This window comes from Lepidochelys kempii, chromosome 5, assembly GCF_965140285.1.
Source record: "Lepidochelys kempii isolate rLepKem1 chromosome 5, rLepKem1.hap1, whole genome shotgun sequence".
NCBI lineage: Eukaryota > Metazoa > Chordata > Testudines > Cheloniidae > Lepidochelys > Lepidochelys kempii.
Window position 1 is genome coordinate 30,225,454 of NC_136384.1, and position 72,089 is coordinate 30,297,542.

Here is a 72,089-nt window from a genome sequence, read left to right on the forward strand (position 1 = left end):
ATGCAATCCCTTTGACACGTGAAATGAATGAGGGCATAGGTGCTGGAACTTGGGGTGTGGGGGGTGCTGCAGCACCCCGTGGCTTGAAGGGGTTTCCATTACATACAGGATTTACAGTTTGGTTCAATGATTCTCAGCACCCCCACTATAAAAATTTATTGCAGAACCCCTGAATGAGGGAAGAATTTGGTTCAAGTAGTACAAATTCTTAAATCAATGTTAATTTTATATATAATAAATACTGGGTGATATTTTCTAGAAACAAATGAATCACACCAGTGAAGCAAATATGAAGAAAATCAGCGTGGCAAATCTTGATAAACTTTTAGATGACTTCTCACAGATAGAAAAGGTAGGTAACAAAATTAAGCTGAAATGGCTCTTTGTTAACACTTTGTGACATCTTTTTAAATGCTTTTTTTAGTGAAATTGTCTTCAGTGTGGCATCTGCAGTTGTCATACTTGTGGAATGCGCCCCCTAGTGCCACAGAACTTCAAAATCTGTTGCAAAGTAGTGCCTATTTGTGCCACACAATATCCTCTCTCATCACTGAATGTTTGGAGCCAACGCTGTAAAAAGGCTGTCGTACAAACATAATCCTGGATCTGACAGTGGATCAGACATCTGCCCTGCATAGCAATAGAATGGGCTATCTTCAGCTTTAAACCCAGCAAGTCAGGGATAGCTGGCACCAAAGACTTCAGAGCCAGGTATATCAGATCTATAGCTGTAAGGCCAGATTTCTAAAGATATTTGAAAATCCCACTCATAGCCTATCTGCATATTCAGGTGCCAAAATACCTTTAAAAGTCTTGTTCATGGTGCTTTATTCACCAATGAGCATCAAGACCTCATTGGCACAGGGAACACCTCAGAGAAGCGGCCCCTCTGGTACCAAAACTTTATCAGTGCTGAGGCCACTTTGGCTTCTAGATAATATGACAGAGCAGCTCTCACCAGCACCAGTTGCTAATATTAAGTAAGCACTTACTGGTGTGTTGGTGCATTGGTGCTAGACTCCTTCAGTACCAAAGAGCTTTTTCCGTTGGAACAAGTCATGCAGATACTTTTTCCGTGCAGGAATTGTCCAAGGAAATTGCAGCAACAGTGAGGACCTCTTTTAAGTATGATCTCCTAAGCATCAAGCAGTTCATTTTAAGGATGTATCACTTCCTCAAAGATTGCACACTTTCAGAGATATTACTGCAATTTTTATTTAATTAGAACGACTCAGCCCAAATTCCTAAGGGATTGTACTGCTCACTAGATTCCCACAGTGGGAATATGCAGAGGCCACCTCAAGAGAAAATAATGATTTTCCATAAAAACTGTGGTTATACAACAGTGTTGTCTCTGCATATTCACACTACCTGCCCACCTTGACTCTTCCTCAGAATTCTACTCATATGGGGCCTTCGTCAACTCCACTGAAATTAAGAGGGATTCCCATTGAGTTCAATGGGAGCTGGATCTGGCCCATAATGTTCTGGAGTTTAGTGGAAGAAATTGAGTCAGTAGAGCTACACTACAGTACAGCCCTTTTATAACGACTGTCATTATCATTACCTTCCTCTCCTCTTTTCCAACACCAAGGTTGGATAGGGCCAAGATTATGAGCAGATGCTGTCCACATCAGTTTTGAGTTACTATTTTAGCCTACTGAGGGGGTTGCCTGGGTGGTTTTATATATACCACTCTCTCCTGGGACATCCATGGCTTCTTTCACCATGCACTCTTCCATAGAGAATAATTTTAGGGTGTCAGTATGAGGTTATTTTAGCAACATCTCCAACTATTGTAGTTGGCACCTTCTGATGATTGTATTTAACTACTGCACTTTGAGTCTTCTACAGATGTCATCATTAGGCATGACAAGGTTAAGTAGACAGGTATGGCACAGGCCCCTCATTTTAAATGTGTGCAGCTTTTACTCCAGACACTTAGTCTGTACCCATGTTTCCTAATTGTAAAGTAATGTGGACACATGGGTGTATATAATCTGGTTTTAGCTGTCGTGGACACTGATTTAAGATTCCAATTGTTTTTATTCAGGCACACAAACATTCTGCTGGCGTTAGCGATCCACTTGTTGATGTCATCATCCTAATGGCTGTCATGTATTATGATGGAGATCAAGTAGCAAAAGCTGTCCACTTGGTCGATGTCTACACCAATCATGACTAGTTTAGCCTATTTCTTTGATTTTTTGATGTTACCATTAGTTTGGTCTTTTGTCATTCTTTTTTAATCCCCGTTCTCTGACTGCTGTGTACAGGTTGGTTGCAACTTTTTGGTTGTATTCCTCCAGAGGCATTATCACTACAATATCGCCTACAAGGTCAAGGTGATTGATAATTTCCCCCCATTATCATCCAACTTCCATCAGTACTACCAAGCGTGTTGGACAAGATGTTTTCTAAATATAGAGCAAAAACCTTGGCTTGAATATTTAGTTCTGCAAGAAGGAGCTTACAGAGCCCGAATGGATTCTGCTTCCCAAAGATTCCCACAGCTCTGCAGCTTGGACAGGGACATCCCTAAGCTTGAATATGAAGAAGCAATACTCTGAAAGACCATTTCCATAGTAACCATTATCAGAGAGGAGCCTAAACCTTTAATTATCTACAATGCAAGCCTCTAACACCTAACTTCATTTCTTTACGGCTAAATCATAATGGCAGTATAATAGACCTGGGAGGGAGGCACTGAACTATTCTGTAAACCTCAGCTCAATGTTGTTGGTTTTTTGTTTGGTTTGATTTGGGATTAGTTTTTTGTTTGGTTTTTGTAACTTTCACTTGAAAAACCAGAGATTTAGATTGAAAATTTAGAACAAAAGGATTTAATTTAGCATTAACCTACAGATATTTCAATATTTTTTTGAAGAAAATATGCGAAATTGATGGAAAGAATAGCCTTCTGGATCTTCAGCTGGAAAAATGTAATAGGTTATTAACATTAAGCCAATCGAAGGAAGACTCAATAAAAGAGGGTAAGCATTATTTTAATGCTTAAAAATACAGTTGATTCCATTCTTGTATTTGACAATTCAAAAAATAATTCCACTATCTTCCATCATAAAATGTACAATAATAACTTAGTAAGGAACGTAAGATATCCTATTAATAAAGCAATTTTCTACAAGACTTTGGAGCGAATCCAGTCAGATGTCCTATTTAAATGTATGGTAGACAAGAATGTTGATTAATTCATAACAGACTCAATATGAAAGGTAGAAGGCCAAGGGGAGACGATTACAGTAATCATGCCAAGGCATGGACAAGAGTTTTAGCAGTACAGATAGTCAGGAAAGGTCAGATTTTGGTAATGTTAAAGAAGCGGTGACAGAATTTGGAAAGAGGGTGGATACAGAGGAAAAAGTAAAAAGAAGAGTTGAAGATTACTCCAAGCTTTCAAGCCTGGGAGACTGGAGGGGCTTGTAGCAAAGGAGAAGGATCTGGAAGAAAGGTAATTTCTGGTTAGGAAAAGTTTGAGAAGGTGGTGGGATGTTCAAGAGGAGATTTTCAGAGACATTTGGTAATGGTGAGAGTGGAGAAGGGGAAGGGAAGATATCAAGGGTATAGACAACAGACGTTAGCTGCTCCCCTGATAACTAGTGAAGCAGCAAACATTTAGCACAATATTGCTTTTTTTATGTAGGCAAAACTCCCAGTGGGCCCACAGTTAATTGTCAAGGTGTTTTTTTTTTTTAAATCAATCACACAGGTATAACCATATGGAAAATTTGTCAAGATATGTCTTACAGACATGGTCACATTAAGGCATAATTCTTGGGATTGGGGATTCTTAATCACAAGTGGTTTACATTCAAATAGGGGTGGAGCAGCAAGCATTGGTTCAGTCTGCAGCTAGTTTCTCTCCACTGCCTTGCCTACTAGGTATACTGACTGGGTTGCCTCATTTGTGAATATCACCAAGGATTCAAAATGAAAGGAAGACAAGAGCCGTCCAGGGGTGTTGGAAAAATATTATTAAAATATAATAAAAATTTCCACAAGATGTATGCAGCAAAGGTTTTCAAAATGTGCTTGGACTAGAGCCCTGCACGGGACTTTTTAAAATCCTACTTCCACCCGCTCCTGCTATTATGGCAGCGAGTCCTGCTGGACCCATGGGATCCCAGTCCCTCTGAGGGCTCTACACTAGTCTTGTGCAGGACTCTACCTTGAACCTAAAGGATGGTATATGGGCAACAAGTTTCCATCATTCTGAGTGGAGAGGCAGAACCAGTCACTGAAAATGGAGGTAGGAGTAAAGATGTGGATGCTTTCCCTCTATGGGTCATATTTGAAGAAAGTTGGTTTTCCTTGGGTCCTAATCATAAAGCATTGAGATGCAGTATGTAATCTATTTTTTAGCATGAATAAACATTATTTCTGAAAATAAGTCTGTAGGACACCCAAATAAGACATAATTTAAGGGACTGGGATTGGAAGTAAGTAAAGAAGAATTACATGATTCCTGAATAAAGAATGCAATTGTGTTCTGTAAATTATAGGTGGAGCTGAGAGCGCCACCTATTGTTAAGATCACTTGACACTAATTATGAGACCCTGTTTTTACTTGCTCTGCCAAACTTACTGTGTGTGTTGAAATTTTCCACGTAGTGTGTCTGCCTCGGGTTGAATTCTTTTAGAAATTTTCAGCAAAAATGGTTGAGCTCCTTCTCAAAATAAGGTGAGGGGAAAACACATAACTTTAGATACATTTAAAAAAATCTTACCACCTTTTTTGGTGAAAAGCTTTGTCGTCTCCATGCTTTGGAGCAGGCACTTCAAATTTGGCAGCGGGGGGTATCCTTTAGCATCAGAGGTGTGCCTTTTGTTGTCTCTTTGAAAATTCTCCAAAATTTGGCCAAATTATGAGCCTCTGAAAATCTCAGTTCACAGTAGAGACAAATCTCAGTAGAGACTTGGAAGTTTGACAGGTAATTTTTCTGAAGAGTCCTTCTGTACAGAGCATATTCGAGTCTGGTACTGTAGGCGCTGAACAGGACTTTCCTGCAATTACTGCTTCTGGCTTCTGAGGATGCTGTGGTAATGGGCACAAGAAATGAGAGCAAGGAGATTAGCTGTCTTTCCTGTGCTCTCTATGCTCCCCGTACTGGCCGCCAAGCAGTGTGAAGAGGAGGATGAAGTAGCCTACTGAAATGCAGGGGCTGGAAATTCAGAGGGGTAACGGAGGGAATAGATTGGGTGAAGGAGCCTAGGGGAAGACTGGGAGAGGAAACTGGAAGCTTAATCTAGCTCCTTGTGTACATCGTTGTTAAAGTCTTTGATTTCATGATCACATACTATTTGTTTCCACACGACCCCTACTTCATTCAGTGCAAAGGATGGATGATGCTCTGGAGTTGTATCAGGATTGTACAGTGAATGAGGTTTTGGTCTGTTGGACCCCCTGCCTTATTTGTTGCAGATGTTGGAAGATATACTGCGAATGACAGAGGATTGCAGGAAAAGAAAGGATGGCCTCAGACACAGGCAACCTTTATTCTAGCATTTCCTGACTTCTGAGTGCTTGGTTTTGCAACCTTAATATTCTTTCAATGTAGTTTTCTGTGTGTAGTTTCTAAACAGTATGAGTTTTTTAAAAGAGGCATGCACACAATATCTAATGAGGATTTTATATTTTAACATATTACAGGAGAGCCATCTTGTGTTCACATGTTAATATTGCAAATGTTTGCAAAAACTGAATAATTTTTTGCTTATAAATATGTTCTAGTTTCTGAAATTATTTACCAATAAGAAATGGCCAGTTTCCCAAACAAATACAAATTGTATTTTCATAGTGGTTTTATTTAAGATGCTGTGATGGGGTATTTAAACCTGTACTAGCATGGAAGAGGATAAGGAGCTACTTTGGGCTGGAGTAGCCCTGCCCTGTCACACCTGCAAATGGTGCCAGGACTGGAGGAGGAGTTAAAAAGAGGTAATTCCACTCAGATGGGGAACCCTGGAATGGGAACAGACTGTTGAGCTTTTCCAGCCCAGGAGAGGGGACTGACAGCTTGCAGGGCCCCTGCCCTCCAAGAAGGAGGGTGCAGAAATCCTGAGTTGAAGGAGAAAAGAACTGGAGCCCAGTGAACTCTAAAGTAGATACTGATACTCCAAGGGCCCCTCTGAAGTAAGGGAGGTCCATATGCTGGAGGGAGCTGCTTTACCTTTCTCTTGTTTAACTCCTTTTGCTGGCTATGGGCTGTTTAGTGGCATCACTTGGGACACAGAGAAGGGATCAGACAGTCTCAAGGCCCCAGTAAGAAGGTGAGTGCTGACATGCTAAAAAGATGACCTGCGACACCTGTTGGGATGGGGGTGGAGTAATTGACTTGTGTGTGTGCACTCCCCATGTAGCCTAAAGGGGGTGCTCACCACAGAAAGATTTGTAACAGATGGAAAACTGGAACAAAGTACAGAGCTGCATACTCTTTGAATTTCTCCAACTTTGGTCTGGATTATAAAATACATGTTAATATCTGATATCCAAAAGGGGAAAAGAAAGATTGGACAATAAAAAAACCTTATGTTTATTTAGGAGCTATGTCTAAATTAATCCTCCTTCACCTTCTACTTAATAGCCAAATTTAAATTCAATTAAGAAGAAATGGAAGAATATCAGAAACAATATCTCCATTTAAAATAAATTTGATGAAATTTGAAGATGCATTTAGCCTTCATCTGTTGGTATTTCCAATAAAATGTGAGACTTAGAACACACAAAAACTATATAAATTATCAAGGTACTGGTTCCTCTCGTCCTGTAATCTTCAGAATTAATAATCCCACCAGTGTCATTGTATATTATGTTAAAAAAACTATATTAATTAAACATTAAGGTTGCAGAGTCAAACACTAAAAGTTAGGAAATGACAGAATTCGAATAATAGCATCATAGAAGTGTAGGACTGAAAGAGACCTCAATAGGCCATCTAGTCTACTCCCCTGCACTCAAGGCAGGTCTAAATAATAACTAAACCATTCCTGACAGGTGTTTGTCTAACCTGTGTTTAAAAATCTCCACTGATGGAGATTCCCCAGCCTCCCTAGGCAATTTGTTTCAGTGCTTAACTATCCTGACCACTGTTCCCTCTAAGCTGTGTGTGTGTACGTGCACACACACAGATGCTAAACCCCATGCGCACGGTGAAAACACCGTGCGCACAAAAATTTGCACAGAAGAAATTTTTTATGCAAATGGCCTGTCAAAAATTTGAGGGAACATTGATCCTGACAGTTAGGAAGTTTTTCCTAATGTCCAACCTAACCTTCTCTTGCTGCAATTTAAGCCCATTGTTTCTTGTCCTATCTTCAGAGAACAGTTTTCACCCTCCTCCTTGTAATAACCTTTTATGTACTTGAAAACTGTTATGACGTACGTACGTCCTGTCCCCCACCCAGTATTCTTTCTTCAGACTAAACAAACCCAATTTTTTCAATCTTTCCTCATAGGTCATTTTTTCTAGACCTTTAATCATTTTTGTTGCTCTTCTCTGCAAAATGGGAATAATAACATCTTACCTCACAGGGGCGTTAATATAAATTAATTAATGTTTGTGAAACACTCAAATGCTACAGTAACGAGTGCCATAGAACAGTCCCTGAGAAACTTAATAATTCTGTACTCATAACAGGGCTTGAATGATGTGCAATAATGCAGAATGGAGCCACAAACTGAATGATGAGAAAATGAAATATTGCATAGCTGCTCCTTCAGTGAGCACCATTCATCCTGTGCACTGAATGAAGGGGCCGCTTTAAAAAAAAATGTGAAAATGTAATTAAAGACTGTATCATAATGCATATGCACAAAGCAACCAAATTAAGATTTTAAGGTTACCTTAATTTTGTCATTGCTTTGCTGTTGGGTGCTTAACTTCACAACCTTGACATTCTTTTAATGCAGTTTTTGTATGTAATTTCCTAGGTTTAAAAAACCCCCTGAAAAAACAGAAATTCTATCATGTTAGCACCATATTTACACCCACTTGGTCCATCAGCAGGCTTGGAACCTTTAGATCTAAAGAAATCTCTGCTGCTTAATCTAACAGAGTAACTGGTAGAAGTAGTAGGTTGTCATTGTTTTATGTGGGTCAAGCACTAGTTAAATGAGGCACACGTTTGCCAGTGGATTTCACAGGTATTTATTGACAGCAGAGGAATGCTGACATTTAAGGAGCCTTGTTCTGTTCAAGAGTTTGAGGGCAGCATACTTTAAGAGTTGTAGGCTCTTCGTCCTTGGCCTTCCATTATGTTTTTGTCCCAGTCTTTGTCCTCCACCCCCACCGCACTTTGGCTCCTCATCTAAGTCTCATTCCCCTTCCACCAGCCCCCTTGATTCTGTGTCCCGGTCCCCTGGTTTAGGGTCCCATTCTTCTCCCAACTGCTGCCTCTTGGTTCACAGTTTCAGTCCCTCCCTGGTTTCTCATCCCACTTCCCCCTCTACCTACCCCCGCCTAAGTCTCCACCATGGCACCATACCCCAGTTTACCTCCTCCTCTACATTCCAGTCCTCCTCCTCCTTGCTGCCTAGGCTCCAGCAGTTAGAACACAGGACAGACAGCCTTCCTGCTTTCACTTCCTGTGCTTGATGCCCCAAGAAGCCCCTGGTATTGTGAATAGTTCTCTGAAAACATTCAGTCAATGTGCAGCAGCAGTCAAAAAAACTAACAAAATGTTGGGAATAATTAGGAAAGGGATAGATAATAAGACAAAGTATCATATTGCCTATATATAAATTCATAGTATGCCCACATCTTGAATACTGTGTGCAGATCTGGTTGCCGCATTTCAAAAAAGATATATTGAAATTAGTAAAGGTACAGAAAAGGGCACAAAAATGATTAGGGGCATGGAACAGCTTTCATATGAGGAGAGATTAATAAGACTGGGACTTTTCAGCTTAAAAATGAGACAACTAAGAAGGGATATGATAGAGGTCTATAAAATCATGACTGGTATGGAGACAGTAAATAAGGAAGTGTTATTTACTCCTTCTCATAACAGAAGACCTAGGGATCACCAAATGAAATTAATAGGCTGCAGGTTTAAAACGAACAAAAGGAAGTATTTCTTCACACAGTACAGTCAACCTGTGGAACTCTTTGTCAGAGGATGTTGTGAAGGCCAAGACTATAGCTGGTTTCAAAAAATAACTAGATAAGTTCATGGAGGATGGGTCCATCAATAGCTATTAGCCAGGATGGGCAGGGATGCAAAACCATGCTCAGAAGTGTCCCTAGCCTCTGTTTGCCAGAAGCAGGGAAAGGGTGACAGAGGATGGATCACTTGAGGATTACTTGTTCTGTTCATTCTCTCTGGGGCACCTGCCATTGGTCACTGTCAGAAGACAGGATACTGAGCTAAATGGACCATTGGTTTGACCCAGTATGGCCATTCTTATATTCTTATATTGCAAAGAAATTCCTGTTCATCCCTGTTTGGATTATGCCCCATGCAAATAGAATCTTCAGAGAATTTAGCTGCCAAACTCTAAAAGGTCTCTACTGAACATGTGCAAATTAAGATTTTCAGAGGCTCAAAACTTGGCCAAGTTCAGGGAGATTTTCACAGGAATGGCAATAGGCACATCCCTAACATCAGCATGACCCCCCACTTCCTGGCCAAATTACAAGTCTCTGTTCTGAAGTAGGGAGGTGCTAGAGCTTCTCAACAAAAGAGTTGTAAGAATTTTTTTAACATGGCAGAAAACAATGTATTCTTCCCTCATTTTGTTCTGAGAATTGTCTGAACTATTTTTACTGAAGTTTTCATTAAACAGAATCACACTGAGGCAGACACCTAGTGTGGAAAATTTCTGTTCAAACACTTAACATTTGGCAAAGCTTTAAGTGACTGAAAACAGGTTTGTTCTTACAATGGACAGTGTCGGGAAACCTGACTATAGATGTCATTGCCTGTACTACCTATAATAGGTATAACATGGATTTGTACGTTTGGAAAAGTCTGTAACTGAACACTGAAATAGTTGTAAGATTGTTTTTCCTTGAAGTACCTGCTACCTGTTACAAAAGACCACTCATTGTTAAATAAGATATTTATGGTTGTTTTCAGTTCTTAGAGTGGAATCCTAAAATGAAAATAATGAAAAAATTATTGAAAAATAATATAGTTATATTTCTTTTTGTTTGTTTAGAATATGCCACTCTCCAGAATGTGATAAAAGGTCTAAGACAAACAATTGAAAATCAGTGTAACCTGAGAGGTAAAAAAAACAAACACAAAATCCTGTAAAGTATATTGCATTATATTTTAGAACAAATATGCATCTACTGAATAAACAAGGAGATTCCTAATTCACATGTAATCCTTTTGTTAGGCCAATCTTTAACTGCCAATCAGAAAACACAACAAAATTAAATTTAAAAAGAAACAAACCTATCATTTCATATGTACCTAAGTTTAAGTGTGTGATACACAATAAAGGTCTTTTCCTGCAGTTCTACACATACAAAAATTGCTTTATCTTCAATGGGAGTTTTGCCTGAATGAGGATTTATATCCTGAATTTGTGGTTTGTTTTTTATTTCTTAGCAGTGCAAGAAATCTTGCAAGAAATCAAGGTAGTGTAAATCACTTTTTTTAAGTGCTCTGTAATCCAGCAAAGCACTTAATCATGTGCTTACACATGCATTAGTGCTTTCCTGGGTCAAGGAAGCCTAGGCTTTAGTTTGATAATGTTCTTAAAATGCAGCTATCATCCAGAAATACTTTGATCTAGGTAGTTATTATTAGATATTATTTTGAAATTAAATGATAAATATATTTGTAATGTTTTGTCTTATTTTTGATACACATCATAATTAGAAGCAGACGGTTATACTCATAAAGATGTTGATTTCTGTGAAATCTCTGCTTCTTCTGAATTGTTACTTGTGAAATTCACCCTTTATGAAGGGCCAGCAGAAACTATGTTCTTGTTAAGTGCTCCTTGAGCCTGTGCATTTAAGTGGTACTTAGGCCTTGTGCTGGGAAGTGAATTTTCCCTAGAATGAATGCCATCTCTCTTTCACTTATTAGTTTCACATTAATAAAAGTATGATATCCAGTTCTAATCAGCTCATCTTGTATTCTGTCAGTTTGCCCAATATTTTGCATTTACAGGTTTAAACTTTGCTTAGTTCAAATTATCTGCTATTGGCTTATAAACCATCTATTCTATGTTAGTACGTCTGAATTGTTCAATACGGTTTTTAATTTTTCTGTGATATTGACAGTCTTAGAGACATTTCCTCCATGCTTTTTTCTCCTTGTGTTTACTTCATGCCCTCTCCCCATATTTACCCTACAACTTTGTTTATCTCTAGAACCTTGATATCATCTGCTATGCCCATTCCAAATACTCCCCCAGCTTCTCATAATGCTAATAAAATATTACACCCCTTCAGGAAAATGCTGATAGAATGTATATCATGTAAATAGACTCCCTGAGGGAGTACTTCTGCTGTCCTTCAGAAATGGTGATTTCTTTCACCCATTTTAGAAATCCTCCTTGTGCTGTTTTAACTAAGACATCCTGCCTAGTTCATTTACTGGACAGTGTCAATCTTGAAGAATAGAATGCAGTGAGAGAAAATTGTCCAAATTTGAATTTTTGCCAGTCATACATTAATGTCACAAATTTTACTACATGTGCATAGTCTTAAAAATGATTGTGTGTGTGTATTGAGTTTCTTAGTTTCTTTCTGTGTACTATTTTTATGGAAAGATTTTTTTTGAAAAAAGACTCCACAGTTTTCAAATGTCCTTGTAGTCTTAGTCTCTGGTCTCCAGTTTGATGACCTTGATTTGTTTCCAGTATCAACTTTTAGCAACAAAAATGTCTACAAGTATGAAACCAAAAGCTAGAGAAAAGTATTAGCAGATGATTCAGATCTAACAACCCCTGCCTTCTAAAAGAACATGACCATCCAAATTTGTGAATTTTTGAATACATAACTCATAATGCAGCGTTTTATGTTGATGACAGCTAAGCAAAATAGATTAAAATATACATATATTATATATATTAAAAAGCTAAGAGTCTGCTCAACGCACATCAACTAATAAGAAAGGATCAAATCCTGCAAGACACTGCGCCATCTAATTTCCATGGGAGTCAGACATTTAAACACCTTTGAGGATCTGGGCCTCTGAGTGTCTCCTGTCAGCTACTGAGCAACCTCAACTCACATTAGCCTCTATGGGAGCTATGAGCATTCAGCATGTAAAAGGAGGTGCTCTGCACCTCTGCCCTGTTCCTCCATAATTCCTACTGAAATCCATGGGAATTTTGTGTGGGAAACAGCCTTAGGACTGGTGTCTTAAAGGGCTTTCATTACCCAAGTGAAAGTGATTCAGCTCCTCTTATTGAAGCTTTACTGTCCCATTTACCATCTGTCTGGGAGGTAGGTTGGCCCTCTTTTTAACAAATGAGCAAGGACTCTAAAGTACTGATTCTCATTTGTTCTAAAGCCACTTTACACCACTCCAGCAGTGTAAAGGACCTTAAAAGGGTGTATATATAATTTACTCCCACTTTATGGCTCCTTTACACTGGTGTAAAGTGGCAATAGTATCTATGAGAATCAGCCTTAAATAAAAAGAAAAGGAGTACTTGTGGCACCTTAGAGACTAACAAATTTATTTGAGCATAAGCTTTCGTGAGCTACAGATCACTTCATCAGGTGCATGCAGTGGAAAATACAGTAGGGGGATTTTATACAACAGAGAACATGAAACAATGGGTATTACCATACATACTGTAACGGGAGTGATCAGGTAAGATGAGCTATTACCAGCAGGAGAGAGGGGGAGAAAAAAAAAAAAGAAAAAAAAACCCTTTTGTAGTGATAATCAAGGTGGGCCATTTCCAGCAGTTGACAAGAACGTGTGAGGAACAGTATGGGGGGAAAATAAACATGGGGAAATAGTTTTACTTTGTGTAATGACACATCCACTCCCAGTCTTTATTCAAGCCTAACTTAATGGTGTCCAGTTTGCAATTAATTCCAATTCAGCAGTCTCTCGTTGGAGTCTGTTTCTGAAGTTTTTTGTTGTTGTAATATTGCCACTTTTAGGTCTGTAATCGAGTGACCAGAGAGATTGAAGTGTTCTCCGACTGGTTTTTGAATGTTATAATTCTTGATGTCTGATTTGTGTCTATTTATTCTTTTACGTAGAGATTGTCCGGTTTGGCCAATGTACATGGCAGAGGGGCATTGCTGGCACATGATGGCATATATGACATTGGTAGATGTGCAGGTGAACTAGCCTCTGATAGTGTGGCTGATGTGATTAGACCCTATGATGGTGTCCCCTGAATAGATATGTGGACACAGTTGGCAACGGGCTTTGTTGCAAGGATAGGTTCCTGGGTTAGTGTTTTTGGTGTGTGGTTGCTGGTGAGTATTTGCTTCAGGTTGGGGGGCTGTCTGTAAGCAAGGACTGGACTGTCTCCCAGGATCTGTGAGAATGATGGGTCGTCCTTCAGGATAGGTTGTAGATCCTTGATGATGCGTTGTAGATCCTTGATGATGCGTCGGAGAGGTTTTAGTTGGGGGCTGAAGGTGATGGCTAGTGACGTTCTGTTATTTTCTTTGTTGGGCCTGTCCTGTAGTAGGTAACTTCTGGGTACTCTTCTGGCTGTGTCAATCTGTTTTTTTACTTCAGCAGGTGGGTATTGTAGTTGTAAGAACGCTTGATAGAGATCGTGTAGGTGTTTGTCTCTGTCTGAGGGGTTGGAGCAAATGAGGTGGTATCGTAGAAGCCTTAAATAAGAATCAGGTATCTTCTGAGATTCACTGACCGGATATAATCTCAAAGCCTTGGTGGCTATCACTAAATTCTTTCTAGGAATTAAGACACTATCCTTAGCTAAGAGATTTGCTGTCTAATTAAAGGCAGACTGAGGGCCAGAGTCCTATTTTGTAAAATGTTCTCTAAGGCTCTAGGATCTGATTGCCCCCAGCAAAAGACATGTTAATTAGCTATCAGGTTTTTCTAATCTTCTGTCATACAGTTCCCACTATAACATCTTTATCCATAAAAATAAGTGTTAACATCCAGAGGCAATGAAACATCTTAGAAGGGCATGACATTTTAGTAAGGTTTGTTTTGCCAAATAAAGTTTAGAAGTCCTTTCAACTTGGCAAGTGTTCACTAATTCCATCAAAAGGGATTAATTCAACAAGATTTACTCAATACTGCTGAAATAAATAAGGCTTAATAACATAATGAACTATTAAATCCATATAAATTATAAGGCTTGAACTCATAAAGTGGACCTAGAAGATCGCTGAATTGATTAATAGGTGATTATAGGGTCTAGAATTTCTGGCAAAATAACATGTATCATCCGTATGAAGAGTCAGTTTGTTATTTCTCTTGCCTGTTGAAACTCTATGAAAATCCTTTGCCTGTATTAGGTTTTTAATAATGGTTTGTTCATAAATCCAATGATACGGGGCATAGACAATCTGAGTTGTGATTTTCCCCAGCCTAAAAAATACTACTGAAAATATTGGGGAAAAAACAAGGTTTTCTGAGGTGAAATATAAATCGCTTACACTATATGATTCACTTCAGAAGCAATCCCTAAGACACAAAAAGGAACACATACTATTCAAAATGCAAAGATTGCATTTCTATAAGTAAAACAAAAGTATGCTATAACTGAGTCCCTAGCCAACTAAGTAGTTAGGCCAATCACTCTTTTGTGTCTGTCCTTAAACATTACTATACTTTTACCAAAATAATTTGCTCTTTCAGCACCTATGCTACTAAGTTTGAAACAAATTTGTTCAAATGGAAAGGTACCATGCACAAGTTCTGAATTTTTCAGTTTTGCCTTTGTGTGGTTCCCGTTCTTTGTTGTTAAGCAAATGAAGCCAGATTTCCAGAGACTGTAATAATAGTGTTCTTTGCCCAGTGGTTCTCAAACTTTTGTACTGGTGACCCCTTCACATAGCAAGCCTCTGAGAGCGACCTCCCTTATATAAAAAAAGTGTTTTTAGTTTATATTTAACACCATTATAAATGCAGGAAACAAAGCAAGGTTTGGGGTGGAGGCTGACAGCTCGCGACCCCCCATGTAATAACCTCATGACCCCCTGAGGGGTCATCCCAGTTTGAGATCCTCTGCCTTAGCCTCTCATCTGTCAACTCTCTCCAAAATTTCCAATTGTTTTTGCAAGTTTATTCCTTCTTTGTAGAATCCTTTGTTCTGCAGAATGTGTGCTGTATTTTGATCAAAAACCTCTTCTGTTTCATAAAATGTCAACAGACTTACAGTAGTTGGATGCAAGTGTAGAGACACAATATTACTGAGAGTTCCAACAACAGTTATTGGGAAACTCAGTAGTAATCTCCCCTTTTTCAACCAACCAACCACCCACAAAGTTGATGATGGTTGCAGAATTTCTGAACTTCCGCACTGTGCTTTAGGATTGTGTTAGGTGTTACTTCTTTCTCAAGAAGGTTTAAATATTTTGCTGAACATTCATACCTCAGAAGTTTAGGACAATTGTATCTGAGAGGTTCCTTCATTATTTTAATTTTATTTTGTTGTCTGAGCAAATGGCAAAGAGCTTCATGTCGTACTTTTGTTTGTATTCTTGGATGGCATACTCTGCAATTTGGACAATATTCTGCAGTTTTCATTTTAGATGTAGTAGAAACAATAATGTTACATATGAATGCATTTTTCCCTTTATGGATGGTTGAAACCATTGTTGGGTCATTTCCCATATTTGACCAAACTTCCTGTATTAATGTCAATGTTGAGTCTTTTAGTTTTCCATTTACTATTTCTTCTAGTTTTTCACCTGCAGCATACAGTAGCAGACCTGTGAGTTCACATCTGTCAGGAGGAATACATTCAGGGTGAAATGCTTCAACCATTTCTTTATACTACTCATTTTGTGCTATGTCGAAAGCAATGTTTCATAAAAGTGGGTTGCAATTTTCTTTTCTAGTTCAAGTCTTTTCCTTTCTGTTTCCATAGGTGTCCACTAATTGTGTGTTCCTCATTTGCTGCAAACCCAACCTGAGACATATACAGTCTGATTTTCAGAAATTCTGAGCACTCATGATTAAGGCTACAATTTTGTCATTGAGGTCATGGAAGTCATGGAATCCATGAGTTCCAGAGACCGCCGTGACTTCCTTCCCACAGTGGCTGGGAGCTGCAGATTCTCCCCGCTGCCCACTGTGGCCAGGAGATGTGGGGGCCCCCCAGAGCTCCTAGCCACCACGTGTGGTAGGGATACCCCGCAGCCCTCGGCCACCACGGGCAACAGGGGCTCCCGGAAGGTCCAAGCCACCGCAGGCACCAGGAGACCCCACAGCTCCCGGCCTCCACAAGAGGCAGGGGGGACCCTGCAGTTCCCAGCCACTGTAGTCAGCAGGGGGGACCTGGGAGCTCCCAGCTGTGGGCAGCAGGGGGACCCCGGAGCTCCGAGCCACAGGCGGGGAGACCCTTTAGCTCCGAGCCTCCATGGGTGGTGGGGGGCCCTGGAACTGCCCAGCCGTCACTGGGGACTCTGCAGCTCCCAATTTTCTCATGGATATTTTTAGTAAAAGTGACGGACATGTCACGGGCTTCCGTGAAGTTTTCTTTATTGCCCGTGATCTGTCTGTGACTTTTACTAAAAATATCCATGAGAAAATCTTAGCCATACTCATGATTGCAACTGAACTCGAGGGAACTGCAGATGCTCAGCACCTCTGAAAAATCAGGTCCTGGATGCTTCAAGGCACCCAAAGTTAGTGGGCACTCTCTGTACCTTAGTTTTTCATCTGTAAAACTGGGATAATAATACTTCTCTACCTCACAGGGGTGTTGTGATGATAAATTGATTAATTTTTGAGAGGCTCTGAGATGGAAAACTGTGAGGAAGTTTATAATTCTGTATTCAGTGCAGGATTTGGATGGAGTTTAGTAAGTAAAGAATGAGGCCACACATTGAATAAGGCGGGTAAAAAGAAAGCTTGAACAGTTGCTTCAGTTCACTCAGTCCAGTCCAGTCTGTGCACTAAATGACACAAAAATAGGATGAGCACGTGTAATTAATGTTTGTAAATGAATATGTACAAGGGGGCAAAAATAAGGTTACATGGACAACCTTAATTCTGGTATTTCCTAAATGTTGAGTACTTAACTTTGCAACCTTAAAAATGTTCTTTTAATAGTTAATTTTTATATGATTTAATACAGCAGCACCCCAGAGGCCACACTCAGTACTGGGGTCCCACTGTGCTAAGTGCTGTACAAACATCTGTAAAGACTTCATTCCTGATCCAAAGATTTTAGCATCTAAAATTCTGATCAACTAAATCAATTATTATAAGGTTCTTCCAAATTAATAAGACTGAGACAAATACTATAAATAAACAATAATCGTGCTTTTAAAAGAGTTTTAAAATGTATTAGAAACCACAAAGATGTAATAAAAGGGTGTGGTAATGGAATCTACTACTAAATAAGAAGTTTTATTTTAAGGTTCAGATGGATAATAAAAATACATACAAAAGTATTTCCTTATTCTGACTGTTGTTCAAAAAAATGAAATCTCATCAATTCCATCTGATGCAATATTTTATTTATACAGATGAAAATGAAAGGCTGAAGAATAATACCCGTCTCTTGGAAGAGAAATTAAAGGTTCATGAACAGGTGAGACATGACTGGGCAGTCTGTATTCAAAGCAATAGGGCTTATATATCTATATTTCCCTTGACTGGAGCATCTCAAGCAATGGTTTACAGGTTTTCATGTTCTCAGGGGCATGGTATTGAACTTTGGGGAAATTCTATGGCCTCTGTTATATGGCAGGTCAGACTAGGTGATCACAATGATCCCTTTTGACTTTGGAATCTATGAATCATTCCTGAAAGGGCTGTGGCTGAACTGAATTATTCTTTTAATTTATCTTATTATTGCTTTTCTGAAGCGGATCTTGCACATAAAAACAGATGAGCAGCTGTTTAAAGGTCAGATCAGTACAGATAAGAGGTGATGTTTTGGAGAGCCAGGGTAGGTCTTGTAAGGTGCTGAGCACTCTGGCTCAGTCCAGCAAAGTACTTAAATATGTGCTTTCCTTTAAAGGCACTTAACTTTAAATTCAAATACTCACATGTTTAAATTTACAGGAATATAAGAATCAAATTGACAAACTTGTGACAGAAATTAAAAACAAAGAGGAAGAATACAAAATGGAATTAACAAAGGTTCATTGTGACATGAGCAGAAAATGTAAGTTTTCTGAATGCTGCACTAAGTTTTAATGATGCTGAGATATGACATATCCAAATCAAAATCACCAGCTGTTTATATATGTTCTGTATCTCTTTTTCACTGTTTCATATTGTTCAGGAAACTTATAGGTAGCACATTTTGTACCTATTTGAGACCTTTTTGTAGATAATTTAAAAGCAAAGTTTCTATAGACGTCTAAGACCCTCTGAAAAGATATTCCTGCCTACAATAAGGGATAAGGGTGAGTTCCACTTAACAGATTATATTTATTTGTTTAATTTGAAATGTATTACTTGTAAAATATTGAACTCTGTGTGTGTGTGTGCGTGTATACATGTAACCCTTCTGCCCATCAGAGTTGGCAGCAACAAAGGCTGGGTTCAATATCTAGGGGTTCCATTCCAATAACACAATGCAAAATCGACTTGAGCCCCCACCCAGTGACCTGAGACAAATATATACCACCCCCGCTGGGTGCCTCTAAGAGGCAATACTTCCCCTCTCGCAAGCACAGAGTCTGAGTGTAGCAAAAAGCCTTTTAATAACAGAGAGAAACAATGTGCCATTATATTGGGGAAACACCTCCAACAGGATTCATAACACAACCCATGAGCAAAAACCCACCCCAAGCAAATTGGACCATGTCCTTTCCCTTTGATTCTTGAGTCCAGCAACCCAAGGGACACTCAAGTCCCAAAAGTCCAACAACCCAAAAGTCTGCCCCTAGTCAGTGCAGCCCCAGAGTTCAGAAGTTTATCTGCAGAGTTTTACCTCCCAACCTGGGTGGGGATGAAGAGCTAAGGGGCACCTTACGTGGTCGGAAGCCGATTGCCCCACCTCTCTATGGGGCTCTGCTCCACTCTACCAGCCATCCCACGAATCGCTTTGCTCTGCCAGCCATCCTGTGAGCTGCTCCGCTCCACAAGCCACTCTGCTCTGCCAGCTGTCCCATGAGCCGCTCCAGTTGTCCAAAGAACTGCTCCACAATATATCTTCAGGGCCCCTCCCCACTTAACACAACAATCAGTGATTTCAGCTCTTAGCAATTTTAGCTCTTTTGTAATTTCAGCTTGTAATAGGGGAGCCTCAGCTTGTAGTAGGGTACACCATTAGCCCAAAGTGAATTCAGCTCAGTAGCCTGTAACTAGACTCCTAATAAAATCAAAATTAACTCTGATATTCTACAGTGGAGAGAAGAGAAGATACAACTGGCATACAGAGCCCATACCACAAGATATGAATACCTGTCCCTAGCCTCTGTCAATTCACTGAGTTTTGGAACCCATGTCCCTTGCCTAGCAAGTGCTACTTAGTTGATGGCGAGTCCCTCAATCATAACAAAAGGCCAAGTACAGTTCCACTGTCCTTGATTCACATAATCAGGATAATAACAATTTATTCTTTCTGCCCCAATAACAGAGAAACTGGGGATCCCACAGCAGCCAAAGTGACCATTTGGGCAGCTATGGGCTCATGCGAGACTGGGTGGGTGTGCCTATGCAAATGAGATCAGCCCCTGAAATTATTTTCCACAGCTTGCCACAACTCACCACCAGATGTCAGGGTGGAGCTCATCCTGACTCTGCTTACAAATAGCAGGGGTAGGCAAACTATGGCACGTGTGCTAAAGGTGGCACACAAGCTGATTTTCAGTGGCACTCACGCTGCCTGGGTCCTGGCCACCGGTCCAGGGGGCTCTGCATTTTAATTTAATTTTAAAATGAAGCTTCTTTTAAACATTTTAAAAACCTTACTTACTTTACATACAACAATAGTTTAGTTTATATATTAAAGACTTATAGAAAGACACCTTCTAAAAATGTTAAAATGTATTACTGGCACATGAAACCTTAAATTAGGGTGAAAAATGAAGACTCAGCACACCACTTCTGAAAGGTTGCCAACCCCTGATATATAGCAATGGTAATTATTATCCTTTCTCAAGGTGAGGTTCACAGCTTCTTAGGGTATGTCTACACTATGAAATTAAGTCAAATTTATAGAAGTCGGTTTTTTAGAAATTTTTTTATATAGTCGATTGTGTGTCCCCCCCCACACAAAATGCTCTAAGTACATTAAGTGTATTAACTCGGCAGAGTGCTTCCACAGTACCGAGGCTAGCGTTGACTTCTGGAGCGTTGCACTGTGGGTAGCTATCCCACAGTTCCCACAGTCTCCGCCGCCCATTGGAATTCTGGGTTGAGATCCCAATGCCTAATGGGGCAAAAACATTGTTGCGGGTGGTTCTGGGTACATGTTGTAAGGCCCTCCCTCCCTTCCTCCCTCCGTGAAAGCAAAGGCAAACCATCGTTTCGCGCCTTTTTTCCTGAGTTACCTGTGCAGACACCATGCCACGGCAAGCACGGAGCCCACTCAGCTCACTGTCAGCATACGTCTCCTGGGTGCTGGCAGATGCAGTACTGCATTGCTACGCAGCAGCAGCAACCCATTGCCTTGTGGCAGCAGACGGTGCAATAGGCCTGATAACCATCGTCGTCATGTTCGAGGTGTTCCTGGATGCCTCGGTAAGGTCAGTCAGGAGCACCTGGGCAGACATGGGCACAGGGACTAAAATAGGAGTGACTCGACCGGGTCATTCTCTTTAGTCCTGCCAGCAGTCCTATTGTACCATCTTATGGTGAACAGGCAGGAGATGAAGATGGTCAGTAGTCCTGTTGCACCATCTTCTGCCAGCCAAAGATGTAAAAGATAGATGGAGTGGATGAAAACAAGAAATACACCAGATTTGTTCTGTATTCATTTGCTTCCCCTCCCTCCCTCCGTGAAATCAACAGCCAACAATCGTTTTGGTGATGTCTGTCAGGGGCACCTTGAAAAGTTTAAGGGAGATTCAGTCCTGCCTGAAATACTAGGGGGAGAGATAGCTCAGTGGGCTGAGCATTGGGTTGAGCATTGGCCTGCTAAACCCAGGGTTTTGAGTTCAATCCTTGAGGGGGCCATTCTGTGTGACAGTTGTTTTTGTTTCTCCTTGATGCAAGGCCACTCCCTTTGTTGATTTTAATTCCCTATAAGCCAACCCTGTATGCCATGTCGTCAGTCGCCCCTCCCTCCGTCAGAGCAATAGCAGACAATCATTCCACGCCTTTTTTCTGTGCAGACGCCATACCATGGCAAGCATGGAGCCCACTCAGATCACTTTGGCAATTAGGAGCACATTAAACACCACGCGCATTGTCCAGCAGTATATGCAGCACCAGAACCTGGCAAAGCAAAACCGGGTGAGTGGGCAACATCAGCGCAGTGACGAGAGTGATGAGGACATGGACACAGACTTCTCTCAAAGCACGGGCCCTGGCAATGTGGGCATCATGGTGCTAATGAGGCGGGTTCATGTGGTGGAATGCCGATTCTGGGCCCAGGAAACAAGCACAGACTGGTGGGACTGCATAGTGTTGCAGGTCTGGGATGATTCCCAGTGGCTGCGAAACTTTCGCATGCATAAGGGCACTTTTATGGAACTTTGTGACTTGCTTTCCCCTGCCCTGAGGTGCAAGAATTCCAACATGAGAGCAGCCCTCACAGTTGAGAAGCGAGTGGCAATAGCCTTGTGGAAGCTTGCAATGCCAGACAGCTACCGGTCAGTTGGGAATCAATTTGGAGTGGGCAAATCTACTATGCGGGCTGCTATGATACAAGTAGCCAACGCAATCAAAGATCTGCTGATATCAAGGGTAGTGACCCTGGGAAATGTGCAGGTCATAGTGGATTGCTTTGCTGCAATGGGATTCCCTAACTGTGGTGGGGCCATAGATGGAACCCATATCCCTATCATGGCACTGGAGCACCAAGCCGGTGAGTACATAAACCGCAAGGGGTACTTTTCAATAATGCTGCAAGCACTGGTGGATCACAAGGGACGTTTCACCAATATCAACGTGGCATGGCCGGGAAAGGTACATAACGTTCGCATCTTCAGGAACTCTGGTCTGTTTCAAAAGCTGCGGGAAGGGACTTTATTCCCAGACCAGAAAATAACTGTTGGGGATATTGAAATGTCTATATGTTTCAGAGTAACAGCCGTGTTAGTCTGTATTCGCAAAAAGAAAAGGAGTACTTGTGGCACCTTAGAGACTAACCAATTTATTTGAGCATGAGCTTTCGTGAGCTACAGCTCACTTCATCGGATGCATACCGTGGAAACTGCAGCAGACTTTATATATACACAGAGAATATGAAACAATACCTCCTCCCACCCCACTGTCCTGCTGGTAATAGCTTATCTAAAGTGATCATCAGGTTGGGCCATTTCCAGCACAAATCCAGGTTTTCTCACCCTCTACCCCCCCACACAAATTCACTCTCCTGCTGGTGATAGCCCATCCAAAGTGACAACTCTTTACACAATGTGCATGATAATCAAGTTGGGCCATTTCCTGCACAAATCCAGGTTTTCTCACATCCCCCCCACCCCCATACACACACAAACTCACTCTCCTGCTGGTAATAGCTCATCCAAACTGACCACTCTCCAAGTTTAAATCCAAGTTAAACCAGAACATCTGGGTGGGGGGTAGGAAAAAACAAGAGGAAATAGGCTACCTTGCATAATGACTCAGCCACTCCCAGTCTCTATTTAAGCCTAAATTAATAGTATTCCATTTGCAAATGAATTCCAATTCAGCAGTTTCTCGCTGGAGTCTGGATTTGAAGTTTTTTTGTTTTAAGATAGCGACCTTCATGTCTGTGATTGCGTGACCAGAGAGATTGAAGTGTTCTCCGACTGGTTTATGAATGTTATAATTCTTGACATCTGATTTGTGTCCATTTATTCTTTTACGTAGAGACTGTCCAGTTTGACCAATGTACATGGCAGAGGGGCATTGCTGGCACATGATGGCATAGATCACATTGGTGGATGTGCAGGTGAACGAGCCTCTGATAGTGTGGCTGATGTTATTAGGCCCTGTGATGGTGTCCCCTGAATAGATATGTGGGCACAATTGGCAACGGGCTTTGTTGCAAGGATAAGTTCCTGGGTTAGTGGTTCTGTTGTGTGGTATGTGGTTGTTGGTGAGTATTTGCTTCAGGTTGCGGGGCTGTCTGTAGGCAAGGACTGGCCTGTCTAAGATTTGTGAGAGTGTTGGGTCATCCTTTAGGATAGGTTGTAGATCCTTAATAATGCGTTGGAGGGGTTTTAGTTGGGGGCTGAAGGTGACGGCTAGTGGCGTTCTGTTATTTTCTTTGTTAGGCCTGTCCTGTAGTAGGTAACTTCTGGGAACTCTTCTGGCTCTATCAATCTGTTTCTTTACTTCTGCAGGTGGGTATTGTAGTTGTAAGAAAGCTTGACAGAGATCTTGTAGGTGTTTGTCTCTGTCTGAGGGGTTGGAGCAAATGCGATTGTATCGCAGAGCTTGGCTGTAGACAATGGATCGTGTGGTGTGGTCAGGGTGAAAGCTGGAGGCATGCAGGTAGGAATAGCGGTCAGTAGGTTTCCGGTATAGGGTGGTGTTTATGTGGCCATTGTTTATTAGCACTGTAGTGTCCAGGAAGTGGATCTCTTGTGTGGACTGGACCAGGCTGAGGTTGGTGGTGGGGTGGAAATGTCTATAGTTATCCTTGGGGACCCAGCCTAGCCCTTAATGCCATGGCTCATGAAGCCATACACAGGCAGCCTGGACAGTAGTCAGGAGCTGTTCAACTAGAGGCTGAGCAAGTGCAGAATGGTGGTAGAATGTGCATTTGGACATTTAAAAGCGTGCTGGCGCAGTTTACTGACTTGGTTAGACCTCAGGGAAACCAATATTCCTGCTGTTATTACGTCTTGCTGTGCGCTTCACAATATCTGTGAGAGTAAGGGGGAGACGTTTATGGTGGGGTGGGAGGTTGAGGCAAATCGTCTGGCTGCTGGTTACACACAGCCAGACACTAGGGCGCTTAGAAGAGCACAGGAGGGTGCAGTGTGCATCAGAGAAGCTTTGAAAACCAGTTTCATGACTGGCCAGGCTACGGTGTGAAAGTTCTGTTTGTTTCTCCATGATGAAATCCGCCACCCACTTGGTTCACTCTACTTCCCTGTAAGTTAACTACCCTCCCTTCCTCCCTTCAATCACCACTGTCAGAGGCAATAAAGTCATTGTTGCTTCACATTCATGCATTCTTTATTTATTCATCACACAAATAGAGGGATAACTACCAAGGTAGACCGGGAGGGGTGGTGGAGGAGGGAATCACCGGGAGAGGTGGTGGAGGAGGGAAGGACAAGTCCACACAGCATTTTAAAAGTTTAAAACTTATTGAATGCCAGCCTTCTGTTGCTTGGGTAATCCTCTGGGGTGTAGTGACTGGGTGGCCGGAGGCCCCTCCACCGTGTTCTTGGGCGTCTGGGTGAGGAGGCTATGGAACTTGGGGAGGAGGGCTGTTGGTTACACAGGGGCTGTAGTGCCAGTCTGTGCTCCAGCTGCCTTTTCTGCAACTCAACCATACGCTGGAGCATATTAGTTTGATCCTCCAGCAGCCTCAGCATTGAATCCTGCCTCCTCTCATCATGCTGCCGCCATCTTTCAGCTTCAGCCCTCTCTTCAGCCTGCCACTTACTCTCTTCAGCCCACCACCTCTCCTCCCCATCATTTTGTGCTTTCCTGCACTCTGACATTATCTGCCTCCACGCATTCGTCTGTGCTCTGTCAGTGTGGGAGGACAGCATGAGCTCAGAGAACATTTAATCACGAGTGCATTTTTTTCGCCTTCTAATCTTCGCTAGCCTCTGGGAAGGAGAAGATCCTGTGATCCTTGAAACACATGCAGCTGGTGGAGGAAAAGAAAGGGACAGTAGTATTTAAAAAGACACATTTTATAGAACAATGGGTACACTCTTTCATGGTAAACCTTGCTGTTTAACGAAAGCACATGTGCTATGTATGTAATGTTACAAGGTCGCATTTTGCCTCCCCCCACCACGTGGCTAGCCCCTCACCCCTCCCCACTCCCCGTGGCTAACGGCAGGGAACATTTCTGTTCAGCCACAGGCAAACAGCCCAGCAGGAATGGGCACCTCTGAACGTCCCCTTAAGAAAAGCACCCTATTTCAACCAGGTGACCATGAATGATATCACTCTCCTGAGGATAACACAGAGAGATAAAGAACGGATCTTGTTTGAACGCCAGCAAACATACACTGCAATGCTTTGTTCTGCAATGATTTCCGACTACGTGCTACTGGCCTGGCGTGGTAAATTGTCCTACCATGGTGGATGGAATAAGGCTGCCCTCCCCAGAAACCTTTTGCAAAGGCTTTGGGAGTATATCCAGGAGAGCTTTATGGAGATGTCCCTGGAGGATTTCCGCTCCATCCCCAGACACATTAACAGACTTTTCCAGTAGCTCTACTGGCCGCGAATGCCAGGGCAAAAACACGCTTGCTTTTAAACCATGTATACTATTTAAAAAGGTACACTCACCAGAGGTCCCTTCTCTGCCTCGCAGGTCTGGGAGGCAGCCTTGGGTGGGTTCAGGGGGTACTGGCTCCAGGTCCAGGGTGAGAAACAGTTCCTGGCTGTCGGGAAAACCGGTTTCTCCGCTTGCTTGCTGTGAGCTATCTACAACCTCATCATCATCATCTTCCTCGTCCCCAAAACCTGCTTCCGTGTTGCCTCCATCTCCATTGAATGAGTCAAACAACACGGTTGGGGCAGTGGTGGCTGAACCCCCTAAAATGGCATGCAGCTCATCATAGAAGCGGCATGTTTTGGGCTCTGACCCGGAGTGGCCGTTTGCCTCTCTGGTTTTCTGGTAGGCTTGCCTCAGTTCCTTAAGTTTCACGCGGCACTGCTTTGGGTCCCTGTTATGGTCTCTGTTCTTCAGGCCCTGGGAGATTTTGACAAATGTTTTGGCATTTCAAAAACTGGAACGGAGTTCTGATCGCTGTGTGGGGAGAGGAATCCATGCTATCAGATCCTGTACCTCCCTTTTGGTCCATGCTGGAGCTCTTTTGAGATTCTGGGATTCCATCATGGTCACCTCTGCTGATGAGCTCTGCACTCACCTGCAGGTTGCCACGCTGGCCAAACAGAAAATGAAATTCAAAAGTTTGCAGGCCTTTTCCTGTCTACCTGGCAAGTGCAAGTGCAAGAGTTGAGAGTGCTGTCCAGAGCAGTCACAATGGAGCACTCTGGGATAGCTCCCGGAGGCCAATTCCATCTAATTGCGTCCACAGTACCCCAAATGTGACCTGGCAAGGCTGATTTCAGCGCTAATCCCCTGGTCGGGGGTGGCGTAAAGAAATCGATTTTAAGAGCCCTTTAAGTCAAAAAGAAGGATTTCGTCGTGTGGATGGGTGCAGGGTTAAACTGATTTAATGCTGCTAAATTCAACCTCAACTCCTAGTGTAGACCAGGGCTTAGTGTGGGTCAATGCCTGTCTGTAGCTGTAGGGGGCAGAATCAAAGCATTGAACTGGGGACAAGGGACTAGCCCCCACCCCACCTTCCAGAGAGGACCCCCTCAGTTACTCTTTGTCTCCTGTAGCTAGGGGCAGGGCAGGGAATCCAGCACTTGCTGCAAGAGAGAGAATTTTTTTAAAAAACCTGAAGGTGGTGGGTGGCCGCCTGCCTGCAATTAGCACAGTCCCTCCCCCTGCCCTGACTGTTCAGGTTATAGGGTAGGAGGATGGTGGAGGGAGACCAAGGCTATGCTTCTCCTGCGCTGTGCCCCTGCCAGAGGGTACAGAAGAAGAGGGTTGTGCCTTGTGCAACCCAGTCGCCTCATCTTCTCAGAAAGGTTTCACTTTGGCTGACTCCCACAAACCCCTGAGCCAGTTCCCCAGGAGTTCCCCACTAGTGAGGGAGGAGTCTGACAGTCAGAGACCACAAATGTCTCAATGGGTGGTGGAAAAATGAAGAGAGCACTTGAGCCACCAGAAGCAGTTACATCAAAGGGCAGCGGCCCGGCATAGGAAACCATAAGCCAGTTGTCTGAATCCACCACAGACAGAGCCAGGAGCGGCCAGTAAGACCATTTTGGGTGCATGCCGTCCCATGGCTCAGGTCTTACCATCCCTCCCTTGGTTCATTGGGCAATTCAGTCTCCTCTTAGCCTCAGGGAAGTCAGGAATTCTGCATGAAGTGGCGAAGAAGGAAATCAGTCTCCCCCTCAGAAAGAAATTTCCTCTTGGGCTAGGGAGTTCTTGGATTTGGCACAAAAAGCACCTTTACCTCAGAGGCCACCATCTTGTGAGCCCCAGCCAGAGGCTGCAGTATCCCCTTACGGGCTTTTTATCCACTCTCAAAAGGACAAAGATAAAGAGATACCTGCTAGCAGAAGAGGTTCCCAGGACTCCTCATCTGACTCAGGTCCCCAATCCCCACCTCCTTTAAGAAATCAAATTATAAAAGGGGGAAAGATTCAAGAAATTAATTCAGAAACTTTGAAGAAAACTGCCCTGTTCTTCTTGGGATAGCAGTTCCACTGACACATCACCAGAAGGACCCAGAACTAGAGGCTCTGCTCAAAGTTTTCATACAGGGAAAGAAAAACCATAATAAAGGGAATACATTGTTTAAGCATCTGGTTCTTCATCATTATCATTTAATTAACCAGTTCAAAATCTGAACCACACATTCCCCTTTATATCTTTTTGCAAAAAGTAATAAAGGCTGAATGGGGAACATCAGCAAAGTGTATGAAATTGTCCAGGTGTGCCAAAATATTCTACAACACAAACTGTAGCAAACCAGTTTTTGTCTCTTTTCCCAAAGTGGACGGGGCAGTCTCAGCACTAGTCAAAGACACTGCTACCCCAACTCTCTGAGGGCTTCTGCAGCAATGCATTTTGCAAGAGCAGAACTGGCCTGGACTGACAATTTGGCAGCCAGACTGCCAAGAAAAAGGGCTAAGAAATCATTTAGGTTAGGTTTGGAGTTAAAAGAAAATCCCAGTGGCTTCAGCATTCATAGCCAATGCTACCAAGGATTGCTTTGATGTTTTCAGCACATGCTGTGGCCTCCAATGTGGTGACCAGATTGCACCTCTGATTATGAGTCTGGAACAGTGAAGTACAGGCCAAAATCATGATAGTGGCTTTGAAATAGTCAGTTATTTGGGGAGCCATTAGACCAGTGGTTCCCAAACTTGTTCCGCCACTTGTGCAGGGAAAGCCCCTGGCAGCCAGCTTCCAGCAGCTCCCATTGGCCTGGAGCAGTGAACCGTGGCCACTGGGAGCTGCAATAGGCTGAACCTGCGGACGTGGCAGGAAAACAAACCGGCCCGGCCCAACAGCGGCTTTCCCTGCACAAGCGGCGGAACAAGTTTGGGAACAACTGCTTTAGACATTTAAAATAACCATTTTTTATTCCAAACCAAGAACAATACATTTTTAATATGTTAGTGTTCCCCTTTTTTCAGTTTGTGTTTTTAGTTGGTTCATGAATTTGTCACATTACAGCTTCTGCTGCTTTTGAAGTTTTCTCAGCTAATAAAATTAATTTTCTTGATAATTACAATTTTATATTATTATTTTATTGTTATTAGTTGAACTAAAAGAAGAAGAGCATAAAGAAAAGCTAGAGAAAAAAGAGCTGACAATATTAGACTTAACCAGACAGCTGAGAACTCTAGATAAAGAGAAACAGAATGAGATAATCAAACTGCAGATCGAGGTATGCACTACTGGGAAGAGAGGGTTTCATAAGTTTAAAGACCAAATAGACACGCACCTTGGATAGATTTAGAAGAGTCTATGTAAAGAAAAGGGTTGAGATTAGCATTTACTAATGTAATTTGGATCCTCACAGTTTTAAAATTTAAAGAGGCAGATCCACAGGTGGTGTAAATTGTCATAGCTCAATGAGCTTTTCATCTGAGCTGAGGATAAACCCTCCAAAGTTGGCCAGTACAGAAAATGTTTATAACCTATTATGTTGTTTTTGAGAAAGGTAGAATTGTTTTAAGTACAACTGTTATGCCCTCTTTGAAAATTTTGCCCTATATGTTTTTGAGCACCTAGAGGGATGAAAAAAAAATGCTTTTGTTTTTTGCTTATTTTTTCAAATGTTTATAGTTCCTGTAATGTTTGGAAGATGTCTTTATTTAAAAATGTTGAGAGCTTGAGGCCCTGATCCAGCAATGCACTGGCAGCAGCCCACTGATTTCAGAGGAGCGTTGCATAGGTACTGTAAGCTTCAGGACTGGAGTTTTATTTAACCGCTGAGGTTTTAAAGCCACTGCACTGCTACTGAAAAACTAAGCAAAGATTTCAAATGCTCTAAATGTTAAAAATAATAATAATAATAATAATAATAAAATAGGGGATGAATCTCTGGTTGGGATGAGCTCTCCTCAGGACCCAAACTTGGGGCTGGTTTAATTAAGAGTATGCAGAGCCTTCTTTTGCCCAGACACACTCCCTACAGTTGGGGAAAATCCTCAGCTGGTTGGCAAACTAATATTATGGCCCCTCTGAACCACAAGAACCAAGGGCCTGGGCCTATATTTTTAAAGGGACACTGTCAACTTGTAATTGTATTAATTTTTAATTTTAAAAAACTAATTGGCTCACCCTGACCATTTTAATTTTAAGGTACAACATTATGGTGCAAAAACATGTGGAAATTATGCCTATTTTTATGAAAATGTTTTCTTCTGTTGGGTCAGTGTAAATATTAGGGATTTTTGTCCTTTCCTTTTGTTTCAGTTCAATGCTAAACTAGCAAGAGTTCAGAATAAAACAACAAAATCATATCCAGATACCACTGTCTTGCCTCAAAATATCTACAGAAGGGTATGTGTTTTAATAGCTTTTTCCTAAAAATGTCTGTGGGTTGCAAATACTGTTGCTATAGAGTACCTAGCTGGTATTTCTGTATGATATGCAAGGTTTTAAAGTGCAGCTTGCTTTGAAAAGTGACTTTGTAAAAATGGTAATGTGCCACTCCTTGTTTATTGTGCCACCATGGCTCCAAACCATATTGCTCATTTACCAAGTAAAACAATTATTTTTCTATGTATCTGAAAGTGAAGCTGTGATCCTTCCAGCTCATGTGTCATCCCCAGCACTAAGGATTCTAGGGAACAGATTCTATCATCAGTTACTCCTATACAACCCCAGTGTGTTTAGCGGAGGCTCCAAAGAGAGGCATAATTTGCCTCAATCACACCACCAGTATCCTGGAAAACTGTCCAGAAGGAGGAAGCAACAACCAGTGGATTTAATTGCAGTGTGCATCCCCCAACAAAGGGCCTGATCCAAAGCCTATTGAAGCCTGCTGACTCTTTCTATTAACTTCAATAGAGTTTGGATTGAGCCCTAAATATTCCTGTATATAGCTGTCACATGTTGGCAGCTATGCATGACATGCAGCCCCACCATGGTCTTCCAGCTTTCATTGATTATGCTCTTTCCAGTATGATGATGTCACGGTTACTACAGAACCATTCTGGTGCCAGCTTATGGAGGTCAGGGGTTAGGGTTGAGGATTTACTATTATTATTATATATCTTAAAGTGTATGTAATAATAATAAACTCTGAAAATTTTAAACATAGCACCAGGTGGATTTTTTTAAGTATATGCATGATCCCTTGCTTCAGGGACTTAATTTTACTGCCATTTGCACATAACCTTCAAATAAGCTTGAATTTTTTTGTAGATGTTTAAATATATTTTGTTAAAATAATACCCATACACAATCAAACATCTACTATTGCTTTCATTCCAGTGTAAAGTGAGGATTGTGGGATTTAAGATTGGCCATGTACCAACAAAGCACTTAAGCACATGTTTAACTTTACCTTGAATAGTCCTATTGACTTCAATGACAGTACTTGTATGCTTAAAGTTAAACTTGTGCATTGTGTACATGCTTTTCTAGATTAGGGCCATTAAGCTGTCAAAGAAAGAGGATTTTGTGAGACTTATCCTTGTAAAATACATATTATTATGTTCTCATTATTGTACTTAGGATAATTTTTCATTAGTAGCATCATGTTGTGTTGATACAGTGGAGTTGCATCATACGCGCATTTAATTTATGTGAATTCAACTATACGCATGTGGCAAAAAAAAAGAAAAACAACAATAACTCACGGCGGTGGAGTACTGTACAGGAGTAGACGGGAGAGCGCTCAGGGGTCTGCCTGCCGGTCCGGTGAGCATCTCGCTGTACTGAGTGTGATTCTAGTGTTTAAAGATACGTATTTTTTTGCACAACATTACCCCTAAACGCAAGCCAACTACTTCATCTGGTACTCAACCAAAGAAACAGCGATCTGTTCCAATGCTGGAGGAAAAACTGGCTGTGTTGGACTTATTGAGAGACGGTATGTCGGTCTCCAACGTGGCGCATAAATATGGCCGCAACAAATCTAGCATCCGTGCCATCAAGATTCGAGAGAGAGAAATTTGTCAAGCCGTGGCATCAAGTGCTCCAGTAACTGCTAAGGTGATGAGCCAGGTGCGTGATAAGACTTCAGTGAAGACTGAAAAGGCATTAAACTTATGGCTGGAAGACATGAACCGTAAACCTGTGCCTATCGATGGCAACGTGTTGCGAGAAAAGGCTCTTAGCCTCTACGCGCTGTTCATACCTCCCAACGAAGAGGGACAGCCTTCTGATGAGAAGGAATTCAAAGCCAGCCAAGGTTGGCTTAACAGTTTTAGGAACCGCTTCAACCTCAAAAACGTGCAGACTACTGGTGAAGCTGCATCTGCCAATGAAGAGGCAGCAAAAGCCTACCCCGAACAATTAAAGAAAATCACAGAAGAAAAGGGCTTTCTTCCCAAACAAGTTTTTAATGCTGACGAGACTGGGCTCTTCTGGGAAAAAAATGCCCAACCGCACTACACTTCGAAATCAGAAAGACAAGCCCCTGGCTTCAAAGCAGTTAAAGACCATGTGTCTGTGTTGTTTTGTGGCAATGCGGCTGGGCATTTAATAAAGCCAGGCTTGCTCTAGAGGGCTGCAAATCCCCATGCCTTAAAAGGCAAGAACAAAAATCTCCTGCCTGTGTTCTGGCAATCAAATAAAAAGGCTTGGGTGACAGCAGCAGTATTTCTGGATTGGTTCCACAAGTGTTTCATTCCAGAGGTCAAGCGGTACCTTGAAGAGAAAGGACTTGACTTTAAAGTGTTGCTGATCATAGACAATGCTCCTGGCCATCCTGAGGCACTCCGGTTTGTGCATAATGACATTGAAGTCATCTTTCTCCCTTTTTTATTCTTTCATTCTTCCGTCTCTCTCTCTTTTTGACTATACACGATTTTCGCCTTACGCGCTGTCTTTAGAACCTAACCCCCATGTAAGATGCGACTCCACTGTACCCCTATGCTGTATTTCACTTCCAAATTTTAATTACCAAAACCATTTTATTTATATTTCTATAGAAACTTCAGCATCTCCAGGAAGAAAAAAACAAGGAAATTGAAATTCTCCGTAACACTATTAAAGACTTAGAGCAACGACTCAGCAATGGTCCAGATTCCCTCCTCAAACGGAGGCGGTTTTGAGAGTAACTTTGAACATGCAGTACTGAAATGGTTTCTTGACTTAATACAACTGAAAAATACATTATAAATGCAATAGCACAAGCTATGCACTTGGAAAGTGAAAACAAAATATAAGGCAACTCTGGAATGCCATCTATTTTTTTATTGAAAACTCCCTTATCAAATATACCATACATCTATATTCTCTTTATATTCAGTACTGCTTTCTTGCTTATTAGCATTCACCATAAAAGGATTCAGGTTTTGTAGGAGACACAGTTTCCCTATTAAACCATCATTAACTATGGCATGTACTTTCAAAGCATTCACCTCTATTCTCTTTTCTTTCTTCCATGATCCTTCAAATTAAACACTACGTTGTTTTCAGTTCAGCTAAGATAGTCAAATTGTAAGAATAACTACACCAAGAGAGACATTATACAAGTTTCATTCGTAAGTTACATTAATAATCTATATATGGATAAATTTAACCCTGGCATAAATAGGTGCAATTCAGTGAGAGTTGTGTTTGCTTATACCAGGATTGAATTTGATTCATAACCTTGTTTCATGCCCTGATTCCACATCAAGATCTACTAACACTGCCCCCTGTGCCCATGCAGAATCCTATTGTCTTCAGTAGGGCTTCACAAAGGTACAGGAGTCCTTGCTAATGGATCCTGATACAGGATCTGGTCCTTAAACTATAAGACTATCAAAAAGTACAACAATTATTACTTTTGAACAATGCAATTTTTGTCATATAGTTTACAGCTGAAATTAAACATTGTTATGGCAAGTTGCTCTTGAATAAGCTTTTCGTGTGCATCAAAAACAATATGGTTGGATCACTTTCATAGCTCCTTTTTTAATTGAGAAAAAAATTAACTTTTTAATATTTCGTGTTCTTCAGAAATAAGTAGTAAAACATTATTAGAATGTCTTTTCTGGCTTTCTTCTATTCTTGGTTGCTAAATATCAAACAGAAGCCCCTAGGTTATAGTTTATGCTTCTGTCCTCATTAATGCAAGCAGAATATTAGGAGAGAAACGAGAAAGACAAATTAACCAAATACTGTAGACACTCTTCAACTAGCACTGAAAAAACAAACTATGGCTTAGGTAATTTTACTTTTTAAAAAACCCAGAAAAATAACCCTCTACTAATGGTATTGTAACACACATCAAATTGTTTTCAGTGTTATATTTTAACTTCTGTGCGCTTTTCCATTTCCTGTCTAGGGTATTAATCTGATACGTTTGAAGTTTGTTATTACAAGTTGTATTACAATTAAATGCATTAAAATTGAAGGGATCTTTCCTGATGTTAAAATGTTTAGTTTGCTTTTCATGCTCAGTTTCCTGTCTTTCCGTCTCACTGTCAGGTGTCAGATGTTTCATGCTCACTTGCTGCTGGTGAACGTCAAGCAGCTGTGGGCAGACGTCACTGTCAAGATTCAGTGATGTTCTCTGCTAACAGCTGGCCATGTCACCTGCAGGAAGATGGGAGTTCTTCCTGACAGTGTCAGGTGGCTGCATTTTCTGATTCTTCAAACAACAGGTGTCGGCAGTGTCAACATCAGCTACTAGAAATTGACTGTGACACTTTCTGCCAGTTACAGGTTAACTGATTGTTTCAGCTGGCAGTTCCTTTTTTTCAAGGCCTCTTAATTTGTGTAGGAACCTTCCCCACTTCTCTTTGTGGGGCAGTTTCTACATTTGGTTGATTACCTTTCTGACCCTGTCTATTATGACCCACAACCCTATTATAACGTTGACTGCTCTGGTGGGAATGATGTCTTGGAGCTTGACCAGCATCCTGTTGAGTCTGATCTTCTGAAAGCTGGTCCCCTTCCTGGTGGTGGTGTCCATGATGTCTATGTTGACTGTGGTGGTGTGAATGGTTGTTGTGTGGCTTCAGTGCTTCTTCAGTTGTCTTTTTGTCTGCTGTCTGAGATATGTTTTTGCATATATCTTCAACGACTGGTGTCTGGAAAATATACGTTCATACAATAAAAATGCACTCATCTGAAGTAAACAGGGTTAGTTTTAAAATCTCAATTAACTGATGTCATTATTACAGTAACTGAAAACAAAGGCTTAATCAAATCAACATAAAATATTGTCATTGCTTAGGTATTTTTGTTCAAGTTATCCTTTTTAAATATGTTTTTGAAAGCCATGACTGTAACATGAACAAATTAAAGGCTAGATTTTGATGCAGTAGGGCAACGTGCATTGCAGATCCCAGCACTCACGGGAGTGCTGGAACTATGCAAAAGATGCTCTCACCAGAAGTAAGTTGGCCTGGGGAAGGAGAAGCAGGTCAGCTGGCTGGGGGAATTTTTCAGCATCTCAAAGGGTATCATCAATTGCTGCTCCCCATTGCAGAAGGGAAGCTGGGGAGGAATTGTGCCTCTGAGGGCTTTCTCTGAGGCACAGTGTCTCCCTACGTTCCCCAGGTGCATTATGCGTATACTCTGCCACTTACTTCAGGCTGTGTCTTAATGGCACAATTTAGCCCTAAATAACTATGCCAGCAGAGCAACTATGTACACTAGGCCACATGGCTAAAGTTGTATTTAGATTTCCAGCTAAGCTAAAGAGAAACTCCTTTATTTGTAACCTGCAAAATATTATTTCAGAAATTTGTGAAGGACATGAGGTTTAAGAAAGAAAATCACTTCAGTTATCAAGCTGCTTTGTGCTACCAGGTGCATATTCACATGAAACAGAGTAATTCAGATGTTTAAAAAAATGAAGCTGAGGAAACTGAATGCCTCAACTGACTAGTAACAGAATATGAAAACGCTCTCTTTTTCACAAGGTCATTGATTTCAATCCAGCCCATTTTAGTAATGACTTAATGTCATACTGTTTCAGTGGATTATTAGCAAGACAAAGTGGGTAAGGTAGTATCTGGTACTGGACCAAAGTAGGTTGGTGAAAGAGACAAGCTTTTGAGCTACACAGAGCTCTTCTTCAGGTCTGGGAAAGGTTCACTGGGGGCACATCTACAGTGCAGAGTAAGCCCAGGGTGAGCAGAACTTGAGTAAGCAGCCCTGGGTTTGTTAACATAGGGTTTGAGTATCTACACTCGTTTGTATCCCCAGGTTAGGAATTGTTGAGCCCTGGGTCCCAACCTGGGGCTCCTGCATTTATACTGCATGATGTGGGCCCAAGTCCAACCACCCATATCCCAGACTTCCTAGTGCCCTCCCAAAATGTGGTTGCTCTAACCCTTTGTTCATGGTGCAGTCTCGCAAAACTTGATGGTCCACCAAACTTGTCTTTGTCTGTTGACAAAGAAAGTTGGCCTGGGGGTTGTGGAATACTTTTGGCAGACTCCCAGAGCACTAGTTCAGTGGGACTGAAAAGCAACAGTGCTTGAACCCTGGATCCTGGCTTGATTCAAGCTTGAACCATTCACCCCCTGGAGCCAAGCCCTGGATTAGCAAGAGTTGTGTGTAGATGGAACCAGGGTTAAGCTTGAGCCTGAGTTTGAATCCTGGGCTTACTGTGCAGTGTAGACATACCCAGAGTGTCACAGCTAAACACAAAGTGGAATAGATTGTTTTGCATAAGTAGTTAACACATATTGTATCAGACCATTCAATGTGAAGTGGCCTGTTAACACTTTTGCAGTAATCAGACACAAAAATGAGGGTTAGTGGGTAACAGATTGTTATAATAAGCCATAAATCCAGTATCTTTATTAAGACCATGATTTTTGGTGTCTAGCAAAGTTATAAATTTAAGCACCTAGGTTCATGTTTTGAAGATGTTGTGCAGGTTTCCTTTGAGGACAAGGACAGAGAGATCTGATATGGAGTGATCACTTTGTGAAAAGTGCTTCCCCATTGGTGATATGGTATTTTTTGTCTTTTATTATTTTTCTTGTCTCTCTAATATCCTGGCACCAACATGGCTATAACTACACTGCAAACATCAATGGATTATGTGAAACTTTATGGAATGCTTGTAGGATGCTGCATGTATTAATCCTACTTATAATAATTGTATTCCATGTTATAAGGTAATGTTTAAATGCTTTCTCTGTAATTATACATATGTTTAAGACACTAAATTTCCCACAGTCGGGGAGAAGAATTACCAAGTGTGAAACATTAGTTTACCCCAAGAGGTGTTATCTCCGTCAGGAAGGATTATTGAATCCAAATGGGCTATTGGGGGAACAAAGACTTTGTCAATTGCTCCCCCCCAAGAAGAGGTTATATGCAAGAGTGCTCATCTCATCAGCTTGGATTCTGGGGTGAAGGGGAGAAGGAAGGGTGTGACAAGGAGAAACTGGATCTTTTAGACTCTGGACTCTCAGTGGAAACATTCTTAAACATAAGGGAGAGATCCCCAAGTTGCTTGGCTTGGGTTAGCCCCAAAGGACATAAAAGTTTACTTATTTATAGAAGCTTCTATTACCTTTTGAACTTAATATTGTACCTCATTTGTGTGTGTATGTTCATCTGCTTTAATCTTCTATGTAAGAGAGTTATTTCTTTTCTTAGTTAATACATCGTTAGTTAGTTTATTAGAGGATTGGCTTCAGGTGTTGTCCTGTGTCCCTGTACAGTGTGGCCAGGGATTGCTTGAGTACAAACCCGCCCGGACTCCCTGAGTATATACTCAGGCGGCTAGCCCAAGCTGCTGCCCAGGCTACCCTTGGCTCCACTGCTATTTTTAGCATGCTAGCTTGAGCAAAACTAGTTTATTTCTGTCTGCCTGAGCTGGGAAGTATTCTCCCAGCTGCGGTGTAGGCATACCTTCAGGGCTCATAAAGTGGACTAGTGAAAAGCAGTAAGATAAGAAAACAAAAGCAGCAAGGGATTTTTGTGGTCAGCACTAGTAAATGCAGTAAGCAGTCTAACGTATTGTAAACTGCTAAATGCTTCCTGTTAGTTAATTTTCCCAATTTTGTGAATTTTTCAAATCCACTATAATTAACTGGTGGCAGTTATTTCACTCTGATACGGCCCAATTGCACAGCCCATTGGTTGGCTTCATATTCCCCAGATGAGAAGAATAGGCACTTGCCCTTCTGCTGCCTATCAACTAGCAGCACGAGCAGTGGTTGTATTATGCATATCAGCAAATCACTAAGGTTAATGGGTAATATCCTGGCCTCATTAAAGTCAATGACTTCACCGAGACCAGGATTTCACCCAGTATGTACAAATTACACATCCAACCTAATTGCCATTGACTTCAATAAAGCTAGGTTTTCACCCATACAATTCAACAGTAAAACTATCATTGGCTTCAGCAGGACCAAGATCAGGCCCAAAGGCAAATTCAGAAGTGCTCAAAATAAGTCAAATGTGACATTTTATAGTTTACAGAGGTATTAATGATCATTTCAAAAGTTAGGAAGTATCTAGAGAATGAGTCACATTAATTAGAAAGACAAGAGAATCTCAGAACTCTGTTGGTTTTCTGTTTTGCTGATTATACACACAACTAAGTAAACAGAATTGGCAGCCAAGCCAGGATTTAGATTTCTCAAAATGATTCACATTTTTACACAAGGGCAGCAATTTAGCCCTTATATTTCAATCTTTTCTGAGCTCAAGTTGATCCATTTTGAAAAATGTGTAACAAATTACTTAATAATTGAGGAGCCATAAAATGGCCAGGTTGGTGAACAATGGCTTTTGGGATTAATCAGGTAGAAACAGTTCCTTTAAACATCAGTCAATCTCACTTCCCCTCCCAATATATTTATATATATAAAAAAAGAATAAAATTAGGAAAATACCATATAAGAGCAGTTTCCACACTTGTATTCACAGTATGCAGTCTTAATAGATGCTTCCACATATGGGAGAGTCAGGAAGCTATAAGGCAGACCAAGATGATACACCAGACGGCCACACCTAAGAAGAGAATGAGATTTACAGTTATACAAAAAACCCAGAAAATATCTATTACTATTATTCTTTGTGTTAGTGTACTGCCCAGGAGCCCTAGTCACGGACCAGGACCCCACTGTGCTGTACAAGCATAGAACAGAAAGATGCTCCCTGTCCCCAAATGTTTACAATCTAAATATCTATAATGTGCAGTTTCAACATATTGCAAACGTAAACTTAATTCTGTAAAAATAGAACTCTTCCTTACACCCAGCTCTGCCTGAATAAAGACTATGGGCCATATCCTAGGAATGCTGTTTACAACAAGACAAAAGCAGTTGTCAATCTGATACATGGGGGTGGCGAAGCAACAGCAACCGAAACACCATGCACACGTTTCTCTCCAGGAAAAAGATCATTGCACAAAAAGATCATTGCACAACTTCCCAGAGGGAGGGATTGTGGACAAGCTACGGGTGTAGTTGGTGCATCCATGCATTGCACTGGGTGAAAACTCCATATGTAGATAGGAGCTGTGAGCTACACCTGCTTCTTGTTTCCATGCTGCATGAAATGGCACAGACAGGGTACTCAGATGGGGCTGAGGTTTAGTTCATCAAACCTAGGATGTTTTCACATGAGGAAAATATGTTTATTTGGACTTTGCTCTATGCTCCAGGATTTGGCTGTAGATAAGGACATTGACCTTCGATACTGTTAACTCATCTACATAGTTATTTCTTTTTTAAAAAATCCTATTTAAGCAACACAAATATTTTCTTTCTACTCAGTAAACCCACAAATGTCTAAATGGATTTACCCCTCCTTTTCTCACACAAACAGCCTTTTAGGCTCAGATTAAATATGCTAAATAAATTTTCTGTGTAAATCAGACTCAGAATCAGATGTCCTAGTGTTGTGTAAATATAAAAAATGAGCAAGTGTGATTGGAATCCTCGACCAAATTCTGCTCTGTTACTCTGATCTAAATCCAGAGTAACTGCACTGAAAAGAATGAAGCTATTCCAGATTTACACTGATTTAAATAACAGCAAAATTTGGTCCATATTAGTTCTTCTCTGGCTGTAAAAGGTGAAAAAGACTTTGCTTAATGGCATTTAGAAAAGCAGAATATGATGCACTTGTTATGAGATAAAGGGCTTTTGGCAAGCAAATGAGAAAATATTCTGTTGGGTTACAAAATACAACACTGTAAATTAATATAAATCATTTCCTAATTTCTCCTTTATATACAGACCTGTCATAGATAAGAAAATCATCTTTGTTTCCATTTAAGGTAGTCCAGACATCAGTTTGATTCTCATCCTGCTGGTATACAGTAATATTCTCCGATACCTTCTCCTTCAGTGTGTGAATTTTCAGTTGGGAATGGATTCCTTGATGATTAACCACCAAGTATGAGATATTGACCAATCCTTCATTCTCTAACTTTACTCTCAGGTCTTCCAATCTGATGGAGATTTTAAAAGAAAAAGACCATTAATCAGGCAAGAATCAACTTTATTTCTTGATAAATAAAGTATGTTTTTTAAATGGACATTTGCTTTTATGGATCAATGATTTGCCTTGATCTATCTGAGAGCTAATAATTCCAATTCTTCCATTGCAATCATTGATTTCAAGCAGGGTCATTAAAATCAATGGGAGCGTTGACATTGTCATCAATGTCCTTTGTATTATGCCCAGGATTGGATCCTATAAGAGTACACAGTGTAGCTAAAAAATACAGTATCCTATCCTTTAATATATTTTACATACATAGGTAAAGCAGATTCATTCATTTAATTGATCTTTCCATTTCAATTCCTTTGTTTCTTTTACTGATATAGATTTAGATATTTAATCTAACGGGTGTATTTGAGTGATAATTGATTAATGACCAAATACTGGTGTGACATCTGAGTGCATGTACAGTCCAAACACAGCAGAAACAGTGCCTCACTATAGATGATCAAGAAGGGGTACTTACAACGAAGGGCTGCTAACTCTCCCACTCTTTTGGATGATATAACAGCTACTCAATAAGTCAGAAAAAGGATATGATAGCCATTGGAATAAAAGGGGGAAATAAAACTTATGCAGTATGAGGTTGTGTTACTAATGATCTTCTTCAAGAATTACAGGATAAGCAAATTCGGTTCCCTAAAATTGGCAATGCAAGAGTTCCGACTTTGATACATAGCAACAGCGTGGTCATACTTTCATACCCTACTGAAGTGTTCTTTAAATGCATTTGCTCTGTAAACTGAATGAATGTATTATTAACTACCATACAGTGAAAATTCTTCATTACCCAGAACTTGAAATCCTCTGGTCCATTATAAAATTTGGTTTTCTAGGGTCAGAGTCTACTCCATTGACGTTAGTGGCACAACTCCCATTGTCTTAAACTGGGCCAGAATCCCATCCCTAGTTTTTCAAATCCAATTACTGAAAAACTCATAAAGACCATTGTAATATTAGCCCAGTGCAACCTCTAGAAGGGGTTTAAAAGAGTCAGGCTGTGAAAGCAGCTCTGTCCGTTTTCAACTCAAAGTGATTTCATAGCTGCAACAGGAATCCAAGTTCTGAGCAGGGGGGAGCAACTGCTGCTTGATTCCATCCAAAAGAATTGTCTGACTCTTGCTGCTGTTGATTTTTTTGTATTCTGGTAGGGTCCACAGGCTCCACCCCATTGTGCTAGGTACTGTATGAACATGTAAAAAGACAGTCTCTGGAATCCTTGGCCTATCTCCTTACTCACAAGTTGACCCTTACTCACATGGGGAAAAATACATTAAAAATACCAGCTTTCATGTGTCTTTTTCCATTAGAATTTGAATAAAGATTATTTATCTTGAATAAAGAATATCCATCCTACTTATGCTTTTACGGACAGTAATTCCTCACTTAAAGTCATCCTGGTTAACGTTGTTTTGTTGTTACATTGCTGATCAATTAGGGAACATGCTCGTTTAAAGTTGTGCAATGCTCCCTTCTAACATTGATGGGCAGCCGCCTGCTTTGTCCACTGCTTGCAGGAAGAGCAGCCCATTGGAGCTAGCTGGTGGGATCTTGGAACCAGGGTGGACCGGCAGCCCCCCATCAGCTCCCTGCTCCCCTAAGTTCCCTGTGCAGCAGCCACCTGGCAAGCTATCAATTACCGGCAGTTCAGCTGTCCCTCCCCCCACTGCCATGTGCTGTTCCTGCCCTCCGCCTTGGAGCTGCTCCCAGGAGCCTCCTGCTTGCTGTGCGGGGGGCCTAATGTCAGGGTGTCCCCCTCCCCGCTGCTCCTGCACCCCATTTATGCCATCTCCATGGGGGTGGGAACGACACAACAGGGCTCAGGACGGAGGGAGCTCCCTGGGAGCAGCTGCTGTCTCAACTTGCTGACCTACTTAAAAAGGCAGTGCACTTAGAGTGGAGTCAGCCTACTTAAAGGGGCAATGCGCTGTGTGTCTCTGTCTGCCATGCTGTCTCCCCTCCCTCAATTCATGCTGCCGTGTAGAGTGTGAGGCTACATTAACAGCAATGGGTTAACCCTTGAGAGCTCAGCCAAAAGTTAGTTCATCATTTAGCAGTAAGGCATTCCCTGGGAAATATCCCACCCTCTTCCACCCTCTGACTTCACCACCTCAACCAAGCTTCACAATCATCATCACTGGGTACAGTATTAAACTGTTTGTTTGTTTAAAACTTATAGTGTGTGTGTATGCCTTGTGAAAAAAATTTTCCTGGAACCTAACCTCCCCATTTATATGAATTCTTATGGGGAAATTGGATTCACTTAACATCATTTCACTTAAAGTTGCATTTTTCAGGAACATAACTACAACGTTAAGCGAGGAGTAACTGTACAGCTTACCTCTGCTGATCACAAAAAAGAAAGTGAAACATATAAAGATCTCTCTATTTCAAGTAGTCTTTTACATATGTGAGAAATATGATTTTACTCAGCTTCAATAGCTCTGCCAAATTACTAACTAAAGAGTCAGAGATAGTGGCAGTTTGAAAGAACTAGCGAATCTCAGGTCATCCCTTTATTTTTTCTTTTATCAACTCAAGAAAACATTCTGTATTTCAACCAGCTGTTTACAATGAAATTCAGCACTGCCTGTGTTCGACCCTGATTTCTAGCAATGAAAGACCTGACCACAGGTGTAAATGATGACTATGCAAGGAGCAAGGCACTGGAGAATGAAGCCCACTGATGATCGCCTTAACACAGACGGAAGGGTATGCTCATAAATGGATGAATCTGAGCATGCATTGCAAATGAAATGGAGACCCTTGAATGTTAGGGCCAGGATTTGCAAAGGAGCCTGAAGGCATAAGCAGCTTTGAAAACCACATCCCACAAGACTCACCTTTAGCTTCATTCTGATTTCAGATGGATCTTTCTCTTAGGGACTGGTTTTGCAGTGAGAATAGGATCAAGCTCTTAAAAAGTAGCGAGTCTGGCTTACAGCTTCCGAATGTATTGCCATTTTCTTTTGTATTAGTTTGTTTACCATTACTGATCTAGGGACTACTCTTGGTAATGAGTAATGCTTGGAAAACTCTGTAGGATCAGGCCCTAAATCACATCTCAGTGCAGTAGGTCTCAAACTTTTGTATTGGTGACCCCTTTCACACAGCAAGCCTATGCGTGTGACCCCCCTAATATATTAAAAACACTTTTTTTATATTTAACACCATTATAAATGCTGGAGGCAAAGCGGGTTTGGGATAGAAGCTGACAACTTGTGACACTGCACACACCCCCCGGTAATAACCTCGCAACCCCCCCCCAAGGGATCACCACCCCCAATTTGAGAAGCCCTGTCTTAGTGGGAGTATAGCTCTGGAGGAACAGTTTCTGCTGGATTTGCTAGGGTTCATTTGCATTTGTGTGGCCTAAGATCTTAAAGGTCTATTTTGGTTTTGGTTTTATTAATGAAGAGTTGGTTGTTGTTTATATTTATATGGTGGTAATTGGAAGATGGCAAGACTTTTAAATGGTTGCTTCATCTACCAATGAATACTGAGGCAGTGATTTAAGAATCTGAGTCACAGGGACGGATTTGTCCATCTAGGAACTCAGTCAATGGAGCTGCACCTGTCACGGGTCCTGTTTGATACACAAGCAGGTGAGGAAGCCATAAATAAGTGACCATATCGATCTATAATATAAAAGCTTTGCATACATGTTGTAATTAAATAGCTGAGTTTTAAAAACTGCTCTGTCCCATTTTCAGATGTACATGGAAGAGACAAATGTCCTTACCTGGAAGCCTGCAGCAGGCACAAATATCAGCTGGCTTGGAGGAGCGCTATCACTGTGACTGAGCCCCTAGAATTCTGCATTGGACTGAGCTCCTGGATTTGCCATTCTGGTGGTTCTTTACAATGGGCTCTTGAACCCTGGCTCTCTGTCCCTCCTCCTGGGAGGAGACAGAGAACCAGGGCCAGACCCAGCCCTCCCCACATGGCTGGGCTTCAGCTGCAAATGAGAGAAAACAAAGGAAATGAGATACATGCACAGAGCAGTTCCAGTTGCTGAAATTCTCATAACAAAACCAGCAGGCCGTTAACTCTCTGGGGCTTGCACAGAAAGTAAGCTCAGAATTTGGCCCACTATGTTTATTGCTATTGGCAATATTCCTTTGATTCCATGGAAAGCACTAATGGATAACCTTGATATTTTCTTAATTGAAAACAGGACAATCTAAGTATTCCAACCAGTTGGGTGACCCTTTATATTAACTAAACAAATTGAGTTGTTCCCTACTCCTATTTCTTCTTCTTATCAAACTGCAATTTTAATGACTACAGAACTGACTCCAATTCTGCTGCTTTTGACTTATTTGTGCATTGACGTCAATGGTGCTATGCCAGTTTACACCAGGTAGCGATCTGGATCATTGGTCCAAATCAATCTGGGGTGCAATTCCATTGACTTCAAAGTAGTTGCCCCAGGGGTATATGTTGGCTCATAGCAACTACTATACAAACTGGGAGCAGAATAAAAGAGTCCAGAATTTTTAGAAGATTTTTTTTTTCAAATTTGGACCTTAGCCAGAAAAAGCTCTAAAGAAGGCAGACACCAGAGACAACTGAGTAACAAAGAAAAGGAAATGAAAAATCCAAAATTTCAGGATTCCCTAAATCTCACAAAACCTCTTGCATGCACCCAGGGCATCTTATATTTGTGATCATCATAAAACATAGAAATATTGTAAAACCTCTTTTTCTCCCAATGATACATTAACATAACACCCTTTGGCTTTTTGTGTTTAGAAACCATGCATTATCTAGGAAAGAAACTGAAAAACTACTCTTTTCCCCCTCACAAGCTGCAAGATTGTATTGCATATCCCACAGCCACATTCACAACAGAATCTGATCAGACGCACCGTTGTGCTCTGTGATGTAATAACATACATAATACATGAAACTCATATACATAATATACGTTTTCATCAACCCCAGAGCATTCCAATACAAGGAAAGTTTTGTATTACCGATCTCAGGCAGACAGACGAAATTGCTGCAAGCCAGCCTTATTGTCAGACTCCATATTTCCTGACTTTTCTTTCCTCCAATTCTGTAGAAGCAATCTGGTAAAATACTTTAGGGATGAAATTATGGAACCATTGACTTCAGTGGAGCCAGAATTTCATTCCAGGTCTCTGCACACACTTGGAGAACTGCATTCCGTTCATGTGATTCTCTTGCAGACATGTACAAAACTTCAAGACATGCCAGGATTGTTCCATGACTTTAGCATTCTGCAGTGTTGGCACACAATGCCCAACAACAGTTTGCCAAGCCCCACAGACAGGAAATAAGTTTCGTTCTGAATTACACTTTCTTCTATATTTCAATTTTTTTAAACAGCCATTTGAGTTAGTTTCAAATGGAATTTTCTAGCTCCCCAATCAATCTCTACAACCAAAGAAACAAAGGAACACTTTGCAGAACCAGAAATCAAGATGATATTTTATAGCAAAACAACACACTTACCCTGTTTTCCCCTTTGGTTGGCTGCTCTGCTTAATTCCGCTTTGCAGGAGTAAACAGCCTCAGCAGCTGCTGCTCTCTAGTATTTATACTTGCCTTGTTTATCTCACTTCTCCGATGTGGTTCAAAGTTCGGGGAACTCATTGGAAACGACCTTGCAAGCAAAGCAAAGCCAAGCCTTTTAGCTAAAGCAGCCAAATCCTTTCTTGATTAACTCACTGAAAGTAGCAATCATTTATCATTCAGCAGGGAGGTATTTTTATACAAACATGAATATCAGGTTATGAAGTTTGCCAGCCACCCCAGTGACATGGAGGCAGTGGTACAGTTGAAGAAGGGGAATGGGCTTGAAAGCCACATTCTTTACCTAACAGACTACAGAGGGAAAATATATATACACATTTGCTGAGCCAGCAAGTTTTTGCTCTCATATCCTTTAGCCCTTATTTGTCTTAGACTGTGGTGTACCCTGCCCTAGTATGTGTAGAAAGGTAACCTTCCTTGTGAACAACTGTTGTCAATTACTTCCATTTGCTTTTAAAATTGTGTTTGTGCATATAAACAACACTTTGTGTTGCTTTTATATTTACTCCTGTTGAAGGAGATGGGCCAGATCCTCAGCTGATAGAAATTGTTGTACATCCATTGAAGCCAGTGGACCTATACTGGTTTACAACAGTTTTCTGTTCTATATAGGTTCTTGTACTGCCCTTATCACTTTAGGATCTGAGCACCTTCTGGTAGTGCATTAAGTGGTGTGACTAACAACTGTCACATGTGGTTCTTTCTCTCTCTCATCTTCTCCCCAGGGCAACAGTTGTGTGCACCATTTTGTTTTGGTAGAGTATTGGGTTTGGTTTTTAAATATTTGCATTGTTCTGTGTCTAGGTTAGGGAAGGCAAGGTCAAAGAAATGTGCCTTGAACTTAGCATGGAAGGTGGCGAGGTTTGTGTTGGTCCTTAGTTCCTGGGGGAGTTCATTCCACAACCTCGGACCAGCCCCCAAGAAAGCTCTGTCTCCAACATAAATCAGCTTTACTCTTATGGTAGAAAGTTCCATTGTGCCAGAGGAGCAGCTTTATTGACCACGGTCTTTATCCCCGAGCTTTAGACTCTCTTAGATAGCTTGGGCCCAGGCCACTGAGCACTTCGAAAGTAAGGGCTGAAACCTTGAACTTGACTTGATATTGTCTGGGAAGCAAGGGGAGGAAGAGTCCGATGTGCTCCCAATAGCTTGTGTTGCTGAGTAGATGTTCTGCAGCATTCTGCAGGGAGCTGGCCCCACATACCTGTGATGATATCACTTGGTTGTTATTTCTAGAGACAGTGTATTCACTAAGCTGAATACTTCATCAAAGCTTCCTACCTGGCAGGGGTGTTGTGTGAGGTAATTAGTGTTTGTAAAGCCCTTTGAGGTTCTTGGATGAAAGACACTACAGAAGTTCAATAGTAGGGTTAATATTATGTGCACAGCTGGTCAGTCTGTTGGGTAAATCATAGAATCATAGAATATCAGGGTTGGAAGGGACCTCAGGAGGTCATCTAGTCCAACCCCCTGCTCAAATGAGCACAGCAGCTGCAGAAAGCAGTTCAAACTAGAACTGCTTAGAATCATAGAATCATAGAATATCAGGGTTGAAAGGGACCTCAGGAGGTCATCTAGTCCAACCCCCTGCTCAAAGCAGGACCAAGCCCCAATTAAATCATCCCAGCCAGGGCTTTGTCAAGCCTGACCTTAAAAACTTCTAAGGAAGGAGATTCTACCACCTCCCTAGGTAACGCATTCCAGTGTTTCACACCCTCCTAGTGAAAAAGTTTTTCCTAATATCCAACCGAAACCTCCCCCACTGCAACTTAAGACCATTACTCCTTGTCCTGTCATCTTCTACCACTGAGAATAGTCTAGAACCATCCTCTTTGGAACCACCTGTCAGGTAGTTGAAAGCAGCTATCAAATCCCCCTTCATTCTTCTCTTCTGCAGACTAAACAATCCCAGTTCCCTCAGCCTCTCCTCATAAGTCATGTGTTCCAGACCCCTAATCATTTTTGTTGCCCTCCGCTGGATGTTTTCCAATTTTTCCACATCCTTCTTGTAGTGTGGGGCCCAAAACTGGACACAGTACTCCAGATGAGGCCTCACCAATGTCGAATAGAGGGGAACGATCACGTCCCTCGATCTGCTGGCTATGCCCCTACTTATACAGCCCAAAATGCCATTGGCCTTCTTGGCAACAAGGGCACACTGTTGACTCATATCCAGCTTCTCGTCCACTGTCACCCCTAGGTCCTTTTCCGCAGAACTGCTGCCTAGCCATTCGGTCCCTAGTCTGTAGCGGTGCATTGGGTTCTTCCGTCCTAAGTGCAGGACCCTGCACTTATCCTTGTTGAACCTCATCAGATTTCTTTTGGTCCAATCCTCCAATTTGTCTAGGTCCCTCTGATCCTATCCCTGCCCTCCAGCATATCTACACTCCTCCTAGTTTAGTATCATCCGCAAATTTGCTGAGAGTGCAATCCACACCATCCTCCAGATCATTTATGAAGATATTGAACAAAAACGGCCCCAGGATGACCCTTGGGGCACTCCACTTGATACCGGCTGCCATCTAGACATGGAGCCATTGATCACTACCCGTTGAGCCCGACAATCTAGCCAACTTTCTACCCACCTTATAGTGCATTCATCCAGCCCATACTTCTTTAACTTGCTGACAAGAATACTGTGGGAGACCGTGTCAAAAGCTTTGCTAAAGTCAAGAAACAATACATCCACTGCTTTCCCTTCATCCACAGAACCAGTAACCTCATCATAGAAGGCGATTAGATTAGTCAGGCATGACCTTCCCTTGGTGAATCCATGCTGACTGTTCCTGATCACTTTCCTCTAGTGTAAGTGCTTCAGGATTGATTCCTTGAGGACCGGTTCCATGATTTTTCCGGGGACTGAGGTGAGGCTGACTGGCCTGTAGTTCCCAGGATCCTTCTTCTTCCCTTTTTTAAAGATGGGCACTACGTTAGCCTTTTTCCAGTCATCCGGGACTTCCCCCGATCGCCATGAGTTTTCAAAGATAATGGCCAATGGCTCTGCAATCACAGCCGCCAACTCCTTTAGCACTCTCGGATGCAACACATCCGGCCCCATGGACTTGTGCACGTCCAGCTTTTCTAAATAGTCCCGAACCACCTCTTTCTCCACAGAGCGCTGGCCACCTACTCCCCATGCTGTGTTGACCAGTGCAGCAGTCTGGGAGCTGACCTTGTTCGTGAAGACAGAGGCAAAAAAAGCATTGAGTACATTAGCTTTTTCCACATCCTCTGTCACTAGGTTGCCTCCCTCATTCAGTAAGGGGCCCACACTTTCCTTGACTTTCTTCTCGTTGCTAAGATACCTAAAGAAACCCTTCTTGTTACTCTTAACATCTCTTGCTAGCTGCAGCTCCAGGTGCGATTTGGCCCTCCTTATTTCATTCTTACATGCGCGAGCAATATTTTTATACTCTTCCCTGGTCATTTGTCCAATCTTCCACTTCTTGTAAGCTTCTTTTTTATGTTTAAGATCCGCAAGGATTTCACTGTTAAGCCAAGCTGGTCGCCTGCCATATTTACTATTCTTTTGACACATCAGGATGGTTTGTCCCTGTAACCTCAATAGGGATTCTTTGAAATACAGCCAGCTCTCCTGGACTCCTTTCCCCCTCATTTTATTCCTCCAGAGGATCCTACTCATCAGTTCCCTGAGGGAGTCGAAGTCTGCTTTCCTGAAGTCAAGGGTCCGTATTCTGCTGCTTACCTTTCTTCCCTGTGAACTCGACCAACTCATGGTCACTGCCTCCCAGATTCCCATCCACTTTTGTTTCCCCTACTAATTCTTCCCGGCTTGTGAGCAGCAGGTCAAGAAAAGCTCTGCCCCTAGTTGGCTCCTCCAGCACTTGCACCAGGAAATTGTCCCCTACATTTTCCAAAAACTTCCTGGATTGTCTGTGCACCGCTGTATTGCTCTCCCAGCAGATATCAGGATGATTAAAGTCACCCATGAGAACCAGGGCGTGCGATCTAGTAGCTTCTGCGAGTTGCCGGAAGAAAGCCTCATCCACCTCAACCCCTGGTCCGGTGGTCTATAGCAGACTCCCACCACTACATCACTCTTGTTGCTCACACTTCTAAACTTAATCCAGAGACACTCAGGTTTTTCTGCAGTTTTGTACCGGAGCTCTGAGCAGTCATACTGCTCCCTTACATACAGTGCAACTTCCCCACCTTTTCTGCCCTGCCTGTCCTTCCTGAACAGTTTATAACCATCCATGACAGTACTCCAGTCATGTGAGTTATCCCACCAAGTCTCTGTTATTTCAATCATGTCATAATTCCTTGCCTTCACCAGGACCTCCAGTTCTCCCTGCTTGTTTCCAAGGCTTTGTGCATTCATATATAGACACTTGAGATAACCCGCTGATCGCCCCTCATTCTCAGTATGAGGTAGGAGCCCTCCCCTCTCAGACGTTCCTACCTGTGCTTCCTCCCGGTATCCTGCTTGCCCACTTACTTCAGGGCTTTGGTCTCCTTCCCCCGGTGAACCTAGTCCAGCTTCACTGGAATGGGAGGGGTTCAAATTAACCCCTCCCCCACCATGAACTGTGCAGGGGAGATGACCCTCCCCCCACTCTAAGAACCCTGCAGCCATGTGGCCTTTGGGAAAGAATTGCAGGGAGAAGCAAGTCACAACCTGACTTGCCATTTGCCATCATCACTTTACATGTATGTTTTGTGCCTTTCCCCTACCATTTTCCCACCTTGTCTGTGTAGACTGTAAGCTCTTCGGGGCAGGGACTGTCTCTCCTTGTGTTTGGACAGTGCCTCGCGCAATGGGACCCCATTCTCAGTTAGCCTCTAGGCACTACTGTAATAAATATGAAGAATAATAACAACAGCAAATGAGCAAATTCGCTCTGTGGAATTTGTGTTTATTTAGTGATATGTAAGTGATATATTTCCAGGAAAATTGACTGGTTGGTTGCCAGTTATTGCAACACAGATTGAGACATCAGATGGCCAACTTTCCATACCCGTCACTATTTCATTTACCAAGAAAGAAGAGTGGGGTATTGGTTTGGAGGTGTTCAATGTATGAGGCCTGTATATATTGCCACTGAGCATCTAGAGAACAGTAACTCTGGTTTAGGGATGAACACAGAGGTCTCCCTGCCAACACTACAGAAAGAGGGATTCTAGATGGACTCCTCCTGAAGGTCGAAACAGCAGACTGGACTTCTACATAGAGTGCTTCCGCCGACGTGCACGGGCTGAAATTGTGGAAAAGCAGCATCACTTGCCCCATAACCTCAGCCATGCGGAACGCAATGCCATCCACAGCCTCAGAAACAACTCTGACATCATAATCAAAAAGGCTGACAAAGGAGGTGCTGTTGTCATCATGAATAGGTCGGAATATGAACAAGAGGCTGCTCGGCAGCTCTCCAACACGAGTTTCTACAAGCCATTACCCTATGATCCCACTGAGAGTTACCAAAAGCAACTACAGCATTTGCTCAAGAAACTTCCTGAAAAAGCACAAGATCAAATCCGCACAGACACACCCCTGGAACCCCGACCTGGGATATTCTATCTACTACCCAAGATCCATAAACCTGGAAATCCTGGGCGCCCCATCATCTCAGGCATTGGCACCCTGACAGCAGGATTGTCTGGCTATGTAGACTCCCTCCTCAGGCCCTACGCTACCAGCACTCCCAGCTACCTTCGAGACACCACTGACTTCCTGAGGAAACTTCAATCCATCGGTGATCTTCCTGATAACACCATCCTGGCTACTATGGATGTAGAAGCCCTCTACACCAACATTCCACACAAAGATGGACTACAAGCCGTCAAGAACACTATCCCCGATAATGTCACGGCTAACCTGGTGGCTGAACTTTGTGACTTTGTCCTTACCCATAACTATTTCACATTTGGGGACAATGTATACCTTCAAATCAGCGGCACTGCTATGGGTACCCGCATGGCCCCACAGTATGCCAACATTTTTATGGCTGATTTAGAACAACGCTTCCTCAGCTCTCGTCCCCTAAAGCCCCTACTCTACTTGCGCTATATTGATGACATCTTCATCATCTGGACCCATGGAAAAGAAGCCCTTGAGGAATTCCACCATGATTTCAACAATTTCCATCCCACCACCAACCTCAGCCTGGTCCAGTCCACACAAGAGATCCACTTCCTGGACACTACAGTGCTAATAAACAATGGCCACATAAACACCACCCTATACCGGAAACCTACTGACCGCTATTCCTACCTGCATGCCTCCAGCTTTCACCCTGACCACACCACACGATCCATCGTCTACAGCCAAGCTCTGCGATACAACCGCATTTGCTCCAACCCCTCAGACAGAGACAAACACCTACAAGATCTCTGTCAAGCTTTCTTACAACTACAATACCCACCTGCAGAAGTAAAGAAACAGATTGATAGAGCCAGAAGAGTTCCCAGAAGTTACCTACTACAGGACAGGCCTAACAAAGAAAATAACAGAACGCCACTAGCCGTCACCTTCAGCCCCCAACTAAAACCCCTCCAACGCATTATTAAGGATCTACAACCTATCCTAAAGGATGACCCAACACTCTCACAAGTCTTGGGAGACAGGCCAGTCCTTGCCTACAGACAGCCCCGCAATCTGAAGCAAATACTCACCAACAACCACATACCACACAACAGAACCACTAACCCAGGAACTTATCCTTGCAACAAAGCCCGTTGCCAATTGTGCCCACATATCTATTCAGGGGACACCATCACAGGGCCTAATAACATCAGCCACACTATCAGAGGCTCGTTCACCTGCACATCCACCAATGTGATCTATGCCATCATGTGCCAGCAATGCCCCTCTGCCATGTACATTGGTCAAACTGGACAGTCTCTACGTAAAAGAATAAATGGACACAAATCAGATGTCAAGAATTATAACATTCATAAACCAGTCGGAGAACACTTCAATCTCTCTGGTCACGCAATCACAGACATGAAGGTCGCTATCTTAAAACAAAAAAACTTCAAATCCAGACTCCAGCGAGAAACTGCTGAATTGGAATTCATTTGCAAATTGGATACTATTAATTTAGGCTTAAATAGAGACTGGGAGTGGCTAAGTCATTATGCAAGGTAGCCTGTTTCCTCTTGTTTTTTCCTACCCCCCCCCCAGATGTTCTGGTTTAACTTGGATTTAAACCTGGAGAATGGTCAGTTTAGATGAGCTATTACCAGCAGGAGAGTGAGTTTGTGTGTGTATGGGGGTGGGGGGGATGTGAGAAAACCTTGATCTATGCAGGAAATAGCCCGACTTGATTATGTAAAGAGTTGTCACTTTGGATGGGCTAGCACCAGCAGGAGAGTGAATTTGTGTGGGGGGGTGGAGGGTGAGAAAACCTGGATTTGTGCTGGAAATGGCCCACCTGTTGATCACTTTAGATAAGCTATTACCAGCAGGACAGTGGGGTGGGAGGAGGTATTGTTTCATGATTTCTGTGTGTATATAAAGTCTGCTGCAGTTTCCACGGTAAACATCTGATGAAGTGAGCTGTAGCTCACGAAAGCTCATGCTCAAATAAATTGGTTAGTCTCTAAGGTGCCACAAGTACTCCTTTTCTTTTTGCGAATACAGACTAACACGGCTGTTCCTCTGAAACCAATCTTAGAACTGCAAACTTATCATTCAGCTGTGAACACAAAGACAGGTTTAGAACAGAAAGGCACGGTGGCTTTCGTTAAAAAGTCATCATTTGCCAACAGTTACAATGGAGTGGTATTTGAGATACTAATGATTCTTCCTGTCCTAGGATAGGAAACAATTGTGGTTACTACATTGTATCTGATGGCAAACTTTTATGTATTTGTGACTAAATGTTAAAATGTGGACTTTGGCAATGTCTACAGTTACAATCACAGACATCTTGCTTTAAAGTGTTCACTTTTTCTATCTAAACTACTGCGATCATTACTTTATGCTCCCAAGAGATGTTTTTAAGCTGACCTAAACCCAGTATAGACATCTTGGACCTAGCTGCCGCCTCTTGAGAGGGCAGATTTACTACAGCTATGGAAAAACCTCTTCCGTTGCTGTAGCAAGTGTCTGCCCTACAGCAGTGTAACTGCAGTGCTGCAGCTGTGTTGATGTAGAACTTGTAGTGTCGACATACCCTTAGTTTAGGGGGAAAAAACACTCTCAAAGCAACTGACAGAGAAGTACTAGAAAAACAGCTGTGGGAAAGGCTAGACAAACCAGGTTGTATAAAATAAGTATCAACTCCAAGCTTTGCCCAAGGTTCAATCTGAATCTAAACCCTTTTTGGGTAAGAAAATGTTTGGATAAATAGCCTCTACTACTAAACAAATTTACACAACCTTTTATAAAATAAAGATTTATCTAGAATACCCATAAAGTCTCAGTGTTTGCTCTCTGAACACTCCTATTGTATGAATAGCACCATAACCAAACTAATTACAGAAGAATGTCCAGACCATTCTGTTCCCCTCATTCATCCCCCTCAAGCATGCAAAATTGTCCTAGTCTCCCAGTTCCTCTACTGTAGCTTCCTAAGCAGTACTAGCCTTAAACCCTAATTTTGGCCTCTAGAGTAAGTACTTATTAACATCAGGCCATGTTCCTGTTTCACAGCAGGCAGCAGCTGTCAACCCTAATCTGGAAAAGCTTTTATTTTCAGGCAATAATTTTTCTAATTATTGCCCTATTTCCACCCTCTGTATTTGGAGGGGGAGGGTGAAGCCTTTGGTGGATGTCATGGCACCCCACTTATTGGACTTAAAGGTAATCGGTTTTATGAGATGCTTCAGTCAAACCTTCAGCCATGTCATAGCCCTAAAGCTGCCCTTTCCTTAGGAGGGTAACGACTTAGTAGTTAGGAAGAAAGCTTTTGAGCACTAATTGGCTTAATGCCGACGTAAGCAATGGAGGCAAGAGTGTAGGTATCTGACTTTTTCCTTTTCATTGTTTTCTAAATGTATGAATCTTCTAATGACACATTGGAGGGGGAAATGTAAACTACTTCTACACCTTACAGGGTTCTAAATGAACTGTATCAACTCAAGAGAGCGACCTAGGCATCATTGTGGACAGCTCAATGAAGATCTCTGCTCAATGTGCGGCTTCAGTCAAAAAAAACCTCAAAAAACCAAGATATTAGAGTGCATAAAGAACAGTGTGGTGAGCTGGAGACTGTTATCATGCCTTTATATAAATGCCTAATCTGCAATCCTTTGTGCAATACTGGTCCCCCCATCTCAAAAACTAGAGAGAGTTCAGAGAATTGTGGTGAGAATGATCAAAGGACTGGGAAAACTCTCCTCTGAAGAGCGATTGAAAAGACTGGGATTGTTTACTTTAGAAAGGAGACAGATAAGACGGAACATGATAAAAGTATATAAAATAATTACTGGATTAATGAAAGTAGATTGGGAATTTATCTTCTCCCTGTCTGATAACACAAGACCAAAAGGACAAAATTTCAATAAAAGTAAAAGGTATGACATTTAAAACTGATAAAAAGAAATACTCTTTCACACAATGTGGAATTAAACTGCTGAATTTATAGCCACTGTAAGTCCTGGAGGCCAAGAATTTAACAACATTTAAAAAGTGGATATTTCTGTGGATATCAATAGTATCCAGAGTTACTATAAAACAAAACAAATTTTGGGGAAAATATATTAAATCTTATGCTTCAAGTCTTAAGACAATCTCTAAATCTGAGAGATTGGGATGATGATAACTAATGTAGAGGACAAGATTACTACACAACTATCTCCTATTGTGGGTTCTTACATCTTCCTCTGAGGCATTTGGGGCAGGCCATTGATGGAGATGGGATACTGGATTAGATGGACCTTGGGTTTGATCCAGTCTGGCAATTTCTGTGACCCTACAAAGCCAATAATACTTGCCATTTATATAGTACTATGCGTTCAAACTGCCATAAAGGCATCATCTAATTCCTTACTAAGTAAATAGCAGAATGTCTGTGGAACTAAATTCATCTGGGCTGGGAATGATCATTAGGAAGAATCACACTGCAGAGCCAGTTTTCTTACATTTTCAATACCTCTTGGAAATCAGTGCCTTTTTTTAGTCTCTCGTTCAGTTTTACTTATCTCATTGGCCCCAAATCTAGACAGGTGGAAGAATTCAGACCCAGGTGTTTTTAAGACATTTCCATCTGAAGATCGATGCTTTGATAAATCAGGTGGGAGCAAACTTGTGAAACTTACCTCTTGAGTGAATACCTCAGAGGGTCGTGTGCTGGGATCTGAGCCCTGGCTGGGGACGGACTTTTGAAATCAGCTGTTTGTTTGCTGCTATTTTTGTAGCCTGGAGTGCCACATGAACGTTTCTGAAAATTTGATATGAACAAGGAATGGGAGGCTGTCAGCACTTCTGCTTTGGTAAAAGGAGCTAGACTATAGCGATGACTTATAATACACTGGTTCGTGAGATCAATGACGGAGAGGTGTCAAAAGATACTGAAATCTAACAATGGTTTGTGAGAACTGGGATTTAAAATCTATTGGTAAAGTCCTTAAGTAATTCCTCAGAGCCTGAGTCTCCTCTTTATTTAAGATGGTTTTTATATCAGTGTAACCTTTTGACCACAATGGAGTTACTCCTAATTTACTCTAATATAAATTAGAACAGAATCAGACCCTTAGATTTTATTCAGTCCTTAACCAGGTGAACGCCCATTGACTCACGGGGCCTGATTCTCTTTTCTCAGTGGTGTAAATTGAGAGTAACGCCTGTAAAATCAATGGATTTACACCTGTGTAAAACTAGAGTTAGTGAGATCAGACTCAGGACAGTGAGCTCAATAGCTGAAGTAACTCCTGAACAAAGCAAGTGTCAGTGTGATGGAGCAACGACGCTACAGTCCGGGAGATCTCAGCCAGAGGTCTACACCTGGCGAGGTGATAATTAAACCATGGCGTTGAGGCAGCTGCACTTGGAATGCTGCGTGCAGTACAAGAAAGATGTTAAAATACTGGAGGGGATCCAGAGAAGCGTAACAAAGGTAATCCAAGGACTGTAGAAACTGACAACTAAGAAGAGTTAAAAGAACCATAATCCTCAAAAATATTTAGGTGCCTAACTAATGGGGCCTAAACACCTGGGAAGGTCTTGGCCTAAGGACCTGATCTTGCAAGGTTCAGAGAGCTGTACACTGCTGCTACATCTTGCAAGATCAGGCCATGAATGGACCATATTTGTCCACAATTATATGCACACAACTCCCATTGGAGTTCATATACCAGATATTTCTCGTCTCTCACTAGGTTCTCCTTGAAGAAGAGCTGAGCTGTGATGAAATATCAGCCTACCTGGTTTCTGACTCTAAACGACCACAAAAAAAATTTTTTTCTTTATGAATTTATTTGTCTGTTACCTCAGCCCTCATGCTGCTTAACTTTCCTAGGTGCACAACCTCAAACCAAAAGTTCACCCTCTGCAATGCAGACTGCAGACTTTAGGACCAGATCTTCAAAGGGTGCAAACTGGAGCTTACATGTGAAGTTAATGGTGCTCCATTGATTTGACACCAGCTGAGAATCTGCCCCATATGCACTCTCTATTGGATGCTGGTTTTGATGGTGTTTCCCAATTAACTGAATATGTCATCATCTAGAAGGCTGCATTCATGCCAGAAACGAGTTCTGTGTGCCTTTTCATAGGGTAAAGTATGTGCATCCGCAAGCAGCACGAGCGATGAAGCCATAGCCAGAAACAACAGGCCTTTTGGAGTCATCTGTTAGTCATGGGCAGTTCAAGAGTGCCTGCTGCTTTGGCATCAAAACACTGTCCAGCAGCAAACTATTTGTGCTGCATCGTGAGCTGCTGAACCGCTTTGTGGATGGAGCACAAAAATAAATAAGCCAAAATTAGCTATCAAAAGCAGCACTCCATGCTAGTGCAATGCTCATCCAACAAGCATGGACCCACAACCACCTATTCCAGCTGTAATTAAGACAGACCTCCTAATACCGTGATGGCCTCTGAACTTAAACCTGACATGAATGGTAGAGTTCTGCTGTGCAGAATCAAGGACAACTCAAAGATTTACTCTACAGTTCAGACTTACAGTGGGAACATTGAACTGTGTGTTAAAGGGAACACTTTTAACCCTTAGACCCCTGCTTTTTAGAGCACACGAGTTCGCAAGCTCACTTCACGGAAGGGTAGAATTTGAGCAGATTGAAAGAGGCTTCTGCTGCCAATAGGCCAGATCTTGAGAGTTGCTGAACACCTGCTGAGCAAACTTGGTTGTGACAGACCCTCAGCTCATGTAAATGAGCATACCTCTACTGCCATCATGGGAGCTATGCTGATTTTCACCAGCTGACTTACAAAACCTCAATCAGAGCTGTGGTGCTTAACATTTCTCTGGATTTGGCCTGTGTTAACAAAATAATCTTGCCTTATACACTTTGCCTCTGATGGCAATACCCTGGCAAAACACAAACAAACCCCAACAATTAAAATATGAATCTTTGACAAGTGGCTGCATGGTGTCTGCATTTTTCACAGCTATCAGCACTTGTAATACAGAATGGGCACCGCTCTAACCAGATAGATAGATAAATATTTAACATTTTTACAAGGTGTGCTATTTATCTGATAGAATGCAATAGCTCTGCCTTTTGGGTACATAATACATATTTGATAAGTTTGTACCAAATAAGTGACTGATCTGAAGCCCAGTAACAAGGCTCCCATGGGCTTCACTGGGCTTTGGAGTAGAGCCTAAATCAACAACTCCAGACGGTGGGTCTCTATTCAATAGCTTGTCCCTGGTCCTACTGGAACTGTTAACTAATGTGTATTTGTTGAAAGCAGTGGATGTATTGTTTCTTGACTTTAGTAAAGCTTTTGACACGGTCTCCCACAGTATTCTTATCAGCAAGTTAAAGAAGTATGGGCTGGATGAATGCACTATAAGGTGGGTAGAAAGTTGGCTAGATTGTCGGGCTCAACGGGTAGTGATCAATGGCTCCATGTCTAGTTGGCAGCCGGTATCAAGTGGAGTGCCCCAAGGGTCGGTCCTGGGGCCGGTTTTGTTCAATATCTTCATAAATGATCTGGAGGATGGTGTGGATTGCACTCTCAGCAAATTTGCGGATGATACTAAACTAGGAGGAGTGTAGATATGCTGGAGGGCAGGGATAGGATCAGAGGGACCTAGACAAATTGGAGGATTGGACCAAAAGAAATCTGATGAGGTTCAACAAGGATAAGTGCAGGGTCCTGCACTTAGGACGGAAGAACCCAATGCACCGCTACAGACTAGGGACCGAATGGCTAGCAGCAGTTCTGCGGAAAAGGACCTAGGGGTGACAGTGGACGAGAAGCTGGATATGAGTCAACAGTTTGCCCTTGTTGCCAAGAAGGCCAATGGCATTTTGGGCTGTATAAGTAGGGGCATAGCCAGCAGATCGAGGGACGTGATCGTTCCCCTCTATTCGACATTGGTGAGGCCTCATCTGGAGTACTGTGTCCAGTTTTGGGCCCCACACTACAAGAAGGATGTGGAAAAATTGGAAAACATCCAGCGGAGGGCAACAAAAATGATTAGGGGTCTGGAACACATGACTTATGAGGAGAGGCTGAGGGAACTGGGATTGTTTAGTCTGCAGAAGAGAAGAATGAGGGGGGATTTGATAGCTGCTTTCAACTACCTGACAGGTGGTTCCAAAGAGGATGGTTCTAGACTATTCTCAGTGGTAGAAGAGGACAGGACAAGGAGTAATGGTCTTAAGTTGCAGTGGGGGAGGTTTCGGTTGGATATTAGGAAAAACTTTTTCACTAGGAGGGTGGTGAAACACTGGAATGCGTTACCTAGGGAGGTGATAGAATCTCCTTCCTTAGAGGTTTTTAAGGTCAGGCTTGCCAAAGCCCTGGCTGGGATGATTTAGTTGGGGATTGGTCCTGCTTTGAGCAGGGGGTTGGACTAGATGACCTCCTGAGGTCCCTTCCAACCCTGTTATTCTATGATTCTATGTTTTGTTTAAGTGTTTAGGATATATAAACTGTAGAGAATGTAGAAATATTAGCCATATTTTGATGGTGCCCCTCTCCCCTATCTTTCACATGTCTCCGATCTCCTGAGTCCTGGGGCTGTCCATGGACCAGTCAGAGTAGTTCCCAGTGTGCGTTACAGCAGTTTTACACTTGGTGTCAATGGCTGTCTGTGGGGCTGCAAGAAATTCCAGAAGCAAGGCCATGGTGTGCACATGCCTATATTCAGAGGAAGCAGCTGTGGTACTCCCTGTAGTCAGACAGGGAGGGAGACATTTAACCCCTTCCTGGCAATCTTTGGTTGAGGTGTACACATGCCATCACACTTCCCCATGGGACTCACTAACCACTCCTACACACACACCACTGTGGTGGTTAGTAATCACCAGTGCTCATCACCCCAGGTACATAGCCTTTCTTTAAAATCTTGAAACACGTAAGTGAGCATTTTAACTTTCCTAAGGATTCCGAGTGTGAGACTGTCTCATATCCTCTCCTCTGCCTACAGATGAGTAGGGTGAATGCCTCTGTTAGATCTGCTCACCAACCCATTCCTATGGCATCAGCTCAACTTGAAGAGCTTGAACAGTAGCTGATGTCCTGCCCTGAAGAGGAACAGCAGCAGCATGGAGTACCCTCGCAGAGTCAATGGCTACTTTCATAGCTGCCCACCAATCTTTCCTGACCCAGTCAGACACAGGAGCATTTATAGAGCTGTAGAAGATGCCTGTGTAACTTGCTGGCCTGAAGAAAACAGCAGTGCCATAATAAGCCCTACTCTGCTCATCCCATTCTAGTTTTCCTTCCAAGTACACACAACCAGGAATAGAGTAGGGATGCCAGTTAGAAACATTCACTTGCTATCTCTATAAGTATCAGGCATATAATGTTCTTTAATGTCTCCCAGTCAACTGGTAACCAGCTTGTGTCTGCAAAAAAGCCCCAAGCTCACAGCTGTGGTTTTGAACTAGTTTAAAGCTGCATTTCTCTGAACTTTTGCCAATCAGCAAAGGAAACAAACGGAACACAATTTCTGCTGATCCTGCATCATGGGGTCTTTGCCAAACTTCCTGTCAGGACTTGTGGGAGGGAAATAAAATCTGTCTGTGAAATGAACTGCTTAAACAAACAGTGAGAGTAAAATCACAGGCTGTTTGCGGTACAATTAGCAGCCATCCAAAGGGTGAGATATACCACAAAACTAAGTACATTAGAAATCATATTACTTTATTAATAGTAATAATTGCATTTATATTTCTCCCTTAATTCCAAAAGATCCCAAAGGTCTTGATGCTGAACCCATTGAAGTTAATGATAAAACTCCCATTGATTTTAAGTACAGATCTGGTCCCAAAGTGCATTACAAATGCAAATAATATATTACAAACAGATCATGAGGGAATTCAGATTTCCTGATGCCAAATGTATGGTTAGGTCCTGCAGCCTTTATTCAGGCAAAACTCCCTGTGCAGTCAGAGGGAGATTTGCTTAGTGAAGTCTGCAGGATTGGGTGCATACTTCATGTAGTCAGGAACTAAATTCAGCCCAGGCTTAATATCACAGCTCCCATTGACTTCAATGGATGGTGCATCTCCTTTCACCAGGACTGGACTTGGTTCCCTGGAGTTTACTGTTCCATGGAAAATTCTGACATTTTGAAAAAAAAATTCACTCTGAATTGTAATGAAAGCCCAAAATGTCCTGTGAAACAAAAATTCTGAAAAACTTAATCCAAAACTAAAATTTTTCAGAATCATTTCATTTTGATTTTTTAAAAAAGTGTTGATTTACTAAGGTAAAATGTCTTATTTCAGAGTTGTATCCAGTGTTATTGTAGCCATGTTGGTCCCAGGATATTAGAGAAACAAGGTGGGGGAGGGTAATATTGGACCAACTTCTGTTGGTGAGAGAGACAAGCTTTTGAGCTACACAGAATTCTTCCTCGGGTCTGGGAAATGTACTCAGATTGTCACAAGCTAAATCCAAGGTTGAACAGATGGTTTGGTGTAAGTAGTTAGCACATACAGTAGAACCTCAGAGTTACGAACACCTTGGGAATGGAGGTTGGTTGTAACTCTGAACTGTTTGTAACTGAACAAAAAGTTATGGTTGGTCTTTCAAAAGTTTACAGCTGAAGATTGATTTAACACAGTTTTGAAACTTTAGTATGCAGAAGAAAAATGCTGCTTTTAACCATCTTAATTCAAATGAAACAAGCACAGAAACAGTTTCCTTACTTTGTCAAATCTTTTTTTAAACTTTCCCTTTATTTTTTTATAATTTACATTTAACATGGTACTATACTGTATTTGCTTGGAGGGTGGGCAGCAGAGGTTGTCTTTGCTGCTGCCTGATTGCATACTTCCGGTTCCAAATGAGGTGTGTGGTTGACTGGTCAGTTCATAACTGTGGTGTTCATAAGTCTAAGGTTCTACTGTATTCTAAGGGATCATTCAAAGTGAAGTGGCCCATTAACTACCGTGCAGTCCTAGGATAAAAAGGGAGCCGATAGTGAGTTATAGATTGTTGTAATAAGCCATAAATCCAGTGTCTTTATTAAGACCATGATTCTGAGTGTCTAGCAAAGTCATTAATTTAAGCTCCCAGGCATGACTTTTGAAAGTGTTGTGCAGGTTTTCTTTGAATCAGATATAGAGTGATCACTTTGTGAAAATTATTCACCAACACATGATATGATGTTTTTGTCTTTTATGATTATCCTGTGTGAGTTCATTCGAGAGAGTAGTGATTGTGTGTTTTCACTGACACAGTTATTATTAGCAAAAAGAAAAGGAGTACTTGTGACACCTTAGAGACTAACATTTATTAGAGCATAAGCTTTCGTGAGCTACAGCTCACTTCATCAGATGCATACAGTGGAAAATATAGTGGGGAGATTTTATATACACAGAGAACATGAAACAATGGGTGTTACCATACAGACTGTAACAAGAGTGATCAGGAAAGGTGAGCTATTACCAGCAGGAGAGCGGGGGAGGGGGGTGGGGGAAGAGGAACCTTTTGTAGTGATAATCAAGGCGGGCCATTTCCAGCAGTTGACAAGAACAGTAGGGGGGGAAATAAACAAGGGGAAATAGTTTTACTTTTTGTAATGACACATCCCCTCCCAGTCTTTATTCAAGCCTAAGTTATTGGTGTCCAGTTTGCAAATTAATTCCAATTCAGCAATCTCTCGTTGGAGTCTGGTTTTGAAGTTTTTTGTTGAAAAATTGCCACTTTTAGGTCTGTAATCGAGTGACCAAACAGATTGAAATGTTCTCCAACTGGTTTTTGAATGTTATAATTCTTGACATCTGATTTGTGTCCATTTATTCTTTTACGTAGCGACTGTCCGGTTTGGCCAATGTACATGGCAGAGGGGCATTGCTGGCACATGATGGCATATATGACATTGGTAGATGCGCAGATGAACGAGCCTCTGATAGTGTGGCTGATGTGATTAGGCCCTGTGATGGTGTCCCCTGAATAGATATGTGGACACAGTTGGCAACGGGCTTTGTTGAAAGGATAGGTTCCTGGGTTAGTGTTTTTGGTGTGTGGTGTGTGGTTGCTGGTGAGTATTTGCTTCAGGTTGGGGGGTTGTCTGTAAGCAAGGACTGGCCTGTCTCCCAAGATCTGTGAGAGTGATGGGTCATCCTTCAGGATAGGTTGTAGATCCTTGATGATGCGTTGGAGAGGTTTTAGTTGGGGGCTGAAGGTGATGGCTAGTGGCATTCTGTTATTTTCTTTGTTGGGCCTGTCCTGTAGTAGATAACTTCTGCGTACTCTTCTGGCTCTGTCAATCTGTTTCTTCACTTCAGCAGGTGGGTATTGTAGTTGTAAGAATGCTTGATAGAGATCTTGTAGGTGTTTGTCTCTGGCTGAGGGGTTGGAGCAAATGCGGTTGTATCGTAGAGCTTGGCTGTAGACAATGAATCGTGTGGTGTGGTCTGGATGAAAGCTGGAGGCATGTAAGTAGGAATAGCGGTCAGTAGGTTTCCGGTATAGGGTGGTGTTTATGTGACCATCATTTATTAGCACCGTAGTGTCCAGGAAGTGGATCTCTTGTGTGGACTGGTCCAGGCTGAGGTTGATGGTGGGATGGAAATTGTTGAAATCATGGTGGAATTCCTCAAGGGCTTCTTTTCCTTGGGTCCAGATGATGAAGATGTCATCAATATAGCGCAAGTAGAGTAGGGGCATTAGGGGACGACAGCTGAGGAAGCGTTGTTCTAAGTCAGCCATAAAAATGTTGGCATACTGTGGGACCATGTGGGTACCCATAGCAGTGCCGCTGATTTGAAGGTATACATTGTCCCCAAATGTGAAATAGTTATGGGTGAGGACAAAGTCACAAAGTTCAGCCACCAGGTTTGCCGTGACATTATTGGGGATACTGTTCCTGATAGCTTGTAGTCCATCCTTGTGTGGAATGTTGGTGTAGAGGGCTTCTACATCCATAGTGGCTAGGATGGTGTTTTCAGGAAGATCACTGATGGATTGTAGTTTCCTCAGGAAGTCAGTGGTGTCTCGAAGATAGCAGGGAGTGCTGGTAGCTCCTGAGGAGGGAGTCTACATAGCCAGACAATCCTGCTGTCAGGGTGCCAATGCCTGAGATGATGGGACGTCCAGGATTTCCAGGTTTATGGATCTTGGGTAGCAGATAGTATACCCCGGTCAGGGTTCTAGGGGTGTGTCTGTGCGGATTTGTTCTTGTGCTTTTTCAGGGAGTTTCTTGAGCAGATGGTGTAGTTTCTTTTGGTAACCCTCAGGGGGATCAGTCTGTATGGTAACACCCATTGTTTCATGTTCTCTGTGTATATAAAATCTCCCCACTATATTTTCCACTGTATGCATCCGATGAAGTGAGCTGTAGCTCATGAAAGCTTATGCTCTAATAAATTTGTTAGTCTCTAAGATGCCAAAAGTACTCCTTTTCTTTTTGTGGATACAGACTAACACGGCTGCTATTCTGAAACCAGTTGTTATTAGGGCACTCAGTGCACTGGATGAGGTATACCACATTGTGATAGGCATGTCTTTCTTATTTCATATTTATCATTTTGAATCATTTTGGTTTTGATGTTTATATTATATGAAAATAACAAACATATATGTGAAATATAATATTGATATTTCATAAAATGTAAAAGTCCAAAGGAAATGAATCAAAATGATAAAAATAAACAAAATTGTTTTGACTTTATTGAAACAAACTGAGAAAGATGAAACCATTTGTTTATACTTTTCCCCATCAAAAATGTTGTCAGAATTGACACAGCACCACAATATATAGGTGAAACATCATTTTTCAACAGAAAACTGGTCAGTTGAAATTTTTTCAGCCAGCTGTAGCAGAACCAGCACCAGCAAACAAATATCAGCAGAAGTTTTTGTAATCAGGGCATTCAGGATAGCACTTGCATCACTTGGCAGCAGATGGTACATTGTGTTAGATGAGAAGGGACGCTATGTTCAGACTTGTTTTGTTAGTGCATTTAACTGATATGTAGCACTGTGTTACTGTTGTGCATTGCATGATTGACAGATAACTAAGAAATTAGGAGTAAGAAGCACAGAATGCTAAAATAAATGTAGACACTGCAATTAAGGATCCCAATGTAACTAAATGTGGAGTGTTGCCAAGAAAAATCTATGGAGTAGTTACAAGTCTGATAGTCACTTTACTGACTTCAGTGAAATTAGTCAGAGGGAGTTTTACCTGTGGATTATAAATCCTTTCTTAACATTAATATCATAACCCCTTTGACTCCAGTCGGAGCTGCAAGTGCTCACTATCTTTGAAAATTACACCGGGGATCTTAAGTTGTGCACGCTTAATCAGTGGTCACTTTTGGACCTTAATCTTGCATTGTCTCAGTTTCCCCATTGTAAAATGGAAATAATCATATTTTCCACTCCACTCAGGTGTTGTGAGGCTAAATTTACTAATGTTTGTGAGGTACTATAGAAAAACACCTATAAATTATTACAAAAACAACAAGGTAATTAGATGTTTGCATTTAAGCACAAGGTTAGTACAGTACAAGTCTGAATCTGTGGTCTTTTACATGCAAGGAGCAAATATTAGGCAACAAAGGAAGGGAAGAGAAACAAAACAAAGGGAATCAAGATGAGCAGGACACAGATTAATGCAAAGTGAAGAGAAAGGGACAACAAAAATACGGAGCAAGCTACTTGATGGCTAGACCTTAACTGGATTATAATTTATAATACCTATGATTTAATTTTCTAAAAGTGCAACAACACACTGTCAATAACAGTCATGTTGCATGGAAGAAGGACAATCTAGTGCCCAGGGGTGAGCAAACTTTTTGGCCCAAGGGCCACATCAGGGTTGCGAAACGGTATGGAGGGCTGGGTAGGGAAGGCTGTGCCTCGCCAAACAGTCTGGCCCCCCACCCCTTATCTGTGCCCTACCACTTCCTGCCCCCTGAATGCCCCCCTCAGAACCCTTGACCCCATCCAACCTTCTCTGCTCCCTGTCCCCTGACTTCCCTGACCCCTATCCACACACACACCCTGACAGGCCCCCCGGAGCCCCGACCCATCCAGTGCCCCCTCACTCCTTGTCCCCTGACTGCCCCCTCCCAGGACCCCCATCCCTCACTGCCCCCCCCAGGACCCAACCCCCTATCTAACTCTCCCTGCTCCCTGTCTCCTGACCACTCGCCCCAAACCTCCACCCCATCCAGCCACCCCCTGTCCCCTGACTGCCCCCCCGCCCGGGACCTCCTGCCCTTATCCAAGCCCGCTCCCCCAGCCCCCTTACCATGCTGCTCAGAGGGGCAGGACAGGCGTATTGTAAAGCCTGGGAGGTGGGCAGGCACAAGCTGCACTGCCCACATGGCAAAGTGGCTGCAGGGGAGGGGCCGGGGGCTAGCCTTCCCGGCCGGGAGTTCAGGGGCCAGGCAGGATGGTCCCGCAGGCCGGATGTGGCCCACGAGCCATAGTTTGCCCACCTCTGATCTAGTGGTTAAAGCACAGCATTGGCACTCAGGAGTTAAGGAGTTCCATTTATAGCTCTGCCACTGACTTGCAAATTGACCCTAGGCATGGCAATTAGCTCTCCACCCTGGAACAAAGGGGTAACACCACCTCCCTACTTCAGAAGGTGGGGATTATGAAGCTTAATATTTAATGTTTGTAAAGCACTGTGCTTTTCTAGAGTTTTCCATAAGAAGATCTTAAATATTAATGATCAAAATAGAAATTTATAAATAATTAGAATAATCACTCTGAGGCAAATCTTAGAAACTGCACACAAGCCAGGAACATGGCTGTGTGCAGGAATCCCCCACTTCCTCCAGGGGAAGGAATCCAGCCCTCCAGGCTTGTGAGCAGCAGTGGGTAGTGGGCAGGTATGTCGAGGCTGCAATTAAAAACCCACAGCTAGCCCATGCCAGCTGACTTGAGCTTGCATGGCTCAGGCTAAGGGGCTGTTTAACTGTGGTGTAGATGTTTGGGCTCAGGCTTTAGGACCCTGTGAGGTGGGAGGGTCCCAAAGCTTGGGCCTGAGCCCTGTGAACACAAGTTAGCTGTCACAGGCCAGCTGCAGCGCTTAATCGCAGTGTTGACATATCTGAGGTAGTTAGTTGGCAAGTCATTGAACCAAAACACTTTCCATTCCCCTGGCTTATCAAGTCTCTTCTTATTACTGGGGTGCATGCAGGTGCCCCAGAGCTGTGCTCTGGCAATGTGCATTGGGTGCAGTCCCACTTAGGAGCTCCCCACATCCTCCTTCTCATCCCAGTTCTGTTGCATTCAGGGCTCTCCGCACCAGCAAGTTGTGGGCAAAATTTGCCCATATGGACCTAATCAGTCCTTATTTGAGCAAATCCAAATTGCTTCCAATGTGAATACTCCATTAATATTAGGTCTGGGCCCTGCAACGTTCAATATAATGATGCCATGCCCTCGTGCTTGTTCACAAAGAGCGCACGATACCCACAACCCCTATGGTATGAAGAATATTTCAGCTCTGTCTCCCAGCTCCTCCGCCTCTGTGACCCATGGCTCCAGGAAATGAAAAGTTGTTTTTCTCTGCTGAAAGCAGCTTTTCACTTCTGGCAGCACTGCCCTGGTTGAAAGGTGAATGTTTCCACCTCATAGTGAAAATGGCAACAGTGAAGCCACATTTACTAAATTTCAGATCAGGTGCAAAATATGTCATTTGTTTGAGAAGCAATTATTTCATGAACGTATTCCTCACCTTTTGGCATGATGCTCATTTGCCTCACTCTGCTTTATACTGAAAGTGGAAAATACAAAGGTATTCTGACTCTCACAGGGAAAAGGCATTTCTCAACTACGTCCAGTATCTTTCTCCAAAAGGATTTTCTGACCTTCACCTCCCATGCAGCATTTTGTTTTATAAATGTAAAATTCAATAATGTTGAGAGAAACGTTATACAGCAATACATATGGATTATAGAGGGGTTTCCTGCTGAATAAATTGTGGTTCTGTTGAATTCGCTGTCAAAGCTGCCATTGGTTGGAAATGTTTATTGTTTTGTATGCACTGTTAGGGGGCTTATTCCTTCACCCGCTTACTTTTCTGGTCTTTCTTGCATGAACAGAGAGCAACAATACCTGAAGTCCGAAGGTGGAAACAATTTGATGTTTATTGGGGTGAACTTTTAGTAAGCAATTATTTTAATTTTCTTCCTTAGTATCCCCCTTCCCAGCTTTGACACCACAGAGCCTTGCCTGTGACCCTGTTCCCATTCCCCCCACTTTAGCGAAACATAATTCCAATTCCCCATCCCCATTCCCTGTTCCTATTTCCTCCCCTTACTTTCTGATTGACTGCAGACTATATAGTAAAACTTGAGTTCAGCTTAGCTATACCTTAACCAATCATTTTACTAACATTTAACTAACCAATTCTAACATATTGTGACATAATTTAACCAATTATATTCCACCCTCTTAATTAGTTTACACCCAGCAAAGTTAATTATACAGCAAACAAAAACAATCACAAAACCAAACAATTTATACAAACAAACAATAGGAAAATGAAAACTAAAGTAATAAAACAAAACAAAATAAAAATTTCACATCCCAGCTATTAATAAGTAAGTTTTTGCCAAACAAAATGCTATCATACTAAGTTTCCTTTTACATCTTCTAGGCTCTTCCCTTTCTCTAAAGGTGATAGGCATTATTAAAACAGAATTGTATTCTTAACAGCCCAATAGCACCTTATTTTAATGTAATTAGTTTAAAATGTAAGAATGTAACCATACACTTCCCAGCTTATGGCTGCTTCTGCTGCTTAGCCTAAGAACAGGGCCTCAAACTGTCACAGTAAAAAAACGCCCTAGAAGCAGGCGAACTATGATTTTAATTCTTTCTTTTATACCTCTATAACTAGCTAAGTAATAAAAATACACCTAAATTCTTAAAGTATAGGCCTTTGCAAACAGACCTGAATATCTACATCCTAATATGCACTGCCTGTGAAAACTGTTTAGGTTTCTAGCGTAAATAAGGTTCTCTGTGAACTGAGTCCCTGAGGCGACATCCTGCTCCCCCAAACCCCTCATGAACAACACCCCAAACACTGAAGAGAACATGGAGAACTCCCCAGTCCCCCATCACCACAAAGCAGTGCCCTGGGAGCACTCTCTCTGTGAACCGGTGGAACGCAAATTTGTGGGCTGGCCAGGGAAAGGGCATGGGCAGTATATCACACAGCACAGATCCACTGGCCTAAAGCCTTACATGTGTGGGAGGAGGCTGTAAATCGCAGCCCACATGTACTGTGGTACAGAGGAGAACTGGGCTCTACTTGAAGCCTTTGGACTGGGGCTTCGGACAGGGAGTTCTGGATTTGTCCTTGAGCTGTATATGTCTACTTCTTATTAATTGCAAGCCAAATCTACTTGTGAAATCTTACTCTGTTGCCTGTCTCCCAAAATTGGAATTCTCAGGTTCCAAAGTCAGAGTTCATCCATAATAGTTATTTTAAAAATGTAGCAGTCAGACTTTATCTCTACTGGTTGATATTAAAGTCCATAGGCCAATGAGTTTCTAGTTAGGTAGTAATGCAGTCACTTGGCCTGAGAGAAAAGGCCGGGATTTAAGATGAACTATTAGGTGTCTGCATGTATAATGTGTGAAATGGCAGAGCTGACAGACAAATACAGTAACTCCTTGCTGAACGTTGTAGTTATGTTCCTGAAAAATGCGACTTTAAGCAAAACGAAGTTAAGCAAATTCAGTTTCCCCATAAGAATTAATGTAAATGGCGGGGTTAGGTTCCAGGAAAAAAATTTTCACCAGACAAAAAACATATATATACACACACAGAGTATAAGATTTAAACAATTTAATACTGTACACAGCGATGATGATTGTGAAGCTCGGTTGAGGTTGTGAAGTCAGAGGGTGGAAGAGGGTGGGATATTTCCCAGAGAATGTCTTACTGCTAAATGATGAACTTTTGGCTGAGCCCTCAAGGGTTAACCCATTATTGCTAATGTAGCCCCACACTCTACAAGGCAGCATGAATGGAGAGAGGGGAGACAGCACGGCAGACAGAGACACACACCTTGTGTGTGTGTGTGAGAGAGAGAGAGAGAGAGAGAGATGTGCATTGCCCCTTTAAGTACGCTGACACCACGGTAAGTACATTGCCTTTTTAAGTAGATCAGCAAGTTGAGACAGCAGCTGCTCCCAGGAAGCTCCCTCCATCCTGAGCCCTGTCGTGTCATCCCCACCCCCATGGAGATAGGGTAAGTGGGGTGCAGGACCAGGGGGGAGGGGGACACCCTGACATTAGGCCCCCCCCGCACAGCAAGCAGGAGGCTCCTGGGAGCAGCTCCAAAGCAGAGAGCAGGAGCAGCACATGGCAGTGGGGGGAGGGACAGCTTGATAATTGATAGCCTGCTGGGCAGCTGCCGCACAGGGAACTTAGGGGAGTGGGGACCTGACGGGGGGCTGCTGGTCCACTCTGGTTCCAAGCCCCCACCAGCTAGCTCCAACGGGCTGCTCTTCCTGCAAGCAGTGGGCAAAGCAGGCATCTGCCAAACGACGTTAGAAGGGATCATTACACAACTTTAAATGAGCATGTTCTCTAACTGATCAGCAACGAAACAACGTTAACCAGGATGACTTTAAGTGAGGAGTTACTGTAGTCCAAAGCCTTTCCTGCACCCTAACCTTCACATCATAAAATAAAGTAAATATCATAAGGATTAAAATTCCTTGCCCCGTTATTATCTGAAATGACAAAACTGGAAGATATAAATTTCCTAGTTCAACTACCTTTTTGCAGGCAGTGTTTCTGGCTCTGGAAACCTTTGTTCAGAAAGGGGGACAGCATTACAAAAGTTGTGGTGTAGTCTTACTAATGGTAATTTATCACATTTATCACTATCTAGTCAAATTTTAGGATTTAAAACAGTCTTAAGAGAATCACTTATATAATAACTGATGAGGATTCCTCACAAAACTGCAGATTTCTTCAATTCATTGCAGAGAGAACTATAACGATCTTCATTTCCTAAAATACTTTGTGCAAGCAACCAAGGACAAAACCATTCTGCCATCTCCAAAACTGCAAATCCTGGTGTTGTCAAAGAAGCTCCTTGTGAAAAATCTCATTTACCTCTGAAGATGCAATATTGTATGTTACAATTCATGATCAGGGATTACAAATATACACAAGTATATATTACAGTGAACACACACATAAAAATGCCATGTTATCTATGTATCTTATCTGAATTAGCTATGTCCTTTCTACACTGGGTGGGTTTGCTCTAAAGGTCTACCATCCACACAGTGACCCACCCACTGCCCTCTGAATTTATAAGATGTGTTAATAAAAGTAAATAACATGAAAATGTTTAGCATTTACTTTGACTTCAGCACAGAAGGCTGCAGACAGCCCTTTTCAAACACTAAAACATTGCATTGTTCCTTTTTTAATGGTCTCATGGTTGTACAGTATTTACATTGTTCTTAGCCTTTTTGTCTTTTTCTGGACTGACAAGACAGAAAAAAGGATCGTTTAAAAGACAATACCATCCTCAGGAGAAAAATGCTAGAATTGCTTCCTCCTCCTCCCTGCTTCGTGAGCACAACTGCTCACCAAAGGAAATAAAAATAAGAAGACACAATGTTGACCTCACTTACACCAGTATAAATTGGGAGTAACTGCACTGATGTCAGTGGAGTTAACGAGTGTAACTTGTATATGGGAGATCAGGATCTCACCCAGAGTTTGAAAAACAGCAGAAACAACTGAGTAAATGTAAATGCATATCTTTGCTAACCACACCTTTCCTTTGAAAACTCTAAAGATAACAAAAGAACATGTTGACTCCTTTGCCTTACAGATGTAGCAGTTGATAATAGCTTTCTCAAACAATTCAG

At 42.1% G+C, this 72,089-nt stretch overlaps 2 protein-coding genes across 2 annotated transcripts; one reads left to right on the forward strand and one right to left on the reverse strand.

Annotated features, from left to right (window-relative positions):
• Positions 1-265: 265 nt before the first annotated feature.
• On the forward strand, positions 266-32,733 carry CCDC152 (coiled-coil domain containing 152). The gene is made up of 8 exons (XM_073343863.1): positions 266-352; positions 2,888-2,993; positions 10,178-10,246; positions 17,631-17,695; positions 18,172-18,274; positions 28,762-28,889; positions 29,924-30,010; positions 32,611-32,733. The coding sequence occupies exons 1-8, from the start codon at positions 266-268 to the stop codon at positions 32,731-32,733; spliced, it is 768 nt and encodes a 255-aa protein (XP_073199964.1).
• Positions 32,734-32,860: 127 nt separating this feature from the next.
• On the reverse strand, positions 32,861-45,684 carry SELENOP (selenoprotein P). The gene is made up of 5 exons (XM_073343862.1): positions 45,581-45,684; positions 43,842-44,057; positions 39,834-40,046; positions 38,482-38,599; positions 32,861-34,701 (listed from the first exon to the last, which is right to left on the reverse strand). The coding sequence occupies exons 2-5, from the start codon at positions 44,042-44,044 to the stop codon at positions 34,348-34,350; spliced, it is 888 nt and encodes a 295-aa protein (XP_073199963.1). The 5' UTR covers positions 44,045-44,057; positions 45,581-45,684; the 3' UTR covers positions 32,861-34,347.
• Between the last annotated feature and the right edge of the window lie 26,405 nt (positions 45,685-72,089).

What these genes read in the sequence shown, in the direction of transcription:
- CCDC152 (XM_073343863.1), top strand. Translation starts at nt 266, where the DNA reads ATGAATCACACCAGTGAAGCAAATATGAAGAAAATCAGCGTGGCAAAT. An exon ending in ACTTCTCACAGATAGAAAAG is followed by an intron (nt 353 to 2,887) that starts GTAGGTAACAAA and finishes ATTTTTTTGAAG; the next exon opens with AAAATATGCGAAATTGATGG. An exon ending in TTGTGACATGAGCAGAAAAT is followed by an intron (nt 18,275 to 28,761) that starts GTAAGTTTTCTG and finishes TATTGTTATTAG; the next exon opens with TTGAACTAAAAGAAGAAGAG.